Below are 72,089 nucleotides of genomic sequence, written 5' to 3'. Positions count from 1 at the left end.
GAGAATCATTGAGAGAGAGAGAGAGAGAGAGGGGGGGGGTTAACGTCCACTCGAACAAACTAGGTCATTTCGAGACTAACACGTGGTTCAATAATTCGCTTGTGTGTCGGGTTCTTTAACAGTGGGAGGAAGCCGGAGGACCCGGTGAAAACCCACGAGATCGGACAGGCGACCCTACTTCTTAAAGCTATAAAAGCCGTGTATCCAACTGCTTCCCTTTCTTATTGTATCCACGTATTAACCAAAAATAGCCGTTCGTTCGTTCGTTCGTAGGATTTTACGTCAGCTTCTACCCTGGGTGATATCGCAGACAAGAACAACAGCCGCCATCTTACTGCGAGCTTATAAACGGATAGATCTATTTGATAAGGTCAACTTCAAGTTTGGTCAAAGGTCACAAGATGTAAGCAGGGCTAGCGCTAATCCCAGCCCTAAGGAGTAGGGTCGCTTGTCCAACCTCGTGGGTTTTTTCCGGGTCCTCCGGTTTCCTCCCACTGCTAAAGACCCCTATGCGCAAGCGAATGATTGAAATAGAATTGAACCATGTGTTAGTCCCGAGGTGACCTAGTTTGTGTCGAGTGGACGTTAAACCCTCCCTCTCTCTCTCTCTCTCTCTCTCTCTCTCTCTCTCTCACTCTCTCTCACCAACAATCACGTGCCCTCACCATATTTACATCTCAGCGACATTGACGAAAATTGAGCTGGCCTTAACAAATTGATTTAGCCCCTATAAACAGTGAATAGCAATAGCTTGGTGACGTCATAACAAATTGTAATTCATTCTATGCTAAGAATATAAAAGCAGGTGGGTTGACATAGTAATATGACAGATCCGGATACTATTTTTAATCACACATTGCCTCTGGCAATTTCGAGTAAAAATTCACAAGCGATGGACATTTTATTTGAGTAAAATATATAGCATAGCCCTTGGCACATAGATATTAAAGAGGTAGTCCCATATATTGGATAATCGAGACTTTGTTTACTATCCTAACAACGATAGCAATGACAATTGAGACTACGCATTTCTCCAAACAGCCCTAAAGTCGCTCAGAATGAAGCAATTTGACTGAAATTTTCAAGATGCACCATCTTCATTACATAGTTTTTAACCTTTATAGCAAGAACTGTCAGCTCTTTAGAGGGGTTGGATGTCCGAATGGTTAGCACGTACGCGCTGTATCATAAGGTCTGTCATTGAGTCAACTGGCGTGGTTTCGATTTTCCGGTTGTACATGACAAGGAGTAGGGTCGCCTGTCCAACCTCGTGGGTTTTCTCCGGGTCCTCCGGTTTCCTCCCACTGTTAAAGACCCCTACGCGCAAGCGAATTATTGAAACAAAATTACCATATATTAGTCCCGAAATGACATAGTTTGTGTCGAGTGGACGTTAAACCCCCCCTCTCTCTCTCCCTCCCTCTCTCTCCCCCTCTCTCTCTCTCTCTCTCTCTCTTGTCAGCTCTTTATCTAAATCTTACATAATGTATCTTTAAGTTAATCGAGTCATTATTACCGAACACAAGGACAGCTGTCTAGTCCTTCGGATGAGACGAAAAACCGAGGTCCCGTGTATACATTAGAATGCACGTAAAAGATCCCTTGGCAGTTGGAATTCGATATAAGAGTAGGCGATAGTGCCGCTGCCAGGGCAAAATTTCCCTCATAGCACACTGTATGGCGTATGCCCGTCTTCATTAGCCCAGTATAGGAGCAGAACAGTCGGACTTTAAACCCCATTTCATTTCATTTCATTTTATTATTTCCGAACGACTCAAATACAAAGCAGTTGGGAGTATTTCTACTCATTTGGGCCGCTAATGTGGCTGATCAATCAACGGGTGTCCTGTGACATCTGGGAATAATCCTTCTGGAATAGTAAAGCTCGTTGTCTGACGTTTGACATCGATGACATCCTTTATCTGAGGAATATATATTAACGAGGATTATCTTGATATACTAAGTAAGTAAGTAAGTATACTAAATGCCTTCGTGACACTGTGATATAACGCCTACATATCAGACTTAGTGTAAAAATGCGACGGCCATTAGTTGAGCAATCCGCAAATAATATCTACGTTGTTTCTTGTTTGTTTTTTTTGACAGGCCCGATCTATTATCAGACCTAAAATTCTAAGTGGTTTTATTTCTGTCAAGTGATGGGAGATTATACTCTGTTAACCCTGTGTAAATAATGACATTTTTTTTTATTTTAGGATGCAGAAAGAAGCATATAATATGGACGGTACCTTTAAATCGTAAGTATAAAATCCTTGATAGTTATATAGTGCCGAAGTGCTGTTTTCTGGTGGTTGTTGCTTATACAACACTAACGACGAAAACTCAAATGAATAGTTAAACATACATTATACAAGAGCTAAATCTGCCTATTGCAGGTCTTTCTTTAGGCCTGAAATATTATCTAAATTATTAATTAGACATTAATTAACTTATACAGACCATAATCAAGTCTAGATGGCATCTCTAGCCTGCGATCTTAAGTGGATTGTGAGCCGATTTACATATACATTATGCAAGAGCTAAATCTGCCTATTGCAGGTCTTTCTTTAGGCCTAAAATGTTTTCTAAATTATTAATTAGACATTAATTAACTGATCCAGGCCATAATCAACTCTCCATGGCATCGGATTTCTCCGATATTAAATAGACTTAGCTTCGAACAACTAGTACGGTAGTTACATATATTCCACACGTTTTGTCAAACCTTCAACGGCTAATATCTTCGCTCGCAATAGAGTAATTTGAATGAAATCTACAAATTATTCATTTCACATTATCTGTTTTCGAACTATTATAGCAAGAATGGCTAGTTCTTTATCTAAATCTTACATAATGTATCTTTGATGAGATGTCAATTCGGATATTGGACAATTACTACTTTAACTAAAATTATATAATAAAATATATACAAAGATACATTATAACAATAGTATGAAATCTACATCCTGTTTGGTCGTCGTACACAAATGTTAGTGATCTTTGATATCTTTGATATGTTCAACGTGTCCCGTTTCACAGAGAGAGAGGGGGAGAGAGGGGGAGAGAGAGAGAGAGAGAGAGTTTAACGTCCATTCGACACAAGCTAGGTCATTTCGGGACTAACACATGGATCAACCTCATTTCAATAATTCGCTTGCGTGTTGGGGGTCTTTTGCCGTGGGAAGAAACCGGAGGGCCTGGAGAAAACCCACGAGGTTCGATATGCGATCCTACTCCTTGTCACGTACAGCCGGGCCAGGGAATCGAAACCACGCCAGTTGACTCAATGACCAACCTTTATGATGCGATAACCATTCGGCCAACCAACTCCCTCTTTTAATCCAAAAACATATTGTATTGCAGTATTTAACAGAAATGAATGAAATGAAATGGAGTTTAACGTCCTACTGTTCTGCTCCTAACCTGGGCTAATGAAGACGGGCATACGCCATACAGTGTGCTATGAGGGACATTTTGCCCGGACAGCGGCACTACGGCCTACTCTTATATCGAATTCCAACTGCCAAAGGGATCTTTTACGTGCACGCCAATGTGTACACGGGACCTCGGTTTTTCGTCCCATCAGAACGACTAGACAGCTTTCCTTGTCAGCCCCTCCGTCCTGCATCACTGACAAGGGAGAACCACGCCGGAAAATCTGGATGAACTTTCTCGGCCAATGCAGGGATCGAACACCCGACCTCCAGGCTAGCGAGCTAGCGTCTTACCCACTTAGCCACGTGATCCCCAGTATTTAACAGAGTGTACGTGTTGAAACAATGCCTGTATTAGAGAGGAATTAAGTGGTGAACATTCTTTGTGTTAATTTGTTCAACCGTGTAATTTACACTAGGAAATGAACAACACAGTTTTGACGGATGTGTAACATTCTGGAGTAGGATGCTATAGGTGACTTGGTCCACGTTCTTTTCACCTCAAACCTTTTATTTACTTCTATATACCTATCAACGTACCTGAAATAACATTTTCCATTATATACCATCGTGTATTCTTTTCGCTGTCAAACATCGATTGTTTCTGTTGTGGATTATAGAAACTGCCATCAAACATGACCAGTTCATTGACACCTAAGAGCAACGTAATCTACGCATTTGACGTCACAAATCAGGCAACGGATATTGACTGGCAGAAAATTTGGATTAGGAAAAAACGGTATTTTATATTGTACAGTTTCTGCGCTCTACTTCACAGCGATCTGGATCAGGCGACTAGGGATATAGCAAACTGAATACCGGAAAATATTACGGAAAGCAATTACAGTTCATTACTGGTGGATATTTCGACTGTGTTTCTGTATTATCATGATGGCTTAATAAAAAAAAGGTGGGGTGGGACCAAATGGTTAGTGCGTGTGCGCTGTATCATAAGGTCTGTCATTGAGTCAACTAGCGTGGTTTCGATTCCCGGGTTGTACGTGACAAGGAGTAGGGTCGCCTGTCCAACCTCGTGTTTTTTTCCGGGTCCTCCGGTTTCCTCCCACTGCTAAAGACCCTACGCAAAAGCCAATTATTGAAATAAAAATTTAACCATATGTTAGTCCCGAAATGACCTAGTTTGTGTCGAGTGGACGTTAAAACCAACCCGCTCTCTCTCTATCTCTCTCTCTCTCTCTCTCTCGCTCAGGATAAAAACTAGAAAATCGTAGTCGAACAGTTGCTCAGTAATAAGGAGTGACTGTTGTATTCCATACAAGTGTGACTTGTTTGTCAAATGTATTGTGAATACCAAGTGTGAAATTATTTGTTTACGAGTCCCCTGTAGATACCAAGGGTATTGGAGACTCCAGCCATTTTCGTCAAAGTGACTTATGGACATTTTTGAGTAATCACTGAACTTGATTGATGGCATCTTATAAATTAAGTTGTACGATTTGTTATACATGTCAGTGTATGTAATTCTTGAAAGTAAAACTGAGTCTATTTGTTAAGACCATCTCAATTGTTTGTCAAGGTCGTTGAGATGTAAATAAGGTTGGTGGGATTGTAGGCTAGGGTTAGGGTAAGCATTGGGGCTAGGTCCAGGGTTAGGGTTGGGATTAGTGCTAGCCCTATTTACATCACGCGAGCTATGACGAAAAATTGAGCTGGCCTTATCATTTAGCACTAACCGGGTAAAGCATACAACTATATTCATCTTGATTGGGCCTTTCATAAAATGTTCGTAAAAGTTTATTTTTTACATTTAGAATTTACAGTTTTTAGAATTTCACTGTATTTTTCAGAAGTAGCGACAGCAAAGTTACGATACCACTACGTAAATCCAACGTGATTGGGCGTTTCATAAAATGTCCGAAAAAGTTTATTTTTTTACATTTACTTTATTAGAATTCCACATGATAATGACTGTATTTTTCAGAAGTAGCAATAGAAAAGTTATCTTTGCAATAGTTGGAGGTTGTTTAATAATAGCTGTTGGAATTGCAATCGGATTAGGCGTGGGCTTACGTTCACAGGAACACGGGCCAAATCCGGTCACAAATGGTCAAAGCGGTAGCCAGTTTCCACCAAAAGAAGAACCAGTGGTCACTTCAACGGAAGGAGTTTACAGATATGCAGCAGTAGCCACAGATTCAGAAGTATGTTCAAAAATTGGGAGGTAAGTTATGTGTTTACTTATGAACAGAATAAAAGAAATAGGAAAGAGAGAGAGAGACAGAGACAGAGACAGAGGGGGGGGGGTATGAACAGAATAAGAGAGAGCGAGAGAGAGAGAGAGAGAGAGAGAGAGTTTAACGCCTAATCGACACAGACTAGGTCTTTTGGGGACTAACACATGGTTCAATTTTATTTCGATAATCCGCTTGCGCGTAATTGGGGTAGAAAACCCACGAGTTTTGCTATTACCACGTACAAATAGGGAATCGAAACCACACATCTTGACGCATGGTTTCACTAGCACGCGTTAAACCACTAGACCCCCCACCCCCCTTTTTTTTAGGAAAAAGGTAGTTTAGATGATTATCCACATGAATTTGTGTGTGTGGGGGGGGGGGGGGGTGGATGGCCGAATGGTTAGCACGCGCGCGCTGTATCATACGGTCTGTCATTGAGTCAACTGGCGGGGTTTCGATTCCCTGGTTGTACGTGACAAGGAGTAGGGTCGCCTGTCCAACCTCGTGGGTTTTCTCCGGGCCCTCCGGTTTCCTCCCACTGCTAAAGACCCCTACCCGTAAGCGAATGATTGAAATAAAATTGAACCATGTGTTAGTCCCGAAATGACCTAGTTTGTGTTGAGTGGACGTTAAACCCCATCTCTCTCTCTCTCTCTCTCGCTCTCTCTCGCTCTCTCTCGCATGAATTTGCGGAAGAAATGGAAGGTAGTATTAATGCATTAAATACAACAGCACCACACCAAAACATCTATAAAAGACATGTAGAAAGTTCTAGTAATAGATGGCATATTCTACCTTGTGCACGACACTCGATGTTTTTCTATTGGGCTATAACATAGCGAATCATACTGTTAATAGAAGATATAATCTGCCGTGTGTACAACACTCTGTGTTTTTATATGGAGCTATAACATAACCAATCATGCTAATAATAGAACACATAATCTGCCTTGTGCACGACACTCTGTGTTTTGATATGAAGCTATAACATAGCGAATTATGCTGTTAATATGTTATTGTTCTGCTTTATTTCAGTGATATGATATTAGTACACAATGGAACAGCAGTAGACGGAGCTATAGCAGCTTTGTTATGTAGTGGTGTTGTAGCTGCCCATAGTACGGGTATAGGTGGTGGATTCTTTATGACTCTTTATGATAGGTGAGGACTTTTTTTCTGGCATCACTACTGTTTCATCAGGACCTGGATATAAAAAGCTTAATCTACTGAAGTTAGTGTCCCTAAATTGGGAAATGTGATAATATACTAGTTATGCAGTTTCCGTCCATAGTACGGAAAGGGGTGGCATTTTGTATAACTGGGATGGGGAAATGACTTTAGATACTGAAGTCGCTGTTTAATAGTATAAGAGGTTGGTGGGCTAATGTGGTTATGGTATTTAGCTACTGAAATTGGTACCCATATCACGGGAAACGTTGTGCGTGGATCTGTGTGGACAAAGGCTTCGGGTACTGAAAGTCGTTGTGAGTATGGGTGGTGTTATTTGTATGACTCTTTAGGATGGGGAAAGGCTTTGTCTACTGGATGTTGTTTTACAGAATGTTATACAGTTGCTCAATTTGTTATGATCAGAAGGATAACAGCCTTCCCAATTCATCATTGTTGTACATAGGTAAAGACAATATATATTCCCGTTGAAGCCATCTATAGATAGTATGGGTAGGGCATCATATAATAGGTGGCGATTTTATAGACTGTATGGTGTTGTTGCTCTTCATAGTACGTGCAAAGTTGGACAAACGAAATGAAATGGGGTTTAACGTCCTACTGTTCTGCTACGAAATGGCTAATGAAGACGGGCATACGCCTTACAGTGTACTATGAGGGAAATTTTTGCCCGAATTTCAACTGCCAAGGGATCTTTTACGTGCATGTCAATGTATACACGGGACCTCGGTTTTTCGTCAAATCCGACAGCTGTTTTCGTCAGGTCCTTCACCCTCCAGACTAGCGAGCCAGTTGGACGATTTTATATACAGCCTGTTGTACTATCCATAGTACATGTAAAGGTGGGCGATTAGCTATGAATATTTATGATGGGGTAGAGGACATATATGTAACGTACAGGTTTCAATTTTCAAAGGGATTATTTTTCTGTTATTCAAGAAAAACTAGAACTGTAGATGCTGTTGATGCTCGTGAAATAGCTCCATTGTTTGCTACTGAAGATATGTATGTAGATGGTAAAGCTTCGTCAGTTCTTGGTGAGTACGTCTTTGTAAATCAATCACTTAATATTCTAAAGTGCTTTAATGAGCGATATGATCAAGTATCAACCTATATATGAATTACAGGTGGCTCAGCGATAGCAGTGCCTGGAGAATTAAAGGGTTTCCAAGAAATACACCAAAGTTACGGGAGATTAGAGTGGAGTACTTTATTCCAACCTACTATAGATTTATGTGAAAACGGGGTACCAGTAACTCGAGCTTTACACAGAGCTGTAGCTGGAAAGACAGATACTCTCGCCAATGATCCAAATTTCAGGTATGCTATCCCTTCTCTGTCTGTACAGCATCAGTAGTTTTTTTTTAAAACAAAACGTGAAATTTCCAACCATCGTATTGTTATTAATCATGTTCACGAATCCACTTGTTTATTTTGGTGGATCCACATAGCCAGGACACTTTTATGTTTGGTGTACTTTGTGTTTTATTAATTTGGAATTAGCAACACCATTCATATCCTTAGCCAACTGAAATGAAACAGCTGGGATTTACTGCATCATCATCATCATCATCATCATCAACATCAACATCAACAACAACAACAACAGCAGCATCAACATCAACAACAACAACATCATCATCATCATCGTCGTCATCATCATCATTATCATCATCATCATCATCATCATCATCATTATTTATACTATTATTGTTATTATTTGACAGCATGTATTACCCGAATGGTAAACCCATAGCAGAAGGTGAAAAGGTCAAACTACCAAAATTAGCAGAAACATTTAAAATTATAGCCGAAAAGGGAGCCAGTGCGTTCTATGTTGGTGATCTGGCACCATTAATTGTAGATGATATTAAAGATCACGGTATGATACTAAACGATCAAATCTATTAATATTTTTTGCAGTGGTTCTCAACCTTTTTTCACCAAAGGCACATCTTGGAAAACATGAAAAAATAGCGGCACACCTGGCTAAATATATATGAAAAATATTTGAATTTTGCAAAATAAAAACATGGCAAGTCATAGACACAGACTAGTCATAGACACATAGAATGACTCAATCTAAATAAAGAAATACACAGCTATGAACTTACTTTATTGCAGTGTTTCGAATTTCATCAGTCGCGCTGTATCATAAGGCCTGTCATTGAGTCAACTGGCGTGGTTTCGAATCCCGGTTGTACGTGACAAGGAGTAGGGTCGCCTGTCCAACCTCGTGGGTTTTCTCCGGGTCCTCCGGTTTCCTCCCACTGCTAAAGACCCCTACGAGCAAGCGAATTATTGAAATAAAATTAAACCATATGTTAGTTTCGAAATGACCTAGTTTGTGTCGAGTGGACGTTAAACCCCATTTCTCTCCCTCTCTTTAGTGAGAAATGTTCTTAGTGTTGAGAACCACTGATTTATAGTCTTGTCGAGTAGGAATGAAATGAAATGAAATGGGGTTTAACGTCCTGCTGTTCTGCTCCTAACCTGGGCTAATGAAGACGGGCATACGCCATACAGTGTGCTATGAGGGAAATTTTGCCCAGACAGCGGCACTACGGCCTACTCTTATATCGAATTCCAACTGCCAAGGGATCTTTTACGTTTTACGTGCACGCCAATGTGTACACGGGACCTCGGTTTTTCGTCCCATCCGAACGACTAGACAGCTTTCCTTGTCAGCCCCTCCGTCCTGCATCACTGACAAGGGAGAACCACGCCGGAAAATCTGGATGAACTTTCTCGGCCAATGCAGGGATCGAACACCCGACCTCCTGGCTAGCGAGCTAGCGTCTTACCCACTTAGCCACGTGATCCCCTTGTCGAGTAGGGATCAACAACCAAATTTGGATTATTTACTTTAATATGTAAATGACATGGCTTTATAGTGTTGGAATCGGGGATTCATAAATACATTTAGCAAACGGTAAATTAAAATCGAATTCACATTCAGACTCGGACGGATTCTCTGCTATCAAGTGTGCTCTCTAAGGTGGCAAATTGAAATCTGTCACACTTTGACAATGTTGTTATCTTAGACATTGTTATCCAGATACCAATTACTTAAACGTTAGTTTAGGAAATATGTCTCCATTCACCAATGTAAACTGTCCGGTTGCATTTCCTGGAAAAAGCACCAAGGACATTTAGAATGCATTGTGGATAATTCACTGGGGATATTGATGTATGGTTACTATTGTCAATGGTATAGGACGAGGGGGGGGGGCTGGCAGCTAGCCTTTCGGATGGGACGAAAATCCAAGATCCAAAGGACCCGTGACATTTTGAATTCGAAATGAGAGTACGCCGTAGCGCCACTGTTGGAGCAATAATTCCCACGTAACCCGTCTTCATTAGCCGATTGGTCCTGAAAAATAGTAAGTTAAACCCCATTTCATTTATAGTGTACCCTACATTCAGGTCTCACGAGTGTGGGGGGGGGGGTGCAGCCGGTGCGCGGCCCCAGGGCCCATAAGAGTCTATGAGGCCCATGCTTTCTAATACTATGTCACTAACCCTTATGACAGTATGACAAAATGGCCCACAGACCTTTAAAAATATTCTTGATTCCTCAGAACATATATAGTACAACTGAATCATCTAGATATGACTAGGAGGGGTGAAGGTGCAAAACAAAGGTCTCGACCCTGCACATTTTTTCCTCTCAAGGGCCCGGCCTACATTCGATGGTGCTAAACAATATGCTCTTAACATTACTGTTTAATTGTTCTGTTTATAATTTGTATAAAATATTTCAAAGGATCTTTTACGTGCACGCTAATATATAAAAGGGACCTCAGTTTCTCGTCCCATCCGAACACTATTATGAAATAAATATCACACTATTGTAGGGGCTCCTATTAAAATCAATTCAACTGTTGTGTTTATAATTTATTTAATATATTTCAGGTGGTAATATAACATTAACAGATTTATTAAACTATTCCGTTGTTAAGAAACGACCAATTAATATAACATTAAACGATGGTTTAACTGTTTATTCTGTTCCACCACCATCAAGTGGCGCTGTGTATGAATATATACTAAATATATTAGATGGTACGTATAGGTCTTTTTTTTCCCTCATAGCACACTGTATGGCCTATGCCTGTCTTCGTTATCTCAGTATTTTTAGCAGGACGCTAAACCCCATTTCATTTCATTTCACGAATAGATCTTATCTTTAACACAGTACCGGGGTGTGTGGTTGAGAGTGGGGTGACAACTAGATTGTTGTTATTATGTGCATATTGATAAATGACCATGATATGTGCGTAATGATAAATGTTCAAATTATTTTAGGTTATAATTTTACATCAGATGATATGTCAACTGACGCTAAGACGGTTTTAACTGAACATCGTATTATAGAAGCCATGAAATTTGCCTTTGCTAAAAGAACAGACTTAGGAGATGAGGATTTTGTGAATGTTTCTGATGTAAGTAAATTTATTTGTACATTAATAGGCGTTCTTTTTACATCGAAAAATATAACATATTATAATCATACAGGGACATAGTTGTAAGTCTAGAGCTGTCCGCCCCCCCCCCCCTCAAACCTTCGCCTCCCCTCCCCCTCCTCCTCTGTCACACCTTATGCATTAACTAGCAGGATACCCGGCTTCGCTCGGGGGTCATAACTCCGAAACCGGAAGTGGTAGACTAACGCCACCTGGCCTATGTTACTCCCCGGTCCGAGCTACGCCTATACTCCAAATTTCAGACTCGGGGCAGACCTAGTGTAGCCGCCAACCCCAAACAGACAGACAGACAAACGACAGTCACAAATATTAGTATATAGAAGATAGATAGATCTTAATATATGCATCGTTTTTGTAATTATATTAAAATTTAAACAACAGGTGATTAGATATCATCTTTATCAGATGTAATTAATTAAAATATATTCACATACGGTATAGTTTATAATGGTTTTTAATTAAACACATTCGTGAGGATGAATGAGTCGACATCACCCCATGGTATTAATTATGAGCGTAATGATTAATATTGTTAGTTAAACATGCATTATGCAAGAGCTAAATCTGCCTATTGCAGGTCTTTCTTTAGGCCTTAAATGTTATCTAAACTATTAATTAGACATTAATTAACCTATCCAGACCATAATCAACTCTAGATTGCATTGCTAACCTGCGATCTTTAGTGGATTAAGAGCCGATTTACTGCATAACTTTCCTTCACGATTTAACGATTAAATGGATAATCGAGACTATACGGTTTATCGTACTGGCTTTAGTAATGATGATCATTGTTAGCTGGAAATTTTAACCGCTTAGTTCTCGGTTCATAATGGATTAATTTGAATGAAATTTTTAGCAAATTGTCTTTACATTATCTAGTTTTTAATTATTATGGTGAGAACTGCCAACGCGTTATCGAATCTCCCATAATGTATCTTTAATAATATTATGTCAGTGTTTTATATTACAGTTAGTTAAGAATATGACGTCAAATGATTTATATTATAGTTAGTTAAGAATATGACGTCAATGATTTATATTACAGTTAGTTAAGAATATGACGTCAAATGATTTATATTATAGTTAGTTAAGAATATGACGTCAATGATTTATATTATAGCTAGTTAAGAATATGACGTCAGATGATTTATATTATAGCTAGTTAAGAATATGACGTCAAATGATTTATATTATAGCTAGTTAAGAATATGACGTCAAATGAGTTTGGTGATAGTATACGACAACAGATAGACGATACTAAAACATTTGATACGATGTATTATGGTCCAACATTTTATGATCAGAATAAAGTCGGTACGTCGCACATCTCTGCAATAGATAAAGAAGGAAATGCCGTATCAGTCACTAGTACTATAAACTTGCAGTAAGTATACCACTGGGCTCATTTCTCGTCGAAACGGTCTGTCTCGGTCTATGTCTGGATTCGAATCAAGCCCACTAACTACTCTTTTATAATAATTCAGAGAGAGAGAGAGATGGGGTTTAGCGTCCACTCGACACAACTAGGTCATTTCGGGACTAATACATGGTTCAATATTATTTCAATTATTCGCTTGCGCGTAGGGGTCTTTAGCAGTGGGAGGAAACCGGACTGGACAGGCGACCCTACTCTTTGTCATGTACAACCGGGGAATCGAAACCACGCCAGTTGACTCAGTGACAGACCTCATGATACAGCGCGTACGTGCTAACCATTCGGCCACCCCACCCTCCCCATAATTATTAATTCAGTAAATAATCCTAAATATACGTTACAGTTAGAGTATCAAATAAAGAAGACGATTTCGTACACTTATAAAGCACGGGTTTCGAATCAGCATTGGGAGGTGCCAATAACCAGCGGACCCTACAGAAAATAATTGAAAAAGAATACCACACGAGAAAGAGTCCGATTCCAGATGTAAAAATATGCTGTAACATTTAATATGAACCATTCTCGATAAAATTTGGACCGCGGTTGCTCAGTGGATAAGGCACTGGCTCACTAACCAATTGACAACTGGAATTCGAAATAGCACCGCTGTCCGGACTCAATTCCCGCCACAGCACATTCCTTGACGTATATACGTTTCCATTTACAGCATAAATGTAGGACGTTAAACACCATTTCATTTCATTTAATTCATTTCATACTTTTCATTTAACTGATAATTTAAAACGTAACAAGTTATGCGGAAATGTATAACACGTTTGGGCATCATATCTTTCCACGCGAACTAACAATACATTCTTTGTCGGAATATTAGACTCATTCTTTCCCTCAATACCCTATTAATTTTAATAATGTGAATATTTACTGATTATTTAACATCCACCAAATAATGAGGAAATTTGTAACGCGTTTTAACATCATATCTTTCATCGCGAACTAACAATTAATTGGTTATTGGAATTTTCGATGAAACGTACATATTGTCGATTTGATGCATTTTAATCCCTACGCAGTTTGTTGGTGATATTCCATTATTCTACTGAAAAAGGGTTTCCAAAATTACGAGCAGAATTTTATTGAACATTGGATAGTCCAAGAATTGACTGGAAATACAAATGGAATTGACGACAAGGTCACGTAAAGATTCCTGCTCGTGGACGATTAATAGGTCAAATGTACCCATTTTTCCATTTACAGCAAGATTAGCGTCCTTTTTTGTTATTTTCAGCTTTGGGTCAAAGGTAAAAGGGGCCCGTACGGGAATTATCTTCAATAACGAAATGGATGATTTTTCCACACCCAACCTAACCAATGCATTTGGTATTCAACCGTCTCCAGCTAACTTCATTAAACCTTTAAAGCGCCCTTTATCATCAATGTGTCCAGCTATAATTATAGACAATAATGGTGACGTAGTGTTGATACCGGGAGCCTCAGGAGGAACGAAAATCACCACATCTACAGCACTGGTAAATAGATTTCTTTAGCATTCCATGACATATATCTATGAAGAGCTAAATGCTCATGACTGTACTTGGGTTTACGTTCACCGTGTACATAGCATCCCATTACTCACTATGTCCTGAACAGAAGAATTTTCAGTGCAGAAAATATGTAACAATATTATACTATCTCAGCCTCCAAGGAGGTTGGTCCAAAATTATTTAAAGGGGATTTCTGGGATGCACTTAGATAAATTGCCGCCCCACAACCCCCAAGAAGTTTAGCTCTCGGGCTATATGTGAGAGCCTTGGGGGTAGCCACGCTGGCTAGACTTTACAGGAGCAAAACTAGTTAATTTTAAGTATTGTAATGTAGACATAAAACGTATAGAGTAACTATTGTTGTTCCTGTACCTATTTGATTTGAGTATCGTGAGCAAACACAACGTTGGAGTCCAAGAGAAGTCTAGAGTAGAGAGTTTACAAGATTATCCAAGCGAAAGTCAACCCCTAGACGATCAAGGGTATTGTGTAGCAATGATATTACAGGGTAGTGCTACAAAAAGATGATTTAATAGTTATAAGATGGGATGAAAAGATACAAATACCACTTCCCAAATGTTATTTGAGAGATATATGTACTACCTGGTCCTCAGTAGCACCAATACCTATTCAAGCACACGATTCACCAGGCATTAACTCCCGTGTACATATAGATATATATTTCAGGTATCGCTATATACACTTAGATTAGGATTAACGTTGCAAGAAGCTGTAGATTTCAAAAGAGTTCATCATCAACTTTTACCTAAAGAGGTGCAGGTCGAAAACGGTTTTCCACAGGTAATAAACATTTTTTACCATTGGTACACCAATCGTGTATCATAATGCGTTTCAGCGCCATTTGTAAGAAGGAACTCGAAGAACGAGGCTAGACATATTCCTCAAGTCATATCAAACAGTGACGCCATATTCTTATCGGACGAGCATGCGCAATAAATATTATCGGTGTAGACTGGAATAACAAGACGCTAGAGATTGCCATTCGATTGAGACTTCTGGCGTATTTCGCCGAACATAGCTGATTTGAAATTAGAGTAAAACAGAGACGATTGAATGTAAATCAGTTTATATATCATATGCGTTGCAACCAATTTGTCTCAATTTCTAGGTTCAGAATATTAGCGATTTAACGCCTTTAAAGTCTAAGAATTAGGAACCGCGAAGTTACACCCCGTGAACACTGTCTTGAACGAGTTACTCCGTAATTCGAAATAGGTTGCCAGACAACGAAATTACACCCACAGCAGCAAAGTAGGCAACAAGAAATCATATCACACTTTCCTCATGATATATTTATTCTTGAGTGTTTGTAAAATATTTTACTAATGACTATCTCCTTTCAGGTCTTATTAGATGGTTTAAAAGCTTTAGGCCACAAAGTGACGTTTTATAATCCCAGTTCATCTGTGGTTCAAGCTATTAAAGTGGAAGATAAGATGTTGTACGCGGTATCTGATGAGAGAAAAGGCGGGAAACCATCCGGATATTAACCAATGAAAACATTAGATTTAGTTCACGTGTGGTAGTTGTGACGTTGTTCGGCTGTGTTCAGTGTAATATAAACCCGCAATAATGTGCCTCATTTTCTTAATTCCGAATTATTTTATTTTTGATAAAAAATGTGGTTTTTTTTTAAATATTTTCATGGATATACTGTATTATGTCGTTTTATATTACATTAGTGAGGCTAAACGTCTGCTTACATCTCATTTCTATATATTGCACTAGTGTTGGCAAGGGAGATTACTCTTGTGGTATCCGTCTACAGTCAAACCCACAATACTCGAACATTTGTTCATAACTTCTTCTATCGGCATTTTATTTATATCAGCTATTCCACGCTTGTAGATTGTTTAGTGATGTGCATGTCAGTAGAACTCGCCAAGTCGCGAACCAGAACGGATAAATACAGCCCAAAATCAACCCAATAGTCGACAGATCGCGTGGGTATAAATGTAACTTATCAGGGGCGGATCCAGGAATTTTTGCAGGAAGGGGTGTGCCAGGTTCCCGTTAACGTAATTTGAGAGTTGACAATTCATTATGATGCCACCATCGTCTCCAAATTACGTAGGCATACATCCAATTTTTTTTTATTATTATGAATTAATAGGATAACATTGTGATTCAATTTAATTGATGCAAAGCATTAATTGTGGTATCACGAATGTCTATATCATTATCCGCCCCTGCTTATGTAAATATGTGTCTGTTCCTTTTTCGATCAATACATTTTATCAATTTTAAGCGTTTACGAAATTCTACAGGTTATCGCCCTTATTATTGTGAAAGTTGAATCTCTTAACAGGAATATCAATCCTGTAAGTGGTCTGATTCCTTCCGTTTAGTGTTTACAAAGATATGACTGATATGAACAGGCAGCACCACCATTACGTGTTGGTGGGTGCCCCTTTAATCCGATTAACTGATTGAATCCAATAGTGTCGGTTTCTTAATTAGATGTAAAAGAAAAGTGCCCGAAACATTCAAAATATACACCAACGGCCTTTAAATAAATAATCACGGACAAGAAGAAATAATTAGGAACTCAAAAAGTCTAGAATGTTTTAAGTCACAGTTAAAGACACACCTATTTCTTACAGCCTATGATTAAAGTATTAAGATAGACTCAGTTTGATAGTGGAGAGACAAATATGCGCCATGAGCATTATGTTTGTAGCTGTATAAACATTTTACGAAATACTCTAAAGGAATTTTACTATAGCCATCATGTTCACCGTAAATAAATGAGCGCAGTGGTTGCTAGGCAGCTTGAAGTGATTATTGCTGGTTAGAATACAGATGTGACGTCATCCTTTGACGTTGGCGTATCATTAGTTGAATTTTTGTACTAGCGTGACTTTTTTTCATTGCAAAGCACGCTCAAGTGCCTGCATTTTAAGTTGTTTAATGGTCTCGGGACTGACGTCCCTCGTGTTGTTTCAATATATTACTTAATGTCTCGCTCTCGGAGAGACCGTTAAACCCGGTTTTGTGAGTCGGAAAATGAAATGAAATGGTGCTTATTGGCACGTCAGCGCCAAGCGGGCTACATTGCCCCAAGCTGACCCAATCAACCACATTTTCAACCACATCCATTACGAAAAAAACCCTAAATAAAAAAGCTTTATTCAGCACAAAATCAAGCGACCGTAACTTAAAATTCATCGACTGAACATTTTCGACAACCTGACTGAAAGTAGATACCAATTTCGTTTCAGTTTATTGTTTGTGGAGTTAAATTTAACAGTTGCCTTTCATTCCAGCGTGTTGTCATGATAAAAAAATGAATATCCTGTTTTGTTTTTATAAGGTTGTCTTTAATTTAAAATCTTTTATTAAATATCATTTATATACTTTCCCTGGTTAATATATATATTTTTATTTTTATATTCAACACTTGATTAATTATTTTTTTTTTTTACATTCTGAATAAATATAATTACATTTATATGGATTTATTTCTCGTTTTTCTATGTAGCGGGGTGATTATATGCCGGCATTAATAACATACATGGTCCCATTGCAACGGGAGAAAGAAATGCGGTTTAACGTCCACTCGACACAAACTAGGTCATTTCGGGACTAACATATCTGCCATAGATAAAGAAGGAAATGCCGTATCAGTCACTAGTACTATAAACTTGCAGTAAGTATACAACTGGGCTCATGTCTCGTCGAAACGGTCTGTCTCGGTCTATGTCGAAACGGTCTGTCTCGGTCTATGTCTGGATTCGAATCACGCCCACTAACCATTATTGTGGTAGGTGTTTTTAGCAGTTGGGGGAAACCGGAGGAGCCGGAAAAAACCCAAAAAGTTGGACAGGCAACCCTACTCCTTGTCACGTACAACCGGCGATTCGAAACCACGCCAGTTGACTCAATGACGGGCCTTATGATACAGTGCGCATGTGCTAACCATTAGGTTCTCCCCCCCCACTCCATCTGCATAAGAGGTAGGTAGTTAAAGCGAAATCAAGCCTTCAAGATTCACAGCCCCCCTCCCCCCTCAACCTTACAATCCTGTGAATGATATTTAACCCATTATAACAGGACGCTATAAAACACAGATTATGTCAAGATTTAATATTAAATTACAATTTAATTTGTCATAAATTGTTATCATAGACAATTGTTATTATAGACAATTGAGACAATTGTTATTATAAACAATTGTTATTATAGACAATTGTTATTAAATCTCTGTTAAAATATAACAGGACGCTATAAAACACAGATTATATAAACATTTAATATTAAATTACAATTTTATTTTATCATAAATTGTTATCATAGACAACTGTTATTAAATCACTGTTAAATATAATTAAATATAACAACTTGGTCATGGTTATCATCGAGTAACAAGGTACAAACTATAAAAGTATTATATCACCTGTTTTGGATTAAACCAAAACAAATATCTGCTTTCGTGGTCATCAAATGGACAGTATAAAATTTAAAAGTATTATATGGTCTGGACTAAAGCAAACAAATATATTGTGTCTGCTCTCGTATGGTAGTAAATGCACTATCAAAACAAGTATTTAATATCTACTCTCATGGTCATCAAATGAACAGTATAAAATTTTTATTAGACGTATTAAACGAGTATCTCCTGGACTAAACGCAAACAAATATAATGTCTGCTCTTGTAAGGTAGTAAATACACTATAACACGTCATACTGTATTTGGGCGACGTTCCGAAAGGTAAACTCTCAACGTTATTAAACATGCATTATGCAAGAGCTAAATCTGCCTATTGCAGGTCTTTCTTTAGGTCTGGAATGTTATCTAAATTATTAATTAGACATTAATTAACTTATCCAGACCATAATAAACCCTTGATGCCAATCAATATACTTGTTCGTTTCAAGACCTTAACCTCTGTGTATCAATCTGAAGTCAATCGGATCAGAATATACGCCTCTAGAGCGTCACAAGATTTTTCAAAGTGATCAAGGACCATAACTTTGGCAGTAATTATCGGAAATCGTTGAAAATCAATAGGATTCTTCGTCTCATGACCTCAAACACTGCGCATAAAGTCAATCGGATATTAACTTTAGCCTCTTGAGCTTCCACAAGATTTTTTGAAGTGATCAAGGGTCATAACTTTGTCAATAATTATCCCAAATTGCTGAAAACCAATAGGCTTCTTCGTCTCATGGACTTAAACACTGTGTATAAATTTAAACTCAATCGGATATTATCTTTCGCCTCTAGAGCATCCACAAGATTTTTTTTTTTTTTTTAAGTGATCAAGGGCCATAACTCTGGCAGTAATTATCCGAAATCGCTGAAAATCATTAGGCTTCTTTGTTTCAATCGGATATTAACTTTAGCCTCTTGAGCGTCCAATGAAATGAAATGGGGTTTAACGTCCTACTGTTCTGCTCCTAACCGGGGCTAATGAAGACGGGCATACGCCATACAGTGTGCTATGAGGGAAATTTTGCCCGGGCAGCGGCACTATCATTCCTTTCATTCCAGCGTGTTGTCATAATAAACAAATTAATATCCTGTTTTGTTTTTATAAGGTTGTCTTTAATTTAAAATCTTTTATTAAATATCATTTATATACTTTCCCTGGTTAATATATATATATTTTTATTTTTATATTCAACACTTGATTAATTATATTTTTTTTTTTACATTCTGAATAAATATAATTACATTTATATGGATTTATTTCTCGTTTTTCTATGCAGCGGGGTGATTATATGCCGGCATTAATAACATACATGCTCCCATTGCAACGGGAGAAAGAAATGCGGTTTAACGTCCACTCGACACAAACTAGGTCATTTCGGGACTAACATATCTGCCATAGATAAAGAAGGAAATGCCGTATCAGTCACTAGTACTATAAACTTGCAGTAAGTATACAACTGGGCTCATTTCTCGTCGAAACGGTCTGTCTCGGTCTATGTCTGGATTCGAATCACGCCCACTAACCATTATTGTGGTAGGTGTTTTTAGCAGTTGGGGGAAACCGGAGGAGCCGGAAAAAAACCCAAGAAGTTGGACAGGCAACCCTACTCCTTGTCACGTACAACCGGCGATTCGAAACCACGCCAGTTGACTCAATGACGGGCCTTATGATACAGTGCGCATGTGCTAACCATTAGGTTCTCCCCTCCACTCCATCTGCATAAGAGGTAGGTAGTTAAAGCGAAATCAAGCCTTCAAGATTCACCGCCCCCCTCCCCCTCAACCTTACAATCCTGTGAATGATATTTAACCCATTATAACAGGACGCTATAAAACACAGATTATGTCAAGATTTAATATTAAATTACAATTTAATTTGTCATAAATTGTTATTATAGACAATTGTTATTATAGACAATTGAGACAATTGTTATAATAAACAATTGTTATTATAGACAATTGAGACAATTGTTATTATAAACAATTGTTATTATAGACAATTGTTATTAAATCTCTGTTAAAATATAACAGGACGCTATAAAACACAGATTATATAAACATTTAATATTAAATTACAATTTTATTTGATCATAAATTGTTATTATAGACAACTGTTATTAAATCACTGTTAAATATAATTAAATATAACAACTTGGTCATGGTTATCATCGAGTAACAAGGTACAAACTATAAAAGTATTATATCACCTGTTTTGGATTAAACCAAAACAAATATCTGCTTTCGTGGTCATCAAATGGACAGTATAAAATTTAAAAGTATTATATGGTCTGGACTAAAGCAAACAAATATATTGTGTCTGCTCTCGTATGGTAGTAAATGCACTATCAAAACAAGTATTTAATATCTACTCTCATGGTCATCAAATGAACAGTATAAAATTTTTATTAGACGTATTAAACGAGTATCTCCTGGACTAAACGCAAACAAATATAATGTCTGCTCTTGTAAGGTAGTAAATACACTATAACACGTCATACTGTATTTGGGCGACGTTCCGAAAGGTAAACTCTCAACGTTATTAAACATGCATTATGCAAGAGCTAAATCTGCCTATTGCAGGTCTTTCTTTAGGTCTGGAATGTTATCTAAATTATTAATTAGACATTAATTAACTTATCCAGACCATAATAAACCCTTGATGCCAATCAATATACTTGTTCGTTTCAAGACCTTAACCTCTGTGTATCAATCTGAAGTCAATCGGATCAGAATATACGCCTCTAGAGCGTCACAAGATTTTTCAAAGTGATCAAGGACCATAACTTTGGCAGTAATTATCGGAAATCGTTGAAAATCAATAGGATTCTTCGTCTCATGACCTCAAACACTGCGCATAAAGTCAATCGGATATTAACTTTAGCCTCTTGAGCTTCCACAAGATTTTTTGAAGTGATCAAGGGTCATAACTTTGTCAATAATTATCCCAAATTGCTGAAAACCAATAGGCTTCTTCGTCTCATGGACTTAAACACTGTGTATAAATTTAAAGTCAATCGGATATTATCTTTCGCCTCTAGAGCATCCACAAGATTTTTTTTTTTTTTTAAGTGATCAAGGGCCATAACTCTGGCAGTAATTATCCGAAATCGCTGAAAATCATTAGGCTTCTTTGTTTCAATCGGATATTAACTTTAGCCTCTTGAGCGTCCAATGAAATGAAATGGGGTTTAACGTCCTACTGTTCTGCTCCTAACCGGGGCTAATGAAGACGGGCATACGCCATACAGTGTGCTATGAGGGAAATTTTGCCCGGGCAGCGGCACTATCGCCTACTCTTATATCGAATTCCAACTGCCAGGGGATCTTTTACGTGCATTCCAATATATACCACATTTCAATGTGGGGGTATAAAAAAAACGAAACGAAATATAGATCTGTATTTTAATCAGATTGTTCAGTTACTAAATGCCTCTAAAAGATTAATAAATACACGGGTGTATAAAGTCACTTAATCAATATGTGTAAAACTAATTCATTTTGATTTATATAATTAGTCACAATATAAATTATAAAAACAACTATAATAAGGATCTAGTAGTAAACCTTATCTATATATAAGACACCACTACAAAATATTCAATATAAAACGTTTACAGTAGATCAACATAACAGCCTACCGTCTCTTTGATCATTTCTATCTGGTCATTTCTACATTTCTATTTGATCATGTCTATATTTGGTCAATTCTATTTGCACAATTTTATTGAGTCATTTCTATTTGACAAATTTTTGGCCATTAAATTCAAACCTTCAAATAACATACTGCACCCAGACAATTCTCTACCTTGAAAATAGATCCCACCCTAAATGGCCGCCATATTCAAAAGTCAGTATACTATTTTGCAATCAGTTTTACATTTTTCATACACACAAATAATTTTCGATTTTATTAAATGGAAGTAGAATAAATAATACATAAAATTCTCGAAGTATACTTAGTGTTCTCGACTAAAGTCGTCGATTTAGGACATAAAATGTTGATCAACTAGCTTTGTGTTTGTTCTTAATTGTAGCCAAAACTATGGTGGCTGATTGGTATCATGTCGTGATGTCGTGATGTCGTGGTGTCGCCCTTCATAAGGCGTCGGGTTATAATGTCGTGATGTCGTGATGTCAGGTTGTCGCCTTATGAAGGGCGACACCACGACATGATACCAATCAGTCACCATACAAAACAGCTTAGCGTTTGCATGGACCTAAAGGTAGACAGATATACACCCCGCAAATCCACACATTTACCAAAACAAAACAAAAAATCTAAAAAAAAAATGAACGTCATCAAAGCCATCTTGGAATTGTGACGTCATATTGAAGTCAGACATTCAATTGACCTTTCCATCGACTCCGCCCAAAATAAGGCTTTGACCGATCAGCTCCGATTACAGTTTCCCGCGAAGTGACGTCGCGTTACCACGCGTCTTCACCTTAGACAAAGTTCATTTTGGTCGTACATAGGTTGAGCCTTAGGCCTTTTTCGAAGAGTGTCGCCCTATGGACAACAACAAGAACAACAAGATGAGTATTGATTGGGACCAGTCCCTAGTCCAAAATCTGCCCTGAGCATTATAATAAAAACAAATTGTACTGATCCGTGTTATTGGTTTAGATAGTTTAAAGTCTGAATTCGATTTTATCGGGAACTCCAAGAGAGGTTGATATGTACTTGTCAAAAATGCATTATGCAAGAGCTGTAATCGGCCTGAAATGTTACCTAAATTATTAATTAGACATTAATTAACTTATCCAGACTATAATCAACTGTCGATGCTATCCTTAGTCTGTGATATTTAGTGGATTTGAATATGTTTTGATGTGGATGAAATAATCGTAAAAATAAATAATCGAGACTTTGTTTATTCTCGTTACAACGGTAGTAATGGCGATCGAGCCTAACCTAACATTGAATCTAGTTTAAGAGTGAAGCAATGTGACTGAAATTTCAGCTCTTTATCTAAGCTTACCTAATGCTGCTTTAATAGAATTAACCGTGAATCAAACGTCCCTGTCTTCTAGGTTCAGGACTAAATGAAACAGTTATAAATGTTGGTCCCTCCTCACAGAAGTCTTTAAACTTGCCCCTTAAATTAAATACACGTAACAGGTTTCCCAGAAGTCTTTAAACTTGCCCCTTGAATGAAATACATGTCACCGGATTCCCAGAACTTTTTGAACTTGCCCCATGAATTAAATACACGTCACCGATTTCCCAGAAGTTTTTAACCTCGCCTCTGAAATTAAATACGCGTCACTGGTTTCCCAGAAGTCTTTAAACTTGGCTCTTAAATTAAACATGCATTATGCAAGAGCTAAATCTGCCCATTGCAGAACTTTCGTTAGGCCTGAAATGTTTTCTAAAGTATTAATTATAAATTAATTAACTGATCCAGGCCTTAATCAACTCTCGATGGCATCAGATTTCTCCGATATTAAATAGATTAGAATGGTTCAGCGATATTTTGATTCAATCAAATATGGAGGACCGAGACTTAGCTTCGATCAACCAGTGCGGTGGTTGAAATTATTGCACACGTCTGCCTAACCTTCAAAGGCTAATATCTTCCCTTGCAATAGAGTAATTTGAATGAAATTTTCAAATTATTCATTTTACATCATCTACTTTCGAACTATTATAGCAAGAATGGTTTTTTTTTATGTTAACTGTCTTGGGAATCACTGTATGTTCTTACGTTTACGAGATCTGTATCGTTTGGTTTACACGGTTTTTGGTATAATCTAGCACCTTCCCAATGAAGTGGGGGAGGAGAATTAACATTAAAATACATAGAACAATTAATTGAGATCAGTCGTAGTCGCCATATTGCTTAAAACAATGGCATCTTACGTTACAGGAAGTTTATCTTCAACACAAGTCCTGATCAGATTCAGATATAAATCCTCCTCCTTTTCTGCGGAATGAACTTCCGTCACGTGCTTTAAGGCCGCCTCCTTCAATAGTTGATATTTATGGCTGGATCCTGTCAAAAGCTTGGCCTCTCGAACAAAATCCTGTATAAAAGAGTAAACTTATTAGGCATCGTGGGCAATCTATGTTAGGACTTTGTAATTCCACTCGACCAAAACTAGGTCATTTCGGAACCGACATATCATATCATTAGCAATTTGGGGAAACGGTACCCAAACTAGGTCATTTCGGAACCAACATATCGTATCATTAGCAATTTGGGGAAACTCGACCCAAACTAGGTCATTTCGGAACCAACATATCGTATCATTAGCAATTTGGGGAAACTCGACCCAAACTAGGTCATTTCGGAACCAACATATCGTATCATTAGCAATTTGGGGAAACGGGACAAGCAACCGTACAGAAAGAGCAGGTATGTTCGGCCTTGACCTTGATATAGTTTGGACTTCAGTTACAGCCACGCCATTTTATAAGCCATCTGCCAAGGGTCCTATTCACGAAATGTAAATTAAAGGACTTCAAAGACGCGACTCTTTCATTGCTTGAGGGTTCAAATTGTTGTACAATTTCTTGCTCTAACCCCATTAAAACACTGCATTCGGAACAAATTTTGTTTAAATTTATGCGAATTAGGCCTTAGGCATGTAACTGTTTTACCTGTATCATTCTGTAAACCTGTTATATTGTGATATATTACCTGGGGTGTATCATACAGTAAACCTGTTATATTATGATGTATTACCTGGGAGTATCATACAGTAAACCTGTTATATTATATTACCTGGGGAGTATCATACAGTAAACCTGTTATATTGTGATATATTACCTGTGGTGTATCATACAGTAAACCTGTTATATTATGATATATTACCTGTGGTGTATCATACAGTAAACCTGTTATATTACGATGTATTACCTGGGAGTATCATACAGTAAACCCGTTATATTATGATGTATTACCTGTGGTGTATCATACAGTAAACCCGTTCTATTGGGCTATATTACCTGTGGTGTATCATACAGTAAACCTTATATATTGTGATGTATTACCTGGGGTGTATCATACAGTAAACCTGTTATATTATGATATATTACCTGGGGTGTATCATACAGTAAACCTGTTATATTGTGCTGTATAATATCTGTATTGCCTGGTATATTTCTACCAATAACCGGTGTACCAAGCTGCATCGCCTGAAATATATCCGTTATACTATCTGAAAGAGGCATAATATATGGGAGAGTAGTAAAGATGCTTGATTTTTTTTAACGTGGATTTCTTTCCCGAATGTAATCGATGGAACAGTCGAGAGAGAGAGAGAGAAAGATGGGATTTAACGTCCATTCGACACAAACTATAGGTCATGTCGGGACTAACTAAGGTTCAATTGTATGTCAATAGTTCGTTTGCGCGTAGGGGTCTTTAGAAGTGGGAAGAGACCGGGGACTCGGATGAAATCCACGAGATTGGACAGGCGACCCTACTCCTGTCCACAAGATGTGAAGAAAATAACTCTAGCTGTGATTATACTCTACAGGGTTCTAGTACCACGTGGTTAAAATAACAATTAAATAATTATATTGGAAAATGGTGTTCATTAATAATAATAATAATAATAATAATAAAAACTTTATTTAATGAGGCAACGTATTTAGTTTGCAAAAAAAAAAAACTAATCTTCCATAGGTCCCTCCTAAACTACAAAGACATATATACATGTAATATCAGGATAAATTTAAAATCATTAGAAATGCAATAGCATTTTAAAGTGGGAAGTTTGATAAGTCACTCCCAAACTACAAAACATATACATTATACAAGTAGAATATAGGAAGAACACTATAATTACACACAAAATAAAATAGAATGCAGTTGCAAGTTTAAAATAATAAGTATGTCATCAGTTGAATATTATGGTTCCTTCAGTGTGCAAAATAAATGAGTTTTCAGTTTAATCTTAAAATTTTCAACATTTTTACACATCTTTATATCAAAAGGCAGATTGTTCCATAAAAGACATGCAGAATAATGAAAAGTACGTTTCATGGATTCCGTTTTGCATTTTTGAAGAAAAAGAGATTTACTGGTCTGTGAACGGAGCAAGATATCCGTTTTAGAAACAAGAGATTTTTCAATAAAATGGAAATTTAGATAAAGTGGAGTATTAAATGTAATAATTTTGAATGATAAGACAATTTTATTGTAAAGAATCCTCTGTGTAAGGGTAAGCCAACCGAGTTTAGTAAATAAAGAGGTGGACGGAGTTTCAATCGGTGCATCAAGAATAGCTCTTGCTGCCCTCTTTTGTAATTTTAAAAGAATGTCTAATCTACTTTTGGTAGCATTTCCCCAAATAATAGAGCAATAATCAAATATTGGTAGTATGTAACTGTTATAAAACAAAATTCTTGTCTCGTAAGGTAAATGATCTTTTATCTTATTTAGGAGAAATATTTTTGATGCAAGTTTTTTAGACATATCTGCTATCTGTGCTTCCCAATTAAGGTCTTGGTCAATTTGAATTCCAAGTAATTTTGCGGTAGTAACCGTCTCAATTTTCTCACCATGGAGTGATAAAGTTAGGTTTTTCTGATTTCTTTTGTGTTTTGTTGAAATCAGCATTGATTTTGTTTTCGAAGGATTGATTACCATCCCATTGTTTTCACACCATTTAGCAACCAAATAGAGATCATTTTGGAGATTTTTGGCGATGGATAAAATATCTTTGTGTGAACAATGCAGGGTACTGTCATCAGCAAACAAATCTATCTGACTTGATTCATTCGACTCTACTATTTTATTGCCAGGATATTCGGAATTTAAATCTATGCTCTAGCATATCGGACTGTACTTGATGGAATAAATCGCAGAACCTTAAAATGACCCCATGAGGTGAGGCACACAAACTTTCGCTATACCTTATAATAGCATTAGTCAACACCTTACATTCGGGCCGCATCGCTTTAGACCATTAACCACAACGAAAGATATACGGTACAAACCTCAAGAATAGCTAAAGACATTCCTTCACTCTTAGAAGAATTAACGTAAACAAAAGCCTGTTTAATAGCAGCATGTGTATCATCTGATGGAAGTCCAGGAATATAACAAACACCTTCCAATCTAAAACATACAGAAAAAACCCAACCATTATGTATTTGCCACTGGCTTCTGGGTCGTGATATTTGAATTTAAAGGAGCTAAATCGCTAATATTTGGGACCTAGAAGTTGACAAAAATGGGTCGCAAGGCATATAATAATGTAAATGAATGTATATAAACTTATTTACATTCAATCGTTTTTGTTTTTACAGTGAATTCTAATGAGTTTTGTTAGGCGAAATATGCCAGAAGTCTCAATCGAATGGCAATCTCTAGCGTCTGCTTATTCCCGTCTACACCGATACTATTTATTGCGCATGCTCTCCAGATAAGAATGTGGCGTCACGTCACCGTTTCACATGACTTGACATGTCTAGACTCGTTCTTCGTGTCCCTTCTTACAAATGGCGCAAGAAACGCATTATGGTACACGATTCGTGTACATTGGTAAAAGGTTTATTTTGTCTTAAATATTGGACATCAGAGGTCAATCTTTTCCTGGTAAGATCACAACATCAATGTTGATTTAAATTGATAAATAATTCGTGTTTACAATGTCGAAGACTTTGGATGATATTGAGTTAGAGACTTAGCTACTTTAAGTATGGCACTAAGTGAACCACCTAGCGAACTAGTTCTCTTTATCAATAGCTGCTGATCGTCATATCCAAATAACTCATTTTAGCTTAATCCAGCTAAATGTTAACAAAGTAAACTGACCCTTTAATTGAGCTCAAAAACTCCACATAATATTCCTCTTCTAGCTGTGTATAAAATAAAATAACGTTATTATACTATAATATCAACGCTTATACAATAAAATAACGTTATTATACAATAATATTTATCTTATACAATAAAATAACGTTATTATACTATAATATTTACCTTATATAAAATAACGTTGTTATACTATAATATCAACGCTAATACAATAAAATAACGTTATTATACAATAATAATATTTATCTTATACAATAACATAACGTTATTATAGTATAATATTTATCTTATACAATAACATAACGTTATTATAGTATAATATTTATCTTATACAATAACATAACGTTATTATACTATAATATTTACCATATATATATATATATATATATATCAACGCTTATACAATGATCATTCAATTAAAGATGTATTATACATAATACCGACAATAGCTTAATATATATGTTGAGAGAGAGAGAAAGAGAGAGAGAGAGAGAGAGAGAGAGAGAGAGAGATGGGATTTAACGTCCGATCGATACAAACCAGGTCATTTCGGGACTAACATATGGTTCAATTTTATTTCAATAATTCGCTTGCGCGTAGGGGTCTTTGGCAGTGGGAGGAAGCCGGGGGACCCGGAAAAAAACCCATATGGTTGGACAGGCGACCCTATTCCTGGTCACTTACAAATTGGTAATCGAAACCACACCAATTGACTAAAAATAAAAACAGCTTACCTTTGGACCAATAAGTATGAAATAAATATTTTCGTCTTCTTTGTGCCAATCTGAAATACGAATCAGTAATACTTCCATGTCCATGTTGTTGTTTTTAATACAAATCGGTGGCATATCTTAGTCGGTGATAAAATATATGTTTAGATATCATGTTATTCGACTATACAAACTCGTGATTCGATTTCACCATAGTTCTTATAGATAATTATACCACCTTGCTTTAATGGGCTACAGAATATCCGAGGAGGGGGGGGGGGGGGCACTAGACTAGAGAATATCTGAGTTGGGGGGTGGGGTGCATTTCATTGGACTGGACTACAAAGTATCTAATGAGGGTATTTTCCTATACTGTAGTGTATTTAAAGTCGGTATTCCTTCAACTACAAATTATTTAAAGTGGGTATCCCTTCAACTACAGAAAATATAAACTGAGTATGTTCCTGTAAGGCGGTGTATTTAAAGTGGGTATTTCCCTAAACTACAGTGTATCTAATGAGGGTATTTCCCTATACTGTAGTGTATTTAAAGTGGGGATTTCCCTATAAAGAGTATTTAAGTGGGTGTTAAAATACCAATACAATATAACCTATTAGTAAGTGCAGGAGAACCGCACTAAAAACAAAATAAAGCAGACAAAACAAACTACATCTACAGACATGGCAGGAAATTAACAACAAATATCAAATCATATGAATGGATCCGGGCGGGGGGGGGCGTAAGCGTCCACTGCGCTGTACATTAATCATTTATCATAAAGGGGCCCATACACGTTCAATAATTCCGTCAATATTATTGACTCAATATATTGACTCAATATATTGAGTCAATAATATTGAACATATGTGGGCTATATTGATGTAAAATATTGTCAATAACCATCATTGCGTCAATTTATTCACGGATCAAAACCATTTTGATTTTTATTGATGGTTCATCAATATATTTTGAAAAATGACCAAAAAATGATGAAATTATTGATGGAAATATTGAATCGTGTGTGGGCAATTCCTGTCAATATCATTTACTGCGCTGTAAATTAATCATACGAATTGTTTTGCGTTTGTGATTTTTGTTCATTTGAAAAATTCATAAAAGGGGCGTTTACTTACGTGACATGACCTGAACGAGATATAATGGGTCTTTAACAGTTCTAATACCACCCACCCATACAAACAATTTAACATCCTGTAAATCTCTTGTTTCATCTATTAATTGTTTTGATTTTAAATATGAAGTTAAAATGAACGTCGATGGTCTGGTTATCACAGCTGAAAAAAATATACAAAATACAAAACCCTCCTCAAAACGTCTCAGGAAATAGATCTTTCAAGTAACTTGTATTCCAGAGAGAGAAAAAAAAATGTGGTTTAACGTCCACTCGACACAAACGAGGGATAACACATGGTTCAATTTTATTTCAATAATTCGCTTGCGCGTAGGGGTCTTTATAGCAGTGGGAGGAAACTGGAGGAAACGGAGAAAACCCACGAGGTTGGACAGGCGACCCTACTCCTTGTCACGTACAACCGGGGAATCGAAACCAAGCCAGTTGACTCAATGACAGACCGTATGATACAGCGCGCGCGTGCTAACCATTCGCCATCCAACCCCCAACTTGTATTCCATGTACGTGACAAGGAGTAGGGTCGCCTGTCAAACCTCGAAGGTTTTCTCCAGGTCCTCAGGTGCCCCCCCCCCCCCAACTGCTAAAGACCCTATTTCTCTCTCTCGTGGTTTAACATTCACTGAATAAAGATTAACTTATTTGTCCTAATTTACGACGGTGTGTCTTTGGACTCGGGAGTAGCGGTGGCTCAGTGAGTAAGACGTTGGTTCGCTATCCTAGCGGTCTCGGGTTCGTTCCCAGTGTTTGCTGAGAAAGTTCAGGACAAAGGGTCTGGCAAGGGACAGTGTCTAGTTGTTCGGACGAAACGACAAACGGAGGTCACGTGTACACATTGACATGCACGTAAAAGATCCCTTAGCTGTTGGAATTCGAAATAAACGTAGGCGGGACGGGAGTCCCTCGTAGCACATTAGCCCAATTGGTACAGAACATTAGGACGCTAAAACCCATTTCATTTCGTTATTTAAGCTTATTTCTGGATGTGTGTATAAGTTCTTTCGACTTAATTATATCACCAATTTACACCGTACGTAACTAACGTACGAAAATTACATGGTAGCTGGCTTTTTTTTTTCGCTTCTCTGTAGGTAGAGCGAGTCTGTCGTTCAGATTGCAATTTACACCTGTCTGTCTGAACAGGTAAACCAACAGGTAAACCAACATATAATATTTACCTACCTTGTTTTATTTGAACTATAGTTTCACTACCTATATTTGGCTGTAATAAAAGAGAAAAACAATAAATGAGGTGAGTAAGGTCATTTTTTTTAGAATAAAACGATTTGGGTGAGTCGGAAATTAAATAATTTCTTTACATACAGGTATATACAGGTATATACAGGTATATGCAGGTATATGGTCCCCCGAATTGCTGTTAAAGAGTGATATTATAAAATGATAAAACCCACAGCTGACTAACTGTTATTTAGCCCCGGAAATGAAATTTAAAAATTAACGTGTACACGTTAGTATGCACGTAAAAGAACCCTTGACAGAATAGGCTGTAGAGCCGCTGTCTGGGCAAGGTGTAACTCATAGTATACTGCATGACGTATGTTCGTTTTCATTATCACAGTTATTGCAGAAAGGTGGGGTCTTAATTATCATCTTAATTCATTTTCGTTGTTCAGTTATTCGGGTTTCGACTATGGTGTGTACTTTAAAATACCATAAATTAATCCACATAAGCTATTTTAAAACTAGAGTACATAATAAAATTTTAGAAGCAATAAAAATAAATGTAAAGTAACTTAAAGTAGCCAAGTCTCTAACTCAGTGGTTCTCAACCTTTTTTGCCGGACGGCACACCTTGGATGACAAATATTTGACTTTTGCAAAATAAAACATGTTAAGTCAGACGGCTTACAACCGTAGAAAGAGATTAGTCATAGACACATATAATGACTCAAACTAAATAAAGAAATGCACAGCTAGGAAATTATCAGTATACACCAGAGAATACTCAATTGGGATGGCTGGTTTTTCGCATTTTCTTAGTGTGACGTTCAAAATTTCGTGGCACACATAGGTAGATCTCGCGGCACACCAGTGAGCCGCGGAACACTGGTTGAGAATCGCTGCTCTAACTCAATATCAGACACAGAGCGTCATTTGTAATGAAGTGAATGGATGAATGAGCCTAAACATACCCCACATGGGAAGACTACCATGATTAGAGATTATGTACAATAAAAACAGAAACGACTGAATGTAAACCAGTTCATATACATTCATCATATTACAATCATTTCTAGGTGCAACAGAATAGCGATTTAGCTCCTTTAAGGGCTCAATACCACTCTTGTTGTAACTGAATAATATGTCCCAATCTTTATTCTGATCAACAAATTGTACTATTTTACAATATTCCAATTAATTGATGATGCAAATTTCATCTTAACACACCTAATTTAAAAAATTGGAAAAATTCAACTAAATGATTTGAAAAACCTGACGTAAAGCTTTACAAATGTGACTTGGATTTAAAAATATTTTTGAACCCTCTGGACAAGTAAAATAGGATTTAATGGATCATTTACACAACAGGTAAGACACTAACACATCTAGTACTTAGAATAAGGCTATTTTTTATTTTCTGGAGATGTCAAGCCAGCAAGAGTGTTATTGTCCCTTTAACTTAAGTTCACATAATACTGCTTTAAATTATTATTGTGCTTAATGAACAACGATGCTATATTGTCATAAATATATACACAAACGTTAGGCATAAATAAATATACACAAACTTTAAGCATAAATATATACATAAACCTTAGCCATAAATGAATACACAAACGTTACCCATAAATATATACACAAACCATGGCCATCAATATATACACAAACCTTAGTCATAAATATATACATAAACCTTGGCCATAAATATATACACAAACTTTAGTCATAAATATATACACAAACCTTAGCAATAAATATATACACAAAACTTGGACACAAATATATACACAAACCTTAGTCACAAATATATACACAAATCTTACCAATAAATATATACACAAAACTTGGACACAAATACAACATACTCTTACCCATAAATAGTGTATTCTCTTTCTTAACGATTCGCCAAAAACAACCATGTATCTAAAATAGATGTTGAAACAATCACACTCCTGTCTCTATAATATAAATACGTACCTGAGAAATATAAATGTCAGTGGGTAACTCTTCTAGGTTTTCATTTGTACAATATACTGAGGTTGCAAGATTTAAAACAATTTATTTTGCTGTACTGTTGCATTAGTATAGGCTTGCCCACATCAACAATGGGAGTAGCGGTGACTCTGTTAGTAAGCAGCTGGTTCGTTGACCAGGTCTCGGGTTCGTTCCCGTTGTTTGCCGAATAAATTCCTCGAGTTTGTCCAGCGTGCTTTCCCCTTTTTCAGTGGTACAGGACGGATGGTGTTTAGTCGTTCTAATGGGAGGGGGGGGGGTGGATGGCCGAATGGTTAGCACGCACGCGCGCGCTGTATCATACGGTCTGTCATTGAGTCAACTGGCGGGGTTTCGATTCCCCGGTTGTACGTGACAAGGAGTAGGGTCGCCTGTCCAACCCCGTGTACACGTTACAACACATTCAATAAATAATAAATAAATACTTTATTTTACCTGGCTTTATCAGCAGCATGCGTCATTACATCTAAAGCTTTTATATCTGTATGGTATTTATTGACATCTGTACCTCCGATTATAATAATATATGGTATATTACAGTCTGTAAATAAACAACAATACCACGTATTATATGGTACACAACAACACTACCACGTATTATATGGTACATAACAACAGTCCCGCGTATTATATGGTATATAACAACAGTCCCACGTATTATATGGTATATAACAACAGTCCCACGTATTATATGGTATATAACAACAGTACCACGTATATATATATAGAGAGAGAAATGGGGTTTAACGTCCAATCGACACAAATCATGTCATTTCGGGACTAACATATGGTTTAATTTTTTTATTTCAATAATTCGCTTGGGCGTAGGTGTCTTTTAGCAGTGGGAGGAAACCGGAGGACCCGGATAAAACCACCACGTATATAACAACAGCCCCAGGTATTATATGGTTCATAACGACAGTACCACGTATTATATGGAACATGACCACGTATTATATGGTATAAAACCGTACCACGCTATATGGTATACAACAGTGCCACGTAGTATATTGTATACTATAGCAGTACCACGTATTATATGATATATAACAACAGTGTCACGTGTTATATATTACTGTCTGTAAATAGAGAGAGAAATGGGGTTTAACGTCCACTCGACACAAACTAGGTCATTTCAAGACTAACACGTGGTTCAATTTTATTTCAATAATTCGCTTGCGCGTAGGAGTCTTTTAGCTGTGGGAGGAAACCGGAGGATCCGGAGAAAACACACGAAATTGGACGGGCGACCTTACTCGAAACCACGCCATATGACTCAATGTCAGACCAAATGATACAGCGCGCACGTGCTAACCATTCGGCCACCCAACCCTCATGTCTGTAAATAGACAACAAGTACATGTATATAGACCAGTGCCCTGCCAGAAATAAAAAAACTTGAACTAAATTCAATATTCGAATAGTAACCAAAACATTATAACAGTAAAATTAGAAATCGATACGATGTCTAGTTATTTTTATATATATATGAATACACAATTTAACGTTAAATAATTTGATGTGATAAAAAGCCTCATTAATAATTGTGTGGAGTCTAGATTACCTTTCAATAAAACATCTCATTAATAATTGTGTAGAATCTAGCCTACATTTTAATAAAATGTCTCATTCATAATTGTGTGGAATCTAGCCTACATTTTAATAAAAAAAAAACTCATTCATAACTGTGTGGAATCTAGCCTACATTTTAATAAAACTTCTCAATCATGATTGTGTGGAATTTAGCCTACATTTTAATAAAATGTCTCATTTATAATAAAACGCCTCATTCATAATTGTGTGGAATCTAGTCTACATTTTAATAAAACGCCCCATCCATAATTGTGTGGAATCTAGGCTATATTTTAATAAAACGCCTCATTCATAATTGTGTGGAATCTAGTCTAGATTTTAATAGAACGCCTCATTCATAATTGTGTGGAATCTAGTCTACATTTTAATAAAACGCCTCATTCATAATTGCGTGGAATCTAGTCTATATCTTACTTAATAAAACGCCCCATTCATAATTGTGTGGAATCTAGTCTATATCTTACTTAATAAAACGCCCCATTCATAATTGCGTGGAATCTAGTCTATATCTTACTTAATAAAACGCCCCATTCATAATTGCGTGGAATCTAGTCTATATCTTACTTAATAAAACGCCCCATTCATAATTGTGTGGAATCTAGTCTACATTTTAATAAAACGCCTCATTCATAATTGTGTGGAATCTAGTCTAGATTTTAATAAAACGCCTCATTCATAATTGTGTGGAATCTAGTCTACATTTTAATAAAACGCCTCATTCATAATTGCGTGGAATCTAGTCTATATCTTACTTAATAAAACGCCCCATTCATAATTGTGTGGAATCTAGTCTACATTTTAATAAAACGCCTCATTCATAATTGTGTGGAATCTAGTCTAGATTTTAATAAAACGCCTCATTCATAATTGTGTGGAATCTAGTCTACATTTTAATAAAACGCCTCATTCATAATTGTGTGGAATCTAGTCTAGATTTTAATAAAACGCCTCATTCATAATTGTGTGGAATCTAGTCTACATTTTAATAGAACGCCTCATTCATAATTGCGTGGAATCTAGTCTATATCTTACTTAATAAAACGCCCCATTCATAATTGTGTGGAATCTAGTCTACATTTTAATAAAACGCCTCATTCATAATTGTGTGGAATCTAGTCTAGATTTTAATAAAACGCCTCATTCATAATTGTGTGGAATCTAGGCTATATTTTAATAAAACGCCTCATTCATAATTGTGTGGAATCTAGTCTAGATTTTAATAAAACGCCTCATTCATAATTGTGTGGAATCTAGGCTACATTTTAATAAGACTTCTCATTAATAGAGCATGCTCATGGATGGATTAAGCGCTATATAAATGTACATTATTATTATTATTATTAATAAATATGTGGAATCTAGCCTATATAAGAAAACTCCCCATTATTCAGTGTGTATAATATAACTTACCTTTTAATAAAACACCGGCTTTATAAAGATGAATTCCTAACAAACAGGTGATTTTATGTATCTTTATGTAGCGGCATAATTCAGCGGAAGTGGGAAAGGATTTGGGATCTCGAACATGACATGCAAAGTTATTATTTAATAAATACTGACTGAAAAATGAAAAAAAAATAATGTTATGAAATAAAGTGGGACAGAATAAGGAGAGAAAATAAAACAATTTATCTGAAGGATCAAAGAATTCTCAATCTACCATTACAATTTACGGTCTATAGTTCGAGGTCCCGTGTAAACATCGGCGTGCACGTAAAAGAACCCTCGAAAGTTGGAATTCGGGACGCGAGTAACCGGAAACTCCGCTCTCAGGGTAAATATTCGCTCATAGCACAGCGTTACACCCCGAAGCCCGCCCTAACCCCGTCAATAAAACACAGACTTGGCCATTTATATGCGACTACAGTAACATAAGGTACATGTAATTCTCCAACAGAATAAACACTAAAAAAAAAACCTAAAACATTTTTAACGACACGTGTGATTATCCTCATTAAAGATGCATTATGTAAGATTTAAAATCCTTATACGGCAACAAAACTATACAGTTATATGGGACAACAATCACTGGTTTATTATACACAAGCACGACGTTTCGATAAGTATTCTCTTATCGTTATCAAGCTAAACATATGATATAAAACACAATTTATATGGAAAACAATCACTGGGTTTATTTCACACTACATTTCAACAAGTTCTTCTTGTCGTTCACAAGTAAGTAATGACAGTATATAATTTATTTCTTGCTATTATACTGTACTGTCATTACTTACATGAGAACGACAAGAGGAAGTTGTTGAAACGTAGTGTGAAATAAATCCAGTGATTGTTTTCAATATAAATTTGTGTTTTATATCATGTAAGATTTAGACCAAGGGCTGGCAGTTCTTGCTATAATGGTTCCAATAACATATTTAAATTAATATATTAAAAATTTCATTCAAATTACTTTATACAGTAGTTGGTTATATGCTTGTCATGTGAATAAATGTCTAAAAAATAATTTATATAACACTTGAAGCTAAAAGAAAGACCTGTAATAGACAGATTTAGCTCTTACATAATACATGAGTAAACCATTAATCATTTTATAATGCTAGGATGTATGTCATAAAAGAGCCCAGGTAAGATGAAATTCGATGAAGAAAGGGCGGAGACGCCGTTGTCCGGGCAACATTGCGTATATCTGTATTAGTCTAGTTGATGCCGAAACGAAAGACATTAAACCAAATTTCCTTATTTTTGTGATTGGGGCCCTCCCTCTCCCTATTCCACATGGCCGCCTGTAGATTTCGTCATAGGTCACAAGTTGTAAACAGGGCTAGCGCTAACCATAACCCAAGACCAAGTCCTAAGCCTTACCCTAACCCTAACCCACAATCCTCGGCAACAATTAAGGAGAGAGAGAGAGAAATTGGGTTTAACGTCCACTCGACACGAACTAGGTCATTTCGAGACTAACATGTGGTTTAATTTTTTATTTCTATAATTGGCTTTCGCGTAGGGGTCTTTAGCAGTGGGAGGAAACCTACTCCTGGCGACCCTACTCCTTGTCACGTACAACCGGGGATTCGAAACCACGCCAGTTGACTCAATGACAGACCTTATGATACAGCGCGCACGTGCTAACCATTCGGCCATCCAACCCCGCAACAATTAGGTGCCTTAACCCTGTTTACACCCCGTGACCTTGGGGGAAATCTGCAGGTGGCCATGTGAAATAGATCTAACCGTAAAAGAAACGTTTCGCTGCATCCGAAACTCTTCGATTAATTTGATCTGAAAATGATACTTACTGTATACGATTAGCGGTTGAACTGTTGCCACTCTCCCGCCCTAGACTTGATAACAACATTAAACTTGACAACATGGTGTGTCTAGATATATCTAACAGGTGTCCGTGATGTTATATACCTTCCATTACCTCACCAATCTCAGTCTGTTGGTAAATATAATACAAAACCTTATCATTAATGGAGTTTTTAGATCAACTTCCGGCGCATGCGACAAACGTGATGGATGATTAAAAGTTGCACATACTGCGTCCGTGTGATAGTATTGCAATAAGGCAATAAGCCCGCTGAATATTGTTTAGCAATTTTATTATTTTTTGCACATCGTTTTTAGTGAATGTTATCTTCTTTCGCTTTATTAAGCTTAATGAATCCAACTGGAAAAAATTAAATTTTGCTCTGCTATCGTCCGTAAAATGCTAATTATGTCTATTATGAACAAATGTTTACATGGAGTAGACGGGGATACAAGATGGCGTACAAAATATACGCAACAAACAAATTAGATCATAGATCCTACATAAACGGCCAAGTCTGGTCACGATTGATTGCGCAGTAGCTGATAAACATAGGTTGCCAGGCAACGAAACATACTCCCACAGCAGCTAAATCGTCCGGGCGGTCGACAATGGTTGTCGCATATTTATTCCTTTGTAGGTAATTGGTGGCTTTACAAGACAGTTCTATACAGATCAGATTATAATGTTTGCCGTTTGAAGGTTCACAAGGTTCTACAAACTGAAACAAGGGTCTCAACTCTGGAAGTAATCTACAGAAATTGTTGAAATTTGAGAGGTTTTTTGATTTTACTAATTTAAATAATGCATATAAATTTCATACAGATCACTGAGATCAGATGATCACTTTTGTCATTCAAACGTTCACAAGGTTCACAACCGCCATAACTCTAGAAATTATTGACGGAAATTGCTGAAATTCAATAGACATCTGTTTCACAAATTCAAATGATGCATATAAATTTCATACATATCGGATGATAACTTTCATCAATCGAGCATTAACACGGTTGAACAAAGTGAAACAAGAGCAATAACTCTAGAAGTAATTATTGTAAATTACTGAAATTCAATAGGCTTCGTGGTTTCACTAATTTAAATAATGCATATAAATTCCAGAAAGATCGGATGATCACTTTTGGCGTTAGAGTGTTCACCAGATTAAACAAAGTGAAACAAGGGCCATAACTCTAGAAGTAATAAACGGAAATTGCTGAAATTCAATAGCCTTCTTCGTTTCCCTAATTTAAATATTGCATATAAATTTCACAAAGATCGGATGTTAACTTTTAGCATTAGGGCATTCACAAGGTTCAAAAAAGTGAAACAAGGGCCATAACTCTAAACGTAATAAACGGAAATTATTGAAATTAAATAGGCGTTTTCAGCTCACTAATGTAATCAACATATATCAATTTTAAAACAACTGGGTGATAACTTTTGACGTTAGAGCGTTCACAAGAAATTGTGGACGATGGACGGACGAACGGACCGACGGACGGACCGACAGACGGACGGGGGCGACGGCAATATACGTCCACATTTCCATGTGGGCGTAAAAAAACGCAGTACAAATAAACAGATAGTACAGGGACGGATTAAACGGGAGGCTGACGGGCAAATTAGCCCTACAAAATATTGTATTATGTTGTATATTATGTTTGTGCCCATCAATCTATCTATCTACCGCACTGACATACAAATTACATTGGTGTGAATGTAACGTACAATGTCCAGAATATGCCAACTTTTTACTTTTGATGCAATCCCACTTAACACTGCTTTAACGAAGCAAATTTCTGTTCCAAATTATGACTGATCAATGGTCCGATTAACAACCAATAGCTAACTGAGTTACAAAAGCATTAGGCTTAAAACAGAGCTTCAAATTGGACCAAATATGTTTACATAACGTTACGTCATGACTCACGTTTTAATTATGCCCAATTAACCCGTGCATAGCAGAATATTGCAGAGAAACTAATGGCGTGACAAACGAGGCTATTAAATCGAAAACAATGTAAACAATACTGTATAGAGACGAACATACTTTCACCGTTTTTAATACCTTAAATCAATGTCCTAAGTTTTAGGGAAGACCCAGATTAAACGAAGGGCTGTCATGTTGCTGTACTTGGGATAGATTTGATTGAACGGGAAGAATAGACATACTCCCTCAAAAGCACAGGTATCAGAAGCCAATCCAGCAATGGCCAGAGAGGAATTTCTTAGGCCATTGCTTAGGGAATATGGGGGACCCATGCAAGCTTAAACCGGTCCTGGGACAGTATAATATGACAATTTGACTGGTTGTCCGGAGATACAGTCCTCAAAGTTGGATCAGTCAGAAAGCGCTGGCTCACTAACCAAGGTGTCCTGGGTTCGATCCCGGGGTTGGCCGAGCAAGTTCGCCAAGTAGTTTTCCACCGTTCTTTCCTTTTGTCAGCTTTGGCAAGGAAAAGCATAAAGTCTTTCGGGTGGGACAAAAAAACGAGGTCCTGTTTACATGTTAGCGTGTCCATATAAAAGAAAACCCTGACAATTGGAATTCAAATTTTTGTCATTAAACACTGCATGGCGTATGTCCGTCTTCATTCGACCTGTAGGTGCAGAAAGAAAGGGGAGCCACGGTGGATAAGACACTGGCTCGCTAGTCTAGATGTCTAACCTCGTGGGTTTTCTCCGGGTTTTCCGGTTCCCTCCCACTGCTAAAGACCCCTATACCCCATCTCTCTCTCTCTCTCTCTCTCTCTCTCTGTCTCGCTAGTCTAGAGGTCGCGTGTTCGATCCCTGCATTGGCCGAGAAAGTTCAGCGGGATTTTCCGACGTGGTTTCCCCTTGTCAGTTGTGCAGGACGGAGGGCCTAACAATGACAGCTGTCTAGTCGTTCGGCGTGCACGTAAACGATTCCATGGCGGTTGGCATAGTGCCGCTGTCCGGGCAAAATTTCCCTCATAGCACACTGTATTAGGCCAGTATAGGAGAACAGAAGGACGTTAAACCCCATTTCATTTCATTGCAGAAAGATAAGACTGTTAAACCACATTGCATTCATTTATTCGAACGCCTGGTTGTACGTGACAAGGAGTAGGGTCGCCTGTCCTCTGGTTTCCTCCCACTGCCAAAGGCTTTACGCGCAAGAGAATTATTGAAATAAAATTTAATCATAGGTTAGTCCCAAAATGAACTAGTTTGTGTGTCGAGTGCACGTTGGCCGAGAAAGTTCATCCATATATTTTCTGGCGTGGTTTCCCCTTGTCAGTGATGCAGAACGGACGGACTGACAAGGACAGCTGTCTAGTCGTTCGGATGGGACGAACAATTACCGAGGACCCGTGTACGCATTGACGTGCACCTAAAAGATCCCTTGGCAGTTGGAATTCGATATAAGAGTAGGTCGTAGCGCCGCTGCCCGGGCAAAATTTCCTTCATAGCACATGTATGGCGTATGCCCGTCTTCATTAGCCCAGATTAGGAGCAGAACAGTAGGACGTTAAACCCCATTTCATTCATTTCCAACGCCTCCCCTTGCGGCGACAAGGAAGTAGCCTATCAATCAGATATGGCTTTCATGGTACTATTAATAGCAACCCATCCATCCAAAATAATGAAATCGGCCTAAACATAAGATTTTTAACCAAATTATTTCAATCAATGAACTGGAAAACACAAACTTACCGGTATCAAACAGCTGTACAATAGGCAGCTCGAGCGCTTCCACAAAGGGAATCTGAATTTCATAGACGATACTAGTTCAATTCAAACGTACCCAGCCTTCTTCAGTCAAACAAATAACGAACAAAGTACACAATAAATACTCACATCAACGTAATAGATAGTAAGTGACCAGTACTTACCAAACTGACATTTCACTTCTCGGTCACTAGGTCATGTTATTAAAGATAAATCGAACATTATTATCATTCAAGATGCATTTTATCTGTCAACATTTACGTCACCGGTAGTCTCGATTTGTTATTCAAACAGTCTGGATAAAAGAGACTGAAAATGCCTTTTAAGATTAGTCTCCCTTTAATAGAGAAGCAAAGCCAACACAGCGCGTGACAAATGCGGGTTGAATGAAATGGGGTTTAATAATAATAATAATAAAAATAATAATAATAATTACTTTATTTCAAAAGGGTTGAAAATTAGGCCAATGACCTTTCTTACATTTTGCTCTTTAAACAAAAAAACAAAACCCAAGAAAAAAAAGGTGGGCGTTGGATGGCCAAATGGTTAGCACGTGCGTGCTGTATCATAAAGCCTGTCATTGAGTCAACTGGCGTGGTTTCAAATCGCCCTACTTCTCTGCATCGACTGGTCTAATGAAGACGGACAGACTCCATGCAGTATGCTATGAGGAGAATTTTGTCTGGAAATCGGAGGGAATTCAAACTTTACTGCCAACCATAGCTCTAAAATACCTACTGTAGACTGTGCACCCATCCTAAAAACAACATTGGAGCAAGCTGGCTACGGACCTGGTTACGCTAATATATATGCAAGACATTTATTTCACTTGTGTTATATGCATTTCACTGGGAGGGGCTATATGATCGCTCCACGAGGCACCAAATGTATATAATTGACAAAAAATATATCTTTAGCAATTGCGAAGCTTTGGTAAAATGTTAAAAACTTCAAGCAGTATTTCTTCTCCGAAACTTTCGGCCCGAAATGATATCATCTGCATTTGCGCGTGAGTGACGGACGGACAATGGTTTTCATAGAGTCACAACACAGTTTAGAACATAGAATGTTCTGTTCTTTTTAACGAAATTAAGTAATAAAACTTTATTACAAATTTCCGACTACATATAAACTTCTAACATACAGATTTAACAGAATCAAAGTGAAATACCAGTAGACGAAACGATTATAACTAGTTTACAGATTCGATATTTAGATAAAGAGCTGGTCATTCATGCTATATAATAGTTCATATATAGATAATGAAAAATGAATATATTGAAAATTTGAGTCAAATCGCTTTATTCTGAGCGAATATATTTCGCGGTTAGGCCAGCGGATGTAATTAAATTTGTATTAATTTTAATAGAAATATGACTTTTAATATATAAGAATAGAAAGGCAGTCAAAGTGAGTGCAGTCACACATTTTCGGACAATTGCGGGCTGGGCCGCTCACATAAGTGTTTAACGCAGATATTGATAAACCACTCAATATTAAAGCCACCAAAAGGTCTAGAGAGTTGATTATGGACGTATCACGTTAACAAATGTCTAAATAATATACAGAAAAGCATCTTACAATAGACAAATTGAGCTCTCACATAATACGTCTTTAACTATCTGCATGTTCAATAAAATGGTTTTATGCGATATACTAAACTAGTTGACCGACATTTTAAGTCCTTAATCAACGTATTTTGAGAATTTTTATTCTGTTTTCATTTAATAAAATTGAAAAGGTTTTAGTGTATATTAACTGGATTAGGACCGAATTACAAAACAGTATATTGATTGTTGGATATGGCGGCCATCTAGGACAGAGAGTAGAGTAGTTACGATCGTAGTTCTCCGTGTGTACAATGCATAACCTTAAGTGAATAGTCACATACATTTATTTTATACGCGGACTTTTCAATAACACCGATATTCAGCTAACAGACCGATGACAGAATTTTATTACCTATAGACACAATATGATTTTAAAAAGTTTGACTTGTATTATAGTAAAGCATATTGAAAACACCAATGGCGTCGATATAAGTGGATAGAACATCTAATTGACAAATTCAAATCAATCAATCACGTGCGAAAAAATCTAGTATAACGTCACGAACACACACTCTGAAAGCAGTACTTGACAATCGAGAATATATTCTAACTTTGCTTTGAATAGATCGATCTGACCCGGAGTTAACAGACCATTCTCTGACTTAAGTTAAGAATTTACTCAAATTTCAATCACCGTTTATGAGAAATATCTTTGACCCAGAAACAAAAAAATGTGCACATAGTTTCTTATTGATGTATTTGATACATTAAAACAAAAAAGTTTTATAAAGGAGTATATTCCGTTAAAATAAGACAAACAATTTTGAGTAAATTCTTAACTTAAGTCTGAGAATGTTTTCTGAACTTGGGGCCAGGGGATTCGGACTGATTAAGTTAAAGGCTCAATACCACTCTTGTCGTAACTGAATAATATGTCCTAATCTTTATTCTGGTCAACAAATTGTACTATTTTAGAATATTTCAATTAATTGATGATACAAATTTCATCTTAACACACCTTATTTAAAAATTTTGAAAAATTCAACATAATGGTTTGAAACGTCTAACGTAAACCTTTTCAAATGAAACTTCGATTTAAAAATATTTTCGAACCCTCTGGACAAGTAAAATAGGATGTAATGGATAATTTACACAACAGGTAGGACACTTAAACATCTAGTACTTAAATAATGATATTATTTTTTTTCTGGAGCTTTCAAGCCAGCAAGAGTGTTATTGTCCCTTTAAGAAAATTGTAGGCCTATCCATGTTGGATATTTTTGTGAAGTTCTTGCACACTTTCGTCAAAATGAACCATTCTGTATTATCCGCCTATATAAATATCGAAGAGCGACATCCTTCAAATGTTCTAAATACATTTATATCTCTATGGTTAGTGCTTAATGATAAGGCCAGCTCAATCGTTCGTCATAGGTCACGAGATGTAAACACGGCTAGCACTAATCCCAACCCTAACCCTGGACCTAGCCCAATGCTTATTCTAACCCTAACCTACAATCTCGCCAACGATCACGTGTTCTAACCTTAATTACATCTCAACGACCTTGACAAAAATTGAGCTGGCCTTAACAAATAGATTTAGCCATATCTCTATGGTATTTCCCGGAAGAAAACGGGATAGAGTTCGCCTTTGCCATTATTCCAAGCATAGAGTCTTCGATCACCAGGATTATAGTCCAGCATTACGGTGTTCGGGGATTTCTGTCTCACGCCATTCGCAAACTGCAGCTTGCCATCCTTGAGAATTTTATCTCGACCTGTTTCGGTGTCGTAGCGGTACTTGATAAAGGTCGGCGAGTCTTTGTAGGAGTTGGTGCCGTAGAGGACACCGCAGATCATGAAGGTGTTACCGACCATGGCTTTGGGATATCTGGTCATCCAGGTCTTCTCGATCATCAGGTTATCAGCATTAAGCTTACTAATCATCATCTTTCCCGCGGAATCTGGCATGGCGTACACAACCCACAAGCCCAACTCGTCCACGGCTAAATCGATGTCACTATATCCCCCAAATTGATAAGGATACGTTCCCTGGACTCCCGCTGTCCCTAAACTTACTTCCGCGACGATGAGCATTTTATCCATATCATATTTGACAATAGTGTTGGAGTCGGCTTTCTGACATATGAGATGGGCCATATACATCACATGACCCGTCCCCTCGCATCTAAACGGCAACGTATGAGCTTTGGAAAAAAGTTGATATTCTTGGTCAATTTCCGAATCGTATTCTATAAGTTGATCCGACGATCTTCCGCCTTCCATGATCCATAGCTTGTCGCTAATAGCACCACCATCTCTCATTATGGTTCCCTTTTTAACTCGGACATCCATAGCATGACCGTTACCAATAGCTGCTATCTCTAATGGGCAGTTACCTGAAAGACAGGAATGCGAGGATTAACTCAACACTACAAGATGAAATGAAATAAAATGAAATGGGGTTTAGCTTTGTACTGTTCTGCTCCAGCTGGGCTAATGGAGACGGACATATGCCATACAGTGTGCTATGAGGGAAATGTTGCTCGGGCAGCGGTGTTGTTGTTAGTTAGTTGTATTTTACGTCCGCTTCCACCGAGGTGATATCGCAGACAAAGGGCAGCGGTGCTACGGCCTACTCTTATATCGAATTCTAAGTGCCAAGGTCTCTTTTACGCTCACGCCAATGTGTACGACTAGACAGCTGTCCTTGTCAGGCCCTCCGTCCTACATCACTGAAAAGGGAAAAATTAGAACAGTTGAACGTTAAACCCCATTTCATTTATTTCATTTAATGGAGAGAAAGTCTGTTTCTGGGAGGCCCGTGGTTTTTACCATGTCGTTAAAACTTGCCGCTATATAAAAACGAAGATTATCTGTTTAACTTTAAAGCTGACATTAGTCGACTGTCAGTCGAATTATACCCTTAGAAAAAATTCCTATAGGTTACCCGACTAGTTTTCTATAGAACAATCTAGAGGGTTCCGTGGGGGGGGGGGCACATTTTCTATAGATTAACTATCTAGCTATAGAATTCTAGAGAGTTCGGGGGGGGGGGGATCACATTTTCTATAGGATGAGATTAGGCCTGCAAAAAGATTCGCCCCACCCCCACCCCCTGTGAAAAAATTGTTGACCATAAAAACAATATTACAGCAACCCCGAGAACACTTCCGACCCCACCCCACCCCACCACCTTGTTGCTCTGAGCTAGTTAAGGCCCTGGTGAGATTCTATATTATTCTACATAATTTTGGGGGCATGTAGGAAATAACAAATCCCAAATATTCTACAGTTTCTATAGTGCAAATCCCGTAATTTTTCCTACAGATTTATGCTAAAATTTCTATAAGCAGTTTCTATAGCGTGTTCTGCAGTAAATTCTACAGTTATCTTTTTGTCTTTAATCAAGTTTTGTGCACAGTTGTCTCACTTTCTTCTGTCTCTTGTTTTTAACACTTCATAGTAGTACTAGTAGTATTAAAATATTAAATTCTATAAAGTTGTTATACATGTACATTGAATTTAAAAATTCAAAATTCAGCCAATGACCAAACAGTCTTTTCTTGGATTAGCTTTAATCAGTCCGTTAGCTAGCGGATAATGAAATTGACTTTCTAACAACAGAAGTCTAACGGAGCGTTAACAAACGACACGTTAGCAAGATAACGACCTGTTAGATTTAACAAATCTATAACTCAGATTTGAGCAACCGGTCCAAAGGGTTATTTTAAAATAGCACTGAACACAATGACTTTAAACAAGAGTCGGCTTTTCGGGTAGAAATCGTGGAACAACGCTTTTATTTTGGAGGTTGCGATGTTTAGTAACAAAAAAACGATTTTGACATTTGAAATGTTATATAAACTATTAATTAGAAATTTATTAACAAAACAAGACCACAATCGACTCTCGATGGCATCGTATACTCGAGATTTTAACTAGATTAAAACGGTTCGCCATTTAAAACTTTAATTTAAAAATAGGAAAGCGAGGCTAAGTCACGATTATAACAGTGCCCTGGTTACCACTGTGCACACATCTTGTCAAAACTACAAACAATGATAACTTGGCTGAGAATGAAGTAATTTGACTGAAATTTTAAATATTTTCTTTTTTTATCATCTATTTTTGAATTATTATAGCAAGAATGACCAACTCTTTATTAAACTCTTAACTAATGTATCTTTAAGTACTTTAACTATTATAGCGAGAACTGTCAGATCTTTATCTAACCGTACACTGATCTAAATGGTCTTGAAGCATGCACAGCTGTTATATTGAGTGAGAAAACACTACATATTTGACAAGTGTATAATATGAATGACACGAAAGATCAATTTGGATGTGAGTAAAAGACAAAATTGTTGATTTATTTTAAATTAATGCTTGATTTGCGTGCCAATTGCAAAGTTTTATTTGTCTAAAATTCTAGGCTCACAGATGGCAGATAGAGTCCTTGGGCGCCATTAGCTATTTTCGTACAATATCTCATGTGATTAAGAATAATATTCCGACATGGATTCAAACCGAACACAATCTGATTAAAATACAGATCTATATTTCCTTTCGTTTTTTTTTTTACTTTTGATGGCCTCTATTACATGAAGATCTGACCAGTTGCAGTCGGAGGTCGCCTCAGGGGTTATATGGGCGCCCTTTGACCCCATGACGTCAGGCATTTTGATTAGCTAATCAGCGTTAATGTTTCTAGTAGAATACCCACAGTTCCGTGTATCGCACGCCAAGAACTCGCTGCAACAGACCGTTTCATTGGCTAATCCCTCAGATCAACCAGAACGCGGATTATATAACAACTCTTCCAGATCATAACGCAGTAAAGACAAGTAAAACGAAATTTTGAACTATAAAATACGAAACGAAATTGGATCTGTATTTTAATTAGATTGAACCGAACGCTGACTTCAGGGGATGCCGAATGTTGCGATTTTCAATTCATCTTTGTCAATAGAATTTAACCGTATTGAGCCATTTTTGGACTGATATAAGAGATTTAACTTTCATAATAATAAATTGTAAGAGATTAAAAATCACTCAAATGACAATCATCGGGTTTCAGTCAGAAACAAATTAACAGAGAGAGAGAGAGAGACAGAGAGACAGAGAGAGAGAGAAATGGGGTATAACGTCCAATCGACACAAACTAGGTCATTTCGGGACTAACACGTGGTTCAATTTTATTTCAATATTTTACTTGCGCGTGGGGGTCTTTAGCAGTGGGGGGAAACCGGGGGACCCGGATAAAACCCATGAGGTTGGACAGACGACCATACTCCTTGTCATGTACAACCGGGGAATCGAAACCACGCCAGATGACTCAATGACAGACCTTATGATGCAACGCGTACGCAATTACAATTCGGCCATCCAACCGCCCTAACCAAATTATTAAACCGTTGCTTAATTTTTCGTTTCAATCTTTTCTCGACTCAAATCGCAATAAAAGACCCAGCTGAATAATTCATTTTTAAAAAGAAACAATAACGCATGAAATATTTTTTACAATTTTGAAAAACCAAATCTAAAAATTGAAGACATACCTTGGTTATTTGAAGGCCTGTGTCTTTGTTTCTTGAGTTCCTTGGACATCATTCTTCTCATGGTGATCATCGTCTTGTTAACGTATCCAATCTGTTCAACGATATCATCATCAGCCTTAGCAGCACCACGCATGGCCTTTGATGTTATATCCAACAAACTGTTCAGAGAAGAAATAAGCTTCGACAATTCTGCGTTCTGTGTCAAAATGGCCGTCCTCATGAAGTTGTACTGATTCCTAATGGCCGCCAACATCCCTTCTTTTAAGGCTTCTTTGTTCGGGGCCAATCGTCGGAGCTTTTTCAGATCTGACGTCAAACCTTCATCGCCCTCCGTCAGCAGGGTAGTGATGTTGAACATGGCGCTGGAGTGCATCGAAAGACGCTGTTTAAGCAATTCTATATGTTTTGTGGAATTTTTCACGGTGTTCGACAATGGGATGCTATTCATGGTGTTCATGTCCCCATACGGCATCCAGTCCTGGGTGTTCACTGGGGGCATCTCGCCGGAAGATTCGTATCTGCTGGAAGGCTGACTGACCACGGCGTTGTGGGCTATTATGTTGACTCTGGCCGAGTCGCCCTTACACACAACCTTCATCGTATTTTTCACCAGGTCCATATCATACTCACATTGTTCATTTTTAATGGGTTGGACGCTAACAAAACCAACGGCTAGCAACGAGATCAAAAATACAAAAATCACAGAAAACCGTTTTCCTGGCATTTTGTCTTTACGAAGTCTCCCGTCTGCACTTGCCTGAATCAAATGATTAATCTGGAAGAATTGTTATAACATCCTTTCCCAAGTTGTGTCTTCATTAAGAAATCATTCAAACACTCAACGTTGTATCCCAGAGGATTCCACCGACTTTCTATCGAACAATGATACAATGTGGTATTTGAAATTAATTAAGATGCATTCGGAACACCATGATTTATTGCGTTGTTTGATTCTGGACAGCTTAATAACCACTCTCAACAACGAAGCAATTTTAAAGTCAAAATGGTTGTTGGACGAGGAGAAGAGGGTTCAGAACCCATTCATTACTGATTAATTTTACATTAATCGAGATTAAATGTTCTTTAGTTCAGATCGTTAGCGGTTTATAAATACATAGCAGTACAATAGTAATAAGGATTAAAGGGGGGGGGGAGAGAAATGAGGTCTAACGTCCAAACGACACAAACTAGGTTATTTCGGGACTAACATACGGTTCAATTTTATTTCAATAATTCGCTTGCGCGTAGCGGTCTTTAGAAGTGGGGAGGAAAACCAAACCTTATGATACAGCGTGCACATACTAATCATTCGGCCAAAGGGTTAAAGGAACTAAGTCTTTAACCAAATATCATCCACAGTCTTCAGCATTGCAAGCACGACTTACTAATAAATTTAAATCAACCTTGATGTTGTTATCTTACAGTGAAAAGGTGGACTTCTTGTATTCAATATTTAAGACACAATGGACATTTTAAACTTGGCCAGGATGCTTTCGAGCGCCATTTGTAATGAAGTGACTGGATGAACGAGGCTAACACATATCCCACAAGGTAAGGCTTCCGGAGTAGACTGTAATAACCAGACGCCAAAAACTGCCATTCAATTTGCACTCTTCGCGCATTTCGCCAAACATAACTAATTAGAAATTACAGTAAAAACAGAAACGATTGAATGTAAATCAGTATATATACATGCATAGTACGTTATTATATGTTTTGAGACCCATTTGTGTCCATTTCTAGGTGCCAAAGAATAGAGATTTAGCTCCTTTAACTTTATTATCTTGTCACTGCCGCTGTAGACGAGCGGTAATGGAACTGAACTTTTGACCAGAATGTAAACGTTTCGAATCAAAGCTTCGGCCCATTCGAAACTTTCTCTGCCTTTCTACAATCAGCTCCGCTGTGAGAGCAGACGAGGAGCTGGTTTACCGACATTTTTAATTCCTACATCGAGGATTTTAGCCGAAAACACTAAGTATGCTTCCAGAATTTTGAGAATTAGTATTTATTTAATCTTTGTGTGTATAAAAAGATGTAAAACGGATTATAACCGCATAGCAAAGTAGTATACTTATTTAACATACAATATGTAAGAGCTAAATCTGCCTATTGCAGGTCTTTCTTTAGGCATGAAATGATATATAAGCTATTAATTAGACATTTATTAACAAAACAAGGCCATAATCGACTCTCTATGGCATCGGACACTCGAGATTTTAACTAGATTAGAACGGTTCGCCATTTAAAAATTTAATTTAAAAACGGGAAAGTGGGGCTAAGTCTCGAATATACCAGTGCCCTGGTTACCACTATGCACACATCTTGTCAAAACTACAAACAATGATAACTTGGCTCAGAATGAAGTAATTTGAATTAAATTTCCAATATTTTGATTTTACATTATCTATTTTTGAGCTATTATAGGAAGAATGGTCAGCTCTTTATCTAAATCTTACATAATGAATCTGTAAGTGAGTGCCGTGACCATTCATTACACGGTTCATGGCAAAAAGAGAAAAAATTCAAATTCCAGATCACGGTAATCGATTTAGTGGCGCGAGGGCGGAGACTGAGCTATCCCTCAACCTTCCCTATGAAGTTATTCGGTGATCGGTCAAGGCTTCTAACGGCGCAATGGGCGGAGATTGGGTGAGTCTGTAATCCCTCAACCTTCTCTGTGATTGATCGAAGCCCATTCAAAGGGATATAAATAATCTTTTCATCGCGCTAGGGGCCCCGCGATTCTAGTCAGGCCCCGGACCCCACTCAGGTTAAGCTGGACTTTGGTTCTGTGTGTGCAAAATGGCCCAGGCCGTGAATAACCATTGTGTGCTCGTTAACTAAGAGGGGATCCTTGTTGAAACGTTATTACTATTAAAACAGTAGCCTAATTGTATTCCATAAAGTTTTGAAATCTGCAACGACCAAGAATACACACTCTTGTAGAATAATGACAAAACGATAAATATATTATACTGTATTGGGATTATCGGAGTTCGGGCGCTACAGCGCGGAATTCCGGAATCTTTAAGACTTGGAGCCGTTTTAAAATTCGCATTAATTTTGTTTTCTATTAAGCCGCTCTTAATTCGCCATTTTTTCTATAATTTAATGTGTTGAAATAATGCATTTTTACCAAGACCGTAAGATAAACCGAATCCACGGCTATGTGGTGAAATATAGTATTATAATCCTTCTGTGATTTGGTACCTGTAGGATATTGCAAGGTACAATTAATGAAGCAAGTCAAAATCTTTAACAAATGTTTGACTTACGGAGAAGTGGATCGCCTCAAGAGATTTAAAAACATCCTAGGGTCATGAAATGTAGGCACAAAGTGCCCCCTCTCCCCAATACCGGACGTATAAAACGTTACGGTTACATTATTTTGTTACATTAAGGGAAAGTTAGTTGGTTGACGATTGCCATTGGGGGGAGTGTCGTAATTTTGATACCAGGCTTGTACGTGATAGGGTTTAGGGTCGCCTGCCTAGCTTCATGTGATTTGTCTGGGTTCTCCCGTTTCGTCATAGCCTAATGTGGACTTATTGGCGTAAAGACTAAAATACATGTAAAGGTATTCTAATTGCTTGCACAGAAATCACCTAGTTTGCGTTGAGTGGGCCTCTATCTCACGATTTGCTCACAAAAACTCCTCTATAGTGGTTCGGATGGGACGAAAACCCGAGAAACCGTGTATAACATTGGCAGAACGTTAAGGATATCCCCTATCCCCTTAAAATAACGCTCATAGTACACGTTAAGGATATCCCCTATCCCCTTAAAATAACGCTCATAGTACACTATAATGGCGTATGTGCCGTCTTCCTTAGTCCTGTTCCTATCGAAAAGTAGCCAAGTCTTTAAATCAATATCATCCTAAGTCTTCGACATTGAAAACACGAATTATTTGTCAATTTAAATCAATATTAAATTGTGATCTTACCGGGAAAATATGGGCTTCTGATATCTAACATTAAGACAAAATAAACATTTTACTATTGGTACAAGGTTCGTGTACCATAATGGGTTTCAGTGGCCAGCTGTAACAAGGGACTCGAAGAACGAGGCTAGACAAATTCCACATGCGCAATAAATACTATCGATGTAGACTGGAATAACAAGACGCTAGAGATTGCCATTCGATTTGATTTGAAATTAGAGTAAAAACAGAAACGACTGAATGTAAATCAGTTTATATACATTCATATTACATTATTATATGCGTTCCGACCATTTGTGTCAATTTCTAGATCCCAAATATTAGCGATTTAGCTCCTTTAAACCCCACTTCAATTTCTCTCTGGAAGTTCGCTGGCCGATTTTAACCAAGCTCGACAGACCGAGTGTAATAAGTGGGGGGTTATATGTCCAAGTGGCGTGTTTTCCTGTTCTATAAGGCACAGTCGACTTGTAAAATCTATTTCTCACGCAAAGTCAGGCTTTAAAACAATCACTAGACTGGAATATTCATTAAATTTTCATCCGATCCCGAGAGAGACAATTGCTTTAATTTAGATGTTATTGCATCGGCCCCGTTACAAAAACATTCCTTTTCATTTGTGGATTTTGTCCAATTACTCTCCAGCGCGTTTTTACGTGTTCGGAATTTCTTTGATGACCAATTAATGAAAGCACGTAGTTAATTCTCAATTGGTATGTAAATTATGATGTAGAAGTTCCGACAAGTTAAAGAGAAATTTTCCATTACAAGCAACGAAAGAATAAACGCATTGGATATGCATACACACGCCTAGTCTTTGTGTATGATCATCTATTGACAACTTTATCAAACTTATAATTATTCTATTTATATGGGGGGCGGGGGGGGGGGGGGAATCCCCTCGGCGAAAAGTTTCGCCCCCCCCCCCCTTGTGAAAATTGTCGAACTTAAAAAATATAGATATACATTATACATTGTCCGTCAATTTTACAACACCACTGAGAACACTTCCCGCACCCACTCGTTGGTCTGAGCTAGTTACGGCCAAGGGCTAGCGCGTGCGCTTTGAATCATAAGGTCTGTCATTGAGTCAACTGGTGTGATTTCGATTCCCCGGTTGTACGTGACAAGGAGTAGGGTCGCCTTCCAACCTCCTGGGTTTTCTCCGGGTCCTCCGGTTTCCTCACACTGGACTAAAAACATATTCAAACTAATTAAACATACATCATGCTAGAGCTAAATCTGCATATTGGAGGCCTTTCTTTAGGCCTGAAATGTTATTTAAATTATTTACTAGACATTAATTGACTTATCCAGTCCATAATCAACTCTCGATGCCATCGCTAGCCTGTGATATTTAGCGGATTGAAATGCATTTTATGAAAAATAATTAAACGTAAAGTGGATAATCGAGACTTTGTTTTTTTTTTATCGTACCGACTTTAGTAATGATGATCAAGGTTAGGCCTAAAATTCAAAGGCTAATATCTCGGTTCAGAGTGGAGTAATTTGACTAAAATTTTCAACATATTCTATTTACTTTATCTATTTTTCTTTAACTATTATAACGAGAACTGTCGACTCTTTATCTAATCTTCCATAAATTCCCCTGTAATCTATCAAAAATTTGCTTCCAATCCCTCTCAAAACTTTGTATTCGTCGGGAGATACCGCAAGCTATAAGAATGTGTTTTTCGTTACTTACTGTCCATTTATCATACATATTGAGGCCTAAGTAAATTCTTAATTATTTTCTGTCAAATAATTTTCCGCCGTTTAATTGCAGTCTTTTGTATGTGACACCCCTCTGTGTTCCGAAAACCGCCTAACCATTTGATTAAGAAATAACAACGGCTCCATCAGTCAAGCTAGCACAAAAACAACGGCTCCATCAGTCAAGTTAGCACACAAAAAGATTGGCAGACAACCGTCGGGATTCTCATTTTTCAAACCCGGTTCCCTCTTTTGAGGGTGACGCATGCGAGGCTGACAAGTAAAGTGTTGCCAAGTCATTCGTATGGGACAAAAATAGGAGGCCAACCTGTCAACACCAACAACCCTTGAACGCTGGAATTCGATAAAGACTTGGCGGAAATGACACTGTCTTGACTCCTGACGACCCGACCCCCCTCTAGCACTGTATTTTGGTCTCACGATGACCGAGAGAGGGAAATGGGGTGTACCGTCAACAAACTAGGTCATTTCGGGTCTAACATGGTTCAATTTTATTTCAATAATTCGTTTGCGCGTAGGGGGTCTTTAGCCGTGGGAGGAAACCGGAGGACCCGGAGAAAACCCAAGAAGTTGGTCAGACGACCCTACTCTTTGTCACGTACAACCGGGGAATCGAAACCGAGCCAGTTGACTCAATGACAGACCTTATGATACAACGCGCACGCGCTAACTATCCGGTCATCCACCCCCCCCCCCCCCGAAGATGACCCAGATATTATGTTGGCGAGACTAGAGATTCATTCCTATCCTTTATATTACACAATATATTATATGAAATGAAATGAAATGGGGTTTAACGTCCTACTATTCTGCTCCTATACTGGGCTAATGAAGAGGGGCATACGCCATACAGTGTGCTATGAGGGAAATTTTGTCCGGGCAGCGGCACTATCGCATACTCTTATATCGAATTCCAACTGCCAGGGGATCTTTTACGTGCATTCCAATATATACATGGGACCTCGGTTTTCCGTCTCATCAGAAGGACTAGACAGCTGTCCTTGTCAGGCCCTCCGTCAATATATTATAGAAGGCCTTTGATAAATATTTGGATAAGATATATGCATGAATTACCTGAATTTTATTTGTTTACACTTCAATATATACATATAGATATAAACTTAAAAAAAACAACACAAAACTAAAATGTTGCATATAGTGACTATAGGATTAGACTTAACCTTAATCCATACCTGGATAACTTATGCACGTAATTTACATTCCGCAAAAAAAGGTGTTATATGTCATGAATTATGTATGTGCCAAAGAAGTTAGATATCTACCATACTGACATTTATTATATTGTATATGTTTAATGTCACTTTCTACCATACTGACATTTACATTGTATATGTGCGAGTGTGAGGGACAATATTATTTAATTCCAAATATAAACAGCTGCGCTGTATCATACGGTCTGTCATTGAGTCAACTGGCGGGGTGTCGAATCCCCGGTTGTACGTGACAAGGAGTAGGGTCGCATGTCCAACCTCGTGGGTTTTCTCCGAGTCCTCCCACTGCTAAAGACCCCTACGCGCAAGCTAATTATTGAAATAAAATTGAACCATGTTTTAGTTAAGTATTTTTTAAATTACATATTTTAAATTGGTCATGCCTAATAGGTGATGCCTAAGCGCAGGCTACAATATGTAAAGGTTTATGACCACGTGTTTTTATACTATGGCACGTGCCCGTGGGCGCAATCTCGTTGATACCAGTTGAAATCTTTCAGCAACTCAACTTTACGTCAGAACTGGCTGGAGCTGGATAAATCTAACATAAAAAAATGATAATATCAAATGGAATTTAAATGGAATTTGAACTCCTACTTTCCTGCACCAATATAACCGAAATAATGAAGACGGGCATGCGTCATGCATTGTAGTATGAATGAGAAAGTAATTGAACACCAATACTATTAGGGTATCAACCCTTTGACAAACTAGTAAACTTTGCTCATGCTAGTAATATCGGGATTAAACAGAAATAATTATAGTCGTGTCACGTGGGCACATGTCAAAATCCTATTTATCCTTGAGTGTCTGGGCTATTCGGGTTATAAACATGACAAAGAAAGAGACTAGAGTGATCGAGAAACTAAATTGAACCGACCTTCAACCTTTCGCGGGGTCATCAGCCTTGTAAAGATTAATAACATAGCCGTTGTACATTTATGATACGTCTGCAATAGAAGTAGTACATGTCGAGCTAAAGACGACATAATTGTATAGACAGAATTCAAGCAGGACGCATTTACAAAATGGCAGCTGAATCGGAACGTAAGAGGGTCGTTGTGATTGGAATTGATGACAGTGAATATTCAGAATATGCCTTCGATTGTAAGTAAAGCAATCTCGGTACTTCTTCTAGTGCTTTGTTTTTTAAAATTTATGCAGCATTGCCATTATTCATTTATTGATATTTGTCCGTGACTTTTCAAACAATGCTTACGTAATTAGGCTGTGACCTGAAAATGACAGCGTTCCTGCGTGGATTATTTAAGAAAATGAATCAGGCAACCAAAGGATGTAACGAATGGAAATATTATGTTTGGTTATGTGACTGTATACTGTATGCAATCATAGTCAGTCACTGCGAATCACTTAGTAGCCTACTTATTCGATAGGCCACAGGAGAGACAGCACTTACTACATCATGAGATGCAGCCATTGCCTGCTTTATTCCCGATATTTATAGAAATATCTGTCATATTGTCACGATATTTATGCAACGACAATTACCATGTCAATGAGACTTTAGAGGCAGAATCAGAGCGTACAGTCACTGAGTCAGTAACGTACGAACGAAACAAGATACAAACAATACAATACCACGGGACGGATTTGCCCAGGGTAAGAAATGGAATGAGTTGGGGTTTAGGCCTACCTTTCTGCGCCGACTGGGCTAATGAAGATGGACATGATGCAGTGTGCTATGGGGGAATTTTGCCCGGACAGACTCTTAGTCTTATTTGGAATCGTCAATGGTTCTCTTTTACTTTCACGCAAATATAGGGCCTACACACAGGACCCCTTCCTCGGTTTCCGACACCTTTGCTGTTTTTGATAAATGTCATTTCTTTTACACAGATAAGGGGGATGATTCAAAATGTCAAAAATTAGGATCAATTCCAAACGATATAGCACTATTAGCACTAGCAGTGTGGGGCTTCGGCATGACATGTATAAATAAGATTTGTATGGTTCAACGTACTACCGACCGTACCTTTCTGCTCCACCTGGGCTTATGAATTAGACCCAGCATTGCTTTTTCATGGCACACATCTATGAAGGGGTGGCGGGGTGAATTGCCAGGACAACGGAGCAATGTACTCTTATTTCAAATGGGTTCTTGTATGTGCACACCAACGTGTAGGCCTACACTGGAACTCGATTTTGTGTTCCATCCAAACGACTAGGCGCTGTTCCTTGGCAGGTCCTGAATTACCGACAGCGGTCGGAAAAATGACGAGAAACTTTACATCGCTGAGCCCCTGCGGCTCACAGACTTACAAAGCATTATTAGCCACATTCCCTGTTTGATTATTTTCGACGTGTGTAAGTTAATTTTAGAAACGTTTACTCTGTGGCCATGTGTATAGCACAGATTGGCATCAAATCAAAAAGCAATAAAAAAAAATCTAGAATTTTTCAAATATGTTAACGAAAGTCGATATTTACAGTTCTAAATTACTAGCCTACATTGCCTGATTATAGGCAAGTAACAGACTGTTTACAATCTCTGTGTTCATATTCTTCATAATAGTCAGATGCTAGTGTAGCAAGTTGATCTCGTGCAAATCGAACCACTATCTAAACTCTTAACAGCAAAACGGTAGCTGATGCTCACCCACCAGCGTAAACATCAAATTTACGCCGGACTTCACCAATTTGTTCGTTGTTCGATGCATTTTAACCCTCCTGAAGAAAAGTCCCGAGGCAGCCCCCTCCCTCCCTCTCTCTCTCTCTCTCTCTCTCTCTCTCTCTCTCCAAAAGACACACATACATTATATCACCATATTTACACAATAAATATTTGATTTGCGGTCGTATTCTAGAATATTTACATGAGATCAGATAACCACATGAATATTATATGGACAGTCAATATTTGCATAAGATGAGATCGGATCAGCCTTATGAATATACATGTAATAATACGGACGGACATTCAATGATCATCTGCATGAGATCAGATGACCCTATGAATATAATATGGACATCCTATGTAAATAGGTATTATTGAGAAACACGTCATAAGACCCAGACAGTATAAATTATCCAGACTGTGGATTATATTATATGCAACGTTCATTGTTGGTAAACCTTAACAACAAAGGTTAATGAAAAGGCATGAACCCAAGGTCATTAACACTGGGGGGTATGCAAAGTTCATAGTTTAGGACACATAACCTTACAAAGGTCATTTTCTGAATATTTTGTAAGGTTTTTTCGTATTAGACACATTTTATTATTGTCCCAAAAATGTTGTCGTGGAATGTTCAAAACTGGTCCGGGTGTTCGTTAATGATTTTTTTTTTTTTTTTTTTTTGCCCTGTTGATGCTTTATACATGGGGGGGGGGGGGGTGAATGGTCGAATGGTTAGCGCGTGTCAAACCTCCTGGGTTTTCTCCGGGTCCCCGGGATCCCTCCCACTGCTAAAGTCCTCTACGCGCAACCATATCTCCCCCCTCCCCTCCCCCCCTCTCTCTCTCTCTCTCTCTCTCTTTATACATAGATGCGCTTGCAAGTAATAAATACGTGCCAGCTATTTATTTGGTCTCTATAAGCCATAGAATATGTACATGGAAGCGGTTTATGATAATTCTGGGGGTGGAAATGAAATTAGGTTTAACGCCCACATCGTATACTCTTCTGCACCTACCGGGATATATGTAAACGTCATAATATGCAGAATGTGCTATGAAGGGAATTTTGCTTGGACAATATTCGTCCAATTCGAACTGTCATGGTTCTTTTACGCGTAGCCTACACCAGCGTGTACACGGAACCTCGGGATTTTTGGTCCCACCCGAACGATTAGACAATGATCCTAATTGATTTCACGATGAAACACTTTCGGGGCTGGTTCGCTCCCGGTGATGGCCAAGAAAGTTAATCGGGATTTTCCGTCGTGGTTTTCCCTTGTCAGTGGTGCAGGACGTTAAAGATCCCTTGGCTGTTGGAACTCAACGTAAGAGTATAGCTTTAGCGTAGCTGTCCGGGCAAAATATTCCTCATAGCACACTGCATGGCGTATGTCCGTCTTCATTAGCCCAGTCAGAGCATAAAAGTAGGACGTTAAAACCCTATTTCATTTTTCTTTCAGAGCTTTGACATGGCCCCTTTCTGGTACCGTAGTGTTAATAGAAAAAACAACTGATGTTTTGTAATGTTCAATAGAATTTTCAATCTTCTATACGAGTTGACTGTAATTCTGAATGTCACTTTAAGTTCAAGCGCCTGTATTTATTGTTATAAAGTGGTGTTATATTTTAAATCCTGCCACTCAAGACGTTGACACACTGTCTTGTATATCTCGATAAGTTTATTGAATGTAAACAACTCGTGGATAATGCAAGTGGGTCGAGTTTACTTCAATACATCAAGCTTCGACAATATGGCATCCATTTTGAAACTACAACGCAGATTTTGTTATCAGTTTATCGTATATTAAATTGCTTGAAGTTAAAGCCTGTGTCTCAAATATCCGACCTTTTGAATAAAATGTACCACTTATCTGTTGGTTGGGGTCGTGTCCGGAGAGGTCACATACCTACACGATAAGTATAATATATATAAGTTAAGATGCTTATTGCGTCAAACACCTGTCCAACCTCGTGGGTTTCTCAGGGTTCTCCAGTTTCCTCCCACTGCTAAAGACCCCTACGTGCAAGCGAATTATTGAAATAAAATTGAACCATGTGTTAGTCTCAAAATGACATTTTTTTTGTCGGATGGACGTTAATCTCTCTCTCTCCCTCTCCCTCTCTCTCATCAAGTTGTAGATAAATAAGGACAAACTGCACACACAAACATTTAATAAAAGCCAGGTACATCTAATAATACAATACATAGAAAACACGTAGGCCTACATCTAATAATGCAATATACATAGGAAACACGTACATCTAATAATACAATACACAGAAACGCGCACATTTAATGGTAGGCCCTACAATACACAGTCCGGTGTTCACATTGACGTGCACGTAAAAGATCCATTGGCAGTTGGAATTCGGTATAAGAGTAAGCCGTAGCGCCTCTGACAAAATTTCCCTTATAGCACACATTGCAGCATATGGCGTATGCCCGTGTTAATTAACCCAGTCGGAGCAGAAATAGTAGGACATTAAACCCCATGTCACAGACAAGACGTACAGCGGATAATACAATACCCAGAATAAAAATCAAAACTTTTATTTTATCGACATCGGCATGCGTTCGACGGACAGGACTAAGAAAAACTCCCGCAATCCCGCAAGTCTACATGGATTCCGCCAAATATAAAGAATTTACCGAAACAGTGAATCGATCTCCAATATTGGCGATTTCTAAAATATACGTAATAAAATGAATCTCAAAACAAAACTTCGTCGTACCGTTACAAAATACGCCATTTTATTATCAGTTCCGGTCGCGTGTCTAGGACCAGTCACGCCCTCTGGAATTCCTTTCTACGTTCACTGAATCGAAAAATTATATTTATGAAATCCTTCTGATTTTAATTATATAATTTTATCGAAAGTTCTAACATATTATACTTAAATTTCATTTATTTTGCTATAATTGTAGCTTGGTCGTCGTACGTACGCTACCGTTGTTATATAGTAGAATTATTAGGTCATAGGAATATGACTTGTGGGGACTACGTATTCATTCTTTTACAGAAACATGTGCAGATACTTCTCAAATTCCATAGTGTGAAATTGCGTTGTTATTGTTTGTGTCGACCCCAACTGCACAATAGACTCGTATATACGACGCACAATTAGCGTTAGTTATTTGTCGTTATAAATTCTTATATTATTATAGGGGGGAGAGATGCATGTGGCCATTTTGTTTTTAATTGATTAACATTTATACATTTGTCTTTTTATATAAATTAGTTTCTATAAATGGTGTTGACATAAACATATAACTTTTGAAGGATTAAGGCATATGAAACAATAGTTAATAGAAACTTAACAGATGAACCACTTTAGTTGCCAGTCTGTCATAATTTGACTGACAGGTTAATTACTGTCTGCCTCTAATGACTAACCAAGCATTAATGAATATTAAAATATAGAGTTGAAATTAAAAACGGAATTAAAAAACAATAAAAAAAACCATATGACCTAGACATCAGTCATGCATACATGTATATAGCATCAGTATTTAATCTTGCATGTATGTTACATCCATGGATTAGGAATAATTAAATATACATTAAGGCCATTAAGGGAGCTAAATCTCTATTCTTTGGCACCTACATGTAGAAACGGACACAAATGGGCTGCAACCAGGGCTGAGAGCAAGTTAAAATTTCCTTTAAATGGTTAACACGTTAAAATTTTTAAGTTAACAAGTTAATTATCAAAGCTCCAAAATCATGGTCATTTTCGTTTTGAACCCATTTCAGAGAGTAAAAAAACTTATTCTTGGTCATTATTTTTATTCTGAACATCAAATCTAGGATTTAGGTGGCATTTTGACGGGAATTCGGTGCCTCTCTTGACCCTCAATTCCGAATGGGAGACTATGGAGACCAGCTTATTTTGACCAGAGATGTGTGATCCGGCAGACGTAGCTAAAGCGACAGTGGCAATGTAGTCTCTGAGTCATAAATGTCATGAATTAGGCCCTTTTACTGGTCTGTAATAACTATTTTCCAGCCTAATATGCCTATATAACGTCACAGAGTGTTAACGCGTTAATTTATTTCTATTAACGCGTTAATTTATTTCTATTTAACGCGTTAATTTATTTCTATTTAACGCGTTAATTTATTCCTATTAACGCGTTATTTCTATTTACTCGTTAATTTATTTCTTTTAATTCGTTAATTTATTTCTATTAACGCATTAATTTATTTCTATTTAACGCGTTAATTTATTTCTATTTAACGTGTTAATTTATTTCTATTTAATGCGTTAATTTATTTCTGTTAACGTGTTATTTCTATTAAGGTGTTAATTTATTTCTATTAACGCATTAATTCATTTCTATTTAATGTGTTAATTCATTTCTATTAAAGCTACATTCCCAGAAAAGTATTTATTGGGTGGTTATTTCCAATAAAAGTATGGCAATTTTGGTATATATGGAATGTCCAATCTTACTAGAAAAATACTGGATTCCCTGAAAAACACTCATGGAGCGTATACAGGACAAAAATCTAAGGGTTTCCCTAATTGACAGCCTGACAATTAAGCGTGTCTGCACGCTTGACGTCGAAGGTTGCACGCGGAGATTGAGCACTTGATGTACATGTTGATAAACTTTATGAAGAATTAGACGTACAACACTTTCTGAGATAAAATGCATGGAAAGAGACGTGGGAAGTGGATAATCCGAGAATTTAATTAGGCTTCGATATTTGTAATAAATAGTCGGCGATTAAAGACAACATGGTATTGTGTACGCAATGAATTCTCCTCCTACTTGGCATCGGTCTTGAGAGAGGTAAGTTACGTGACACAAACATGACATCTTTTGATTGATTTTTTTATAGCCAGGGTATTCCCGACAATTGCAATGTTTTGAGAAGGATTTGAAGCAAAATTATGATAAATTAGTTAGTCTGAATATGTTTTTAGTCCAAATATTTCATCAAATCACCCAGTTTGTACCTGAGAATGTATCTTTAATGTGTAAATTCATTCCTATTAACGTGTTAATTCATTTATACGTTAACTGCTCTCAGCCCTGGTCACAACTCACAACACATATAATATATAATAATGTAATATGAATGTATATAAACTGATTGACATTTAATCATTTCTGTTTTCACTGTAATTTCTAATCCGTTATGTTCGGTGAAATACGCGAAGAGTGCAAATTCGTGTGCCAATAGTAAAATTTTCATTTTGTCTTAAATATAGGATATCGGAACCCCATCTTTTCACGGTAAGATGACAACATCAATGTTGATTTAAATTGACCAATAAGTCATGTTTGCAATGTCGAAGACTGTGGATTATATTGAGTTAGAGACCTTCCACCTTTAAAACCCATTTCATACCATTATATTTCCACCACAAAAGAGAAAACATAGTTTGTTTCCAGCCCGTTTAAAAATTCTGAATCGCTGAGGTAATTGTGCAGTGCAGCGGGTTACATTACAATAGTTAAATGTTCATGGTTAAATGATTACTAGTTAAATGTTTTATCGACATTTTGTTTTAATGTCAGTCATCCAATTATAAGTGTAGTTACAATTACATATGATAGCAAACATATGGAAACAGCAAATTTACATATTATATATAAATAAATAAATAAAACTAATTGAAAGTAAAAGGCGATTTTTTTTAATAAGATAAGATGTATTTTATGGTGTTAAATCACCCACAGTTTGAGCAGCATACAATATTAAATCATAGGACAACAAACATACATATACACAACAAACGTACAGTATATATATCGTACATACATATAGTACATATACACAACATACCAGTGATGGGATTTCAAAATTTTAGTTGTCGGACATTTTCTTCCCGAAAATAAAGGGACATAACTCTTATCGTTGTTTAAGCAGGCGTTTTCAAACCACAATTAAGAATCATGTGTCAACAAAATATTCAAATTCATACGTAATAAAAAAAAATAGGTGCACCTCGTTATTTTTCAAATTTAATTCCCGTACGGTATTCAAATTTATGTCAATAATATTCCTACAAAATTACATGACATCGTAATACCATAGAATGAAAGCGTGCCGACTACTGCCCATCCGTATACCGGTTTCAAATTCCCCCCAAATTACCGTATTTTTCGGGTCATAAGTCGATACATTTTTCAGCAAAGTCGACCGGCATTCGTCTTATACTCTGTTTCGATTTATATACGGAAGGTAAAAAAATAACATCCCGAAATTTATTTGACTGCAACATACCGTACATATACACTACAAACATACCGTACATATACACTACAAACATACAGTACATATACACTACAAACAGTACATATACAACAACAAACATACATATATACACAAGAACTGTACATAAATAAAATTAAATCCTAATAAGATGGGGTGGGGGGATAGCTGATAGAACAGTTGATTAATGTAAACAAGCAAGGCAGATTGATGAATATTGAGAACGGGATAATATGTTGAAATGCTGTTATATTTTATCACCACCTCTGTCTGTCCATCCGTCCTTCATTCTCAATTCCTTGTGAACTCTATAGAAGAAGCTCTTCATCACCTGATTTAATTTTTATGCACAGTTGTTATGTTTATGAGATGAAGACCCCTATTGATTTTCAATGATTTCCCTTAATTACTGTCAGAGTTATGTCCCTTTCTTTTCAGTTTATTTAAAGAATTTTCAGAAGAGTTGTGACAAACTGATATTGGTCCATGTATCAGAATATTCATCCATCGTACACACGAGTAAGTAATCCACGATTTACATTTAATTCATCCTGCATGGTGTGAACGATAATATCTTTTATTTTCCAGTTTATATGAACAATGTGCGACACCCAGAAGATAGACTAATTTTGGTCATGGTGCCAGAATATGGCACAGTTATTGCATCACGTAAGTAATAGGACAATCTCCCTCTTATTCACTAGTTAAATCTTATTATATACCAAACATTTATCACTACGACTCGAGTATCATCACTGTAACCCGGGTATCATTTAATCTTGTGTATTAAGCACTTATTTCTTTTACATTCGCGTAATATCAAATCTTTGTTCAAAATTTTGTCAAAATAATTTAAAATCACCCTAAATCATCTAAATTGTACCATTGGATACTCATTATCGAAATTAAATGGCCAGCTTTAAACTGGGGACAAGTACAAATTAGATGACTTTGGGTGATTTTAAATGATTTTTACGAATTTTTAAACAAAGATTTGATATTAAATGAATGTGAAAGAAATTAATGCTAAATACACAAGATTAAATGATACCCGGGTTACAGTGCATGTAGTTGTGCTGTTTTAGCAGGAGTTTCTGTATTTCATGTTTAATATTAAATCATTGTTGGCAAATTGTTCAAATTCATTGGGGATCATCGAAAACTTGTTTAGAATTAATTAATTCATTAATTAGTCTGTTAATGAATGACTCAACAATGCTCAGGAAAGTAAACTCAACACCATTATCAAATCTCGGAGGGGGGGGACCGAATGATTAGTATATGCATGCTGTATCATAAGGTCTGTTATTGACTCAACTGGCGTGGTTTCGATTCCCTGGTTGTACATGACAAGGAGTAGGGTCGCCTGTCCAACCTCGTGGGTTTTCTCTGGGTCCTCCAGTTTTCTCCCACTACTAAAGACCCCTACGCACAAGCGAATTATTGAAATAAAATTGGAGCATATATTAGTCCCAAAATGACCTAGTTTGTGTCGAGTGGACTTTAAACCCATTTCTCTCTCTCTCCATTATCTAATTTAGACGGACAATTTTAAACTATCGACAGTAGGAACTCTTTTAATGATTCTCAATGAATTTAAACAATTCACCAACAATGGTTTGAAAGCAAACATTAAATACAGAAATAAAATGAAATAAGGTGTAACGTCCTACTGTTCTGTTTCGACTTGACATACAGTCTGCTATAAGGGAAACTTTGCCCAGACAACGATGCTAGTGTCTACTCTTATATCAAATTCCAACTGCCAAGGGATCTTAGGGAGGAAGGGTTTTACACAGGCTAAGCCTGTTCCCCAAGCCTATTCAGACAACCTGTACGTGTTCGCTGGACCTCAGTTTTCGGTCCCATCCAAATGACTAGGCAGTTGTCCTTGTCAGGCCCTCCACCCTGAAAATCGCGACAAACTTTCTGGGCGAACAACACCTGGATCGAACCTGTGACCAGAAATACAAAAACTGCTACTGAAACAGCACAACTACCTGATACCCGAGCTGTAATGTTTATACTCGTATTTATCTATAGACTCTATCTATAATCTATCTATCTATCTATAACCTATCTATCTATCTATCATAAACCAGCCTTATCTCAATCTGATTAAAACACAGATCCTATTTCGTTTCGTTTTTATAGTTCAAAATTTTGTTTTACTTGTCTTTACTACACTAAGATCTGGAAGAGTTGTTATCATTGACGTGTTGTGAATAGTGTGAGGTATTAGCCAATGAATACAGCGAGCTTTAGGCGTGTTTTGCACGGAACTGTGGCTAATCCACTAGTAACATTAATGCTGATTGGTTAATCAAATGTTTGATGTCATAGGCTCACTTGCTGCTCGTATGACCTCTGACGTGACCTATCGCAACAACCGCTCAGATCTTCATGTAGTGTAGGCCATCGAAAGTATAAAAAAACGAAACGAAATATAGATCTGTATTTCAATCAGATTGGCCTCATCCACACAGTTTGCAAATTGAAATTTGACAATTGCTGTTGAATTACAAATCTATCAATATTTACAGACAAAATTTGTATTTTCAAATCTGTCACAACTACAAATTTTTAGCTGCTGTAGGCGTATGTTTCGTTGCCTGGCAACCTATCTTTTTTTTTTTTTTCAATTCGTTCACATTGACGTGTTTATTTCGTCTGCAGCTGTTGCCGAATGTTATAAATTTTTAGTTCATCATATCTTTGTTGTATATACTAATCCGAAAAAAACAATTTTCGGATTGAGAGATTCAACCTTCACGATATTTCTAAAACATTACATGTATGAAACGCTGTTAACTGAGAAGTAGTTATATCCTTATATACCTTTGGGGGGGGGGGGGGGGGGGAATGGCCGAATGGTTAGCACGTGCACGCTGTATCATAAGGCCTGTCATTGGTTTCGAATCCCTGGTTGTAGGTGACAAGCAGTAGGGTCGCCAGTCCAACCTCGTGGGTTTTCTCCCGTTTCCTCCCACTGCTAAAGACCCCTATGTGCAAGCAAATAAAATTGAACCACGTGTTAGTCCCTAAATGACCTAGTTTGTATCTAGGGGATGTTAAACGTCCCGCTTAACGGGCTAATGACAAAAAATGAATTCATACTCTCTCTTGCTCTCTTTAACACTTCATAAATATATCTATTTTGACTGACTTTGGCATGTTGAAATTTTTTGGAATAAATATATATGTCATTCAACAGTGATATTTCAAATATATCTATTCAATTTGCATGACTTTAACAATAAAATAAGAGAAATGCATATAATCGTAGGTGCCTTTTTTATACGTCCACATTCATAATGTGAACGTATTATGCCGTCGCCCCTGTCTGTGTGTGTGTGTGTGTGTGTGTATGTATGTATGTGTGTGTGTGTGTCTGTGGTTCGCCTACAGGGCGCAATTCTTCATGGATTTTCTTCAAACTTGGTATACTTATTCCTTATACCCCAAGGAAGATCCCTATTGTTTTTGGTGCATGCCCGACCCCCCGGGGCAGAGCCACGCCCATTTCTAGTATTTGTTTGTTTGTCGTCTACAGGCCACATTTCTTAACTAATAATCTTGAAACTTTGCATACACATTCTTTGTACCCTAAGGAACATCCCTATCGTTTGGGGTGCATGCCCAACCCCCAGGGGCAGAGCCACGCCCATTTTCTTTTCGTGTGTCTTTGTGTCGCCTACAGGGCGCAATTCTTACTGGATTTTCTTCAAACTTGGTATACTTATTCCTTATACCCCAAGGAAGATCCCTATTGTTTTTGGTGCATGCCCGACCCCCAGGGGCAGAGCCACGCCCATTTCTAGTATTTGTTTGTTTGTCGTCTACAGGCCACATTTCTTAACTTATAATCTTGCATACACATTCTTTGTACCCTAAGGAACATCCCTATCGTTTGGGGTACATGCCCAACCCCCAGGGGCAGAGCCACGCCCATTTCCCATTTTCTTTTCGTGTGTCTTTGTGTCGCCTACAGGGCGCAATTCTTACTGGATTTTCTTCAAACTTGGTATACTTATTCCTTATACCCTAAGTATGACCCCTATTGTTTTTGGTGCATGCCCGACCCCCAGGGGCAGAGCCACGCCCATTCCTTATATTTATTTATTTGTTAGTCATCTACAGACCGCATTTCTTAACGTATCATCTTGAAACTATGCATACTTATTCTTTGTACCCCAAGGAACATCCCTATCGTTTGGGGTGCATGCCCGACCCCAGGGGCAGAGCCACGAACTTTTTCTTTTCTTTTTATGTCTGTGTGTCGCCTATAGGCCACAATTCTTATTCAATCGTCTTGAAAAATTTTCATATGAATTGCTTATACCCTAAGTATGATCCCTATTGTTTTTGGTGCATGCCCGACCCCCAGGGGCAGAACCACGCCCATTCCTTATATTTATTTATTTGTTTGTCATCTACAGACCGCATTTCTTAACGTATCAACTTTACATACTTATTCCTTATACCCTAAGGATGATCCCTATTGTTTTTAGTGCATGCTCGCCTCCCCGGGGCAGAGCCACCCCCATTTTTTGTATTTGTTTGTTTGTCGTCTACAGGCCACATTTCTTAACGTATCATCTTGAAACTTTGCATACTTATTCTTTGTACCCTAAGGAACATCCCTATCGTTTTGGGTGCATGCCCAACCCCCAGGGGCAAAGCCACGCCCATTTTCTTTTTTATGTCTGTGTGTCGCCTACAGGCCACAATTCTTAATCAATCGTCTTTAAATTTTTTCATATGAATTGCTTATACCCTAACGATGATCCCTATTGTTTTTTTACCTCCAGGGGCAGAGCCACGCCCATTTCCTTTTCTTTTTATGTCTGTGTGTCACCTACAGGCCACAATTCTTAATCAATCGTCTTGAAAAAATTTCATATGAATTGCTTATACCCTAACGATGATCCCTATTGTTTTTGGTGCATGCCCGACCGCCAGGGGCAGAGCCACGCCCATCCCTTATATTTACAGATCGCATTTCTTATCGTATCACCTTGAAACCTAGCATACATATTCCTTCTATCCTAAGGAACATCCCTATTATTTGTGGTGAATACCCAACCCCCAGGGGCAGAGCTACGCCCATTTTCTTTTTTTATGTCTGTGTGTCACTTGCAGACCGCATTTCTTAATCGATCATCTTGAAAACTTTTTTATACTTATTCCTTATAGCCTAAGGCTACTTTTTATACTTATTCCTTAATCCTAAGGCCGACCTCTATTATTATTTTTGGTGCATGCTCGACCCCTTGGGACAGAGCCACACCTAATGTTTGTGTGTCTTGTGTTTTGCCTACAGACCGCAATTCTTAACAGATTCTTTTGAAACTTTGCATACCTATTCGAAACGTCATTTTTTTGGAATAAAGACATCGATTGTTTTAAAATAAAAATTGTGTTCTGTTAATGTGAACGAAGTGTTAAACTGATAGCAGTCCTACAACCCAGTTTTATTTCACAGACCCTCAATGCAAACTGGACCATATCAAACAAAACAGGAATGTGGACGTATATTGCTGCGTTAGCGATGCTCTTGTGCATGTATATATTTTATCCTGGGATTTAGAATTATATCTCCTGCATTCACTCTGCTAGTCTAACTTTATTCAGTATAGTTTGCATGACTTTGTCTAACCTTCAAATGGTTGTTTATAACTGGAGGCAGCATGAATAGCATAACCGGTTTATTTTAAAGATGCATTATGTAAGATGTAGATAAACGGCTGGATGTTCTTGCTATAATAGTTATATTAAAGATACATTATGTAAGATTTAGATAAATGGCTGGATGTTCTTGCTATAATAGTTTAAAAAACTTAAAGATGCATTATGTAAGATTTTAGATAAAGGGCTGGACATTCTTGCTATTCTAGTTTAAAAAATTTATGATGCTTTATGTAAGATTTTAGATAAATGACTATTCGTTCTTGCTATACTAGTTTAAAAAATTTTACAGATGCATTCTGTAAGATTTAGATAAAGGGCTGGATGTTCTTACTATAATAGTTTAAAAATAGATAATAAAACATGAATATTATCCTTAAATATTTAAATCTTGTGGATGTTTAAATCCGTTTAAATCTCAGCCATCCGATTATCTAGAGAGTTGATTATAGACTTGTTATGTGAATAAATGTCTAAATAATAAATTATATAACATTTGAAGCCAAAAAAAAAGACTAAGCTAATGAAGATGGGCATAAGCCATACAGTGTGCTATGATGGAATTTTGCCTGGACAGCGGTACTGAGGCCAAGGATCTTTTACGTGCAGGCCAATTGTGTACATGGTACCGCTGTTTTTCGTCCCATCCCAATGACTAGACAGCTGTCCTTGTCAGACCCTCCATCTTGCACCACAGACAAGGAGAAACCATGCCAGAAAAATCGTGATAAAGTCTCTCTGCCAACTCCCGGAGCGAAAGGGCGACCTTCAGGCTGAGAGCCAGCATCTTATTCACTTAGCCACTGTGGCTTCCTTGCAATAGGCAGATTTTTAAGGTATTATAGGTAAATATTTACTGGTGAAAGAAACATGACCCAGTAGTATTCAGCAAAAGAGGTCATTTTGGGACTTACATATTGTTCAATTTTATCTCAATAATTCGCTAGCGTACAGGGGTCTTCAGCAGTGGTAGGAAACAGGAGGACCTGGAGAAAACCCATGAGGTTGGACAGTCGACCCTTTTCCTTGTCACATACAACCGAGGAATCGAAACCACGTCAGTTGACTTAATGACAGACCTTATGATACAACGTGCATGCGCTAACCATTTGGCCAACCAACCACCCTATTCTGCATGTAGGGGTCTTGTGTGAAGAAACTGGAGGACCCAGAGAAAACCCTTGTACACTAGGTGGTCCTCCTCCTTGTCAATTATCCTGAACGAAACTGAACCATTTTTGGACCGATGTCAACAAAGACTTCCTTATCAAGAACAGGGGTTTGGGTGTCCGAATAGCTAACACATGTACTTCACCTGCTTAACATTTCAGGTTTTCTCCGAGTCTACAGTTTCCTCTTAATGCTTAATGCTAAAATGAATTATTAAAAATAAAATTGTATCTAGCCCTAAAATGATATCTCTTGGTCG

At 37.5% G+C, this 72,089-nt stretch overlaps 3 protein-coding genes across 3 annotated transcripts; 1 reads left to right on the top strand and 2 right to left on the bottom strand.

Moving 5' to 3' along the window:
* Positions 1–4,022: 4,022 nt before the first annotated feature.
* Positions 4,023–13,089, top strand: LOC126824489 (glutathione hydrolase 1 proenzyme). Its single transcript, XM_056101967.1, has 10 exons — positions 4,023–4,173; positions 5,377–5,616; positions 6,668–6,793; positions 7,760–7,857; positions 7,948–8,140; positions 8,548–8,702; positions 10,736–10,885; positions 11,129–11,265; positions 12,466–12,485; positions 13,086–13,089. Exons 1-10 carry the CDS (start codon positions 4,070–4,072, stop codon positions 13,087–13,089), a joined length of 1,227 nt encoding a protein of 408 aa, XP_055957942.1. The 5' UTR covers positions 4,023–4,069.
* A 7,728-nt stretch (positions 13,090–20,817) lies between these two features.
* Positions 20,818–42,364, bottom strand: LOC126824078 (glycosyltransferase 1 domain-containing protein 1). Its single transcript, XM_050553258.2, has 12 exons — positions 42,250–42,364; positions 38,379–38,521; positions 36,529–36,677; positions 33,961–34,066; positions 33,384–33,435; positions 31,513–31,552; positions 30,317–30,475; positions 29,208–29,257; positions 28,471–28,514; positions 27,651–27,771; positions 25,743–25,841; positions 20,818–24,727 (listed from the first exon to the last, which is right to left on the bottom strand). The coding sequence occupies exons 2-12, from the start codon at positions 38,450–38,452 to the stop codon at positions 24,560–24,562; spliced, it is 1,062 nt and encodes a 353-aa protein (XP_050409215.1). The 5' UTR covers positions 38,453–38,521; positions 42,250–42,364; the 3' UTR covers positions 20,818–24,559.
* Positions 42,365–43,174: 810 nt separating this feature from the next.
* Positions 43,175–50,093, bottom strand: LOC126824044 (myocilin). The gene is made up of 2 exons (XM_050553199.1): positions 49,197–50,093; positions 43,175–46,034 (listed from the first exon to the last, which is right to left on the bottom strand). Exons 1-2 carry the CDS (start codon positions 49,918–49,920, stop codon positions 45,247–45,249), a joined length of 1,512 nt encoding a protein of 503 aa, XP_050409156.1. The 5' UTR covers positions 49,921–50,093; the 3' UTR covers positions 43,175–45,246.
* Between the last annotated feature and the right edge of the window lie 21,996 nt (positions 50,094–72,089).

Source organism: Patella vulgata, chromosome 6, assembly GCF_932274485.2.
Source record: "Patella vulgata chromosome 6, xgPatVulg1.2, whole genome shotgun sequence".
Taxonomy (NCBI): Eukaryota; Metazoa; Mollusca; class Gastropoda; family Patellidae; genus Patella; species Patella vulgata.
The sequence above is the reverse complement of the archived record's forward strand: the minus strand, read 5'-3'. Positions and strand labels throughout refer to the sequence as shown.

Bases quoted from the DNA above. Each gene is read 5' to 3' on its own strand.
- LOC126824489 (XM_056101967.1), top strand. From the start codon at position 4,070: ATGACCAGTTCATTGACACCTAAGAGCAACGTAATCTACGCATTTGAC. The intron at 6,794-7,759 runs GTGAGGACTTTT...CTGTTATTCAAG, and splicing joins TTTATGACTCTTTATGATAG to AAAAACTAGAACTGTAGATG. The intron at 10,886-11,128 runs GTACGTATAGGT...AAATTATTTTAG, and splicing joins TATACTAAATATATTAGATG to GTTATAATTTTACATCAGAT.
- LOC126824078 (XM_050553258.2), bottom strand. From the start codon at position 38,452: ATGTTGTCAAGTTTAATGTTGTTATCAAGTCTAGGGCGGGAGAGTGGC. The intron at 30,476-31,512 runs GTAGGTAAATAT...TATTTTTTTCAG, and splicing joins TATAGTTCAAATAAAACAAG to CTGTGATAACCAGACCATCG. The intron at 27,772-28,470 runs GTCAGTTTACTT...TGTATGTTTTAG, and splicing joins TTTTTGAGCTCAATTAAAGG to ATTGGAAGGTGTTTGTTATA.
- LOC126824044 (XM_050553199.1), bottom strand. From the start codon at position 49,920: ATGCCAGGAAAACGGTTTTCTGTGATTTTTGTATTTTTGATCTCGTTG. The intron at 46,035-49,196 runs GTATGTCTTCAA...CCTGTCTTTCAG, and splicing joins CAGGCCTTCAAATAACCAAG to GTAACTGCCCATTAGAGATA.